Source organism: Rosa chinensis, chromosome 3 (assembly GCF_002994745.2).
Source record: "Rosa chinensis cultivar Old Blush chromosome 3, RchiOBHm-V2, whole genome shotgun sequence".
NCBI lineage: Eukaryota > Viridiplantae > Streptophyta > Magnoliopsida > Rosales > Rosaceae > Rosa > Rosa chinensis.
Genome location: NC_037090.1, coordinates 29,732,866 through 29,803,433, shown reverse-complemented (window position 1 = coordinate 29,803,433; position 70,568 = coordinate 29,732,866). Strand labels below are relative to the sequence as shown.

Here is a 70,568-nt window from a genome sequence, read left to right as displayed (position 1 = left end):
AAGAAGATTCATCCGAATCTGAGTCGGATTCTGAAGTAGAGTACTTCGAATCAAGACAAATGAATATTCTAAGAATCAAAAACTGGGAAGAAAGCAAGACAGAATCTTTAATGTCTTCTTATCAGGTGAACCCTGGTACATTCGTTTGTGACTACTGCTTATGTCACGAAAAGAATGGTCTCCCTATGTTTTGTGAAGAGTCTGTTTGGACTCAAAATGAGCATTTTGGCCTGACAAGGCATGTGTTGGAGAAATTGAGCCAATGCCAGTGGCTCAAGCTATATATTGTCGACAAGTTCGAAATATATATTTAGAGGCTAAATAAAGCCTACTATGGAAGCATGAAAAGTCAACTTTAGCACATTTTCCTACTTCGGCTAGGAGAAACCGAGCTAAACAAGGAAGGAGGGGCGGCAGACTAACCAAATGAAATTGAAATGAGTTGAAACTTTCCAGATTAATACTAGACATCCCAAGGATAATTTCTTATGAAGAGTGCCAGAGATAGTTTTAAGTGGAAAGCCTTCAAACAATCAGCCCAATTTTCTACAGAAGCAAAACTGGAAAACTGGACCTGTAAGAGGTCCAGCAGCATTTACGGCCCAACCACATAAAAATAAATTCTGAAAATTTACCACAGTAATCTACACTCATGGTGGATAATTTCATATGAAGAAGTCGAAGGCTCATTATGAAGTCTTGTTGGAGAAATAATTGAAGGAATAAAGGGGCAGAAACTGACCTAAAACCAGCTCAATATTCACATGTTCATGTTTCCTACCCACATGAAGAAAGCTAGATGCTTTTCTCTTTTTCCTTGGATATATTTTTCTTCTACAATCTCTTTAATAGATCATCATCACTTCCATGTTTCTGCACATTCATGCTTTGCTTTCATTTCATCATTTCTCTATCTTTTCCATATTTTACAAATCACTTTCATACTCCACTTTCATTATTTTTCTTCCACTCATCATTTCACTCTTCTTTTTCTTCCCTATATAAACACCTTCTCCTCTCATTCTAAAACACACATTCACATTCAACAACAACATCTCTAAGATGATCTAAGTTCTCTCTAGAGCAAACCTCTCTAAGAGCAACTCCTCTCCTTTTCTTTCTCTTACCGGTGATCACATTCCTAGTCCTAGTCTTCTCAGAAGCCGACTTTCAGTGCCACCAAACCCTCTGTCAACGTACTTCGGTCCTAGTCTCCTCGGGAGTCGACGGTAGTGCCGCGACCACAACGGTTACAGAACCAGCCAAGCAAGGGTAACGGCCTAGTAACCCAGCCAAGCTAAAGTCACGCTTTAGCAAAATCTCAACACTTCCCGGTGATTTCGCTCTGCTCAATCTACAATATTGAGTATCGATTGTGTGAACAAGAAGAAACTACAGCAAAGTCCTTACCACAAGGCACAAAGAATCCCGCGACGAGGTTGGTGCTCTCCTCGTCTACAATCGCTTGAAAGAAGTCAGGTCAAGGGACACCCCCGACGACCGCACCCGAACGGTGCTGGCACGCCCGGGCAGAAAAGAGAATGTTGACCAGCTGCAGCAAAATTGGAGCCAAACAGAGTCAAAAAAGACTTATCACAAAGAATGCTTCATAGCTGAAGCAAGAAGGAAAACCAAGAATGGCATTGTCAGTCAATTGGTTGAACAAGAATATGAAGAATATTTCTCTGAGCAAAAAGAGAAAGAAGTAGAAACTTTGTTCCAAGAAATCATGAAACCATCTTCCTCAAAAATAAAGGAAGAAATCATTGGTAAAGAAAAAATCGATGAAGATATTGAACTGGTTGAACCACCAGAAATTGTTCCAGAAGAATGTAAACCATTCATTCCAAAGGAACAAGCTCAAGAAAATGAGCTTCAACAATCGAAAGTCATCTCTACTAGTATATACAGCAACTACATAGAGATTGGACTGAAATTCTCTGATCATAAAAAATATCATCTACATGCCTTTGTAGATAATGGATCAGGATTTACTGTTGCAAAGAGATTTGCAATTCCAGAAGAACTCTGGAAGGAAGATAAGAAAAGAACTGCTACTGGTGTCACCTTTGATGGAAGCCACCTTACCTTGAACAAAGTAGCAAAAAATGTTCATATCACCATTGGTGGAGGAACATTTATCATCCAGAATGTGTGGCAATCTGAAGGCCAAGGATCAGATTTCCTGTTGGGAAACGATTTTATCCTCCAACAGAGATTCATTCAGGATGAGGAAGCAATAGGCTTCAGAAAAGGCGAATGGGTGTTCTGGGCAGACCGACTTACACAAACAAAAAGTGTAGTAGGTCCTGGTTTTACTACTCAATATCAGCGATCGCAACAGAATAGTGGTGATCTTACCCCCTACAAACCCAAATTCGAGCCTATACTCCAAATCAAACAACAAGAAGAATTACTTGTTGAAGAATCTTCTGAAGAAGAAACTAGTGAAGCTAGTTTCATCCATGAGCATAACCTCAAGCATTTTCAGAATAAGCTTGAGTCTCAGAAAATTCCTACTCTTGATAAAATCAAGAAACTACTCGAACAAAATATCGATGTAGATCCTCAGAAGTTTTGGGAAAAAGACCCAGTAGTCTGTGAATTGAAATTACATGATATGAATGCTATCTGTCATGTCAAAGCTATTCCTCACTACAAAGAAGAAGATAAAAAAGAATTCAGAAAAGATATTGAAGATCTCCTGAACAAGAGATTAATTCAACCTTTCACTAGCCCTCATCATGCTCCAGCATTCTACGTGAGAAATCATGCAGAAAATATAAGAGGAAAATCTAGAATGGTGATTGACTACAGAGATGTCAACAAGAAGACTGTCAAAGACGGTTATCAAATTGCTCAAGTAAGAGTATTGATCAACCAGCTCAGAGGAGCTAAAGTCTTTTCGAAATTCAATGCAAAGTCGGGTTTCTGGCAGGTCAAGATGCATCCTGAGAGTATTCCTCTCACTGCATTTGGAACACCACAAGGCCATTACGAATGGTTAGTAATGCCTTTTGATCTAAAGCAAGCTCCCTCAATCTTCTAGAGAAAGATGGACAACATCTTTAAACAGGTTGCGGAGTTCTGCGTCGTCTACATAGATGACATTCTTGTCTTCTCCAAAAACAGAGAAGAACACATGAAACACCTCCATGAGGTTGTAAAGCTGATAGTTCAGCATGGAATCATCCTAGGTGAAAAGAAAATCTTCTTTATCCTTAATGAAGTTGATTTCCTAGAAATAAATATAAAAAATGGAGTGATAAAACTCCAACCTCATATCCTTGAGAAGATCTGGAAATTCCCAGATAGAATTCCTGATGCTAAGAGTCTAGAGAGATTCCTTGGTGTCATAAATTATGGGAGAGATTTCATTCCCAAAATCTCAGGATTAACAGCAATGTTATCTCCTAAGACAAGTTCCAAAAGAAAATGGAACTTCATAGAAGATGATGAAAAAATTGTAAAGCAGATAAAAGATCTCTGCAAAAACCTCCCTCCTCTTCAACAACCAGAAGAGAATGATGAAATTATCCTCCAAACAGATGCGAGTGATAATTATTGGTCCGGTGTAGTTCTGGCAAAAACGCCTAGAACTAACATTGAAAAGATCTGCAAATTTTGTAGTGGCAAATTTAGCCCTGCAGAACTAAACTATCCCACAGGGGAAAAAGAAATTTTGGCTGTCAAGAAAACAATTCTAAATTCTCCAGTTTTCCTTGGAAAACCCTTTACTGTCCGCACCGATTGTGCTAGAGTAAAGAATTTCAAAAATTTTAAACTTGACAAAGTTGCCGATAGAGGAAGATTAGCAAACTGGCAATTATTTCTTAACCAATATGATTATAATGTTGAATTAATTGCAGGAAACAAGAACTATCTTCCAGACGCCTTGACAAGAGAAATGGCAATGTTCAGCCAAAGAGATGACGACGAAGGTCGTAATCCCAGAAGCAGGAGAACTGGGAAAGAACATGAGCCTGAAGAGGATTCTATGGAAACCAAAGAAAAAATCCTCAAAAGGTTTCTGCTAAGTCCTAAAGGACTAGCCACAACTGATCATTCCCAGGGTAAAGGATTGGCTAGCTCGTCTCAAACGGCAGACGGTAAAGGCTCATCAAGACCGTTGAAGGCTGTTGCTTTGCCAAAAAAGCAAACCAACTCCAACTGGAGTTATAAATGTTTTTAATTATGAATTAAGAACCTTTGATGCTCCTGTGTTCAGAACTAGCAGGAGACTAGCTTATCACCAGAAAACAATCTTGGATAATCTCCTGTTTGCTTATCAAGAAAGAAGCAGTGGTCTAATGTTTCTAGCACTCTTTGCACTTGCTGAGGAACTTTATGAAAATGGCAGACCACAGTTTGAAGAACTTCATACACAGCAGAGTGCTGTAAGAAAAGAAAAAAATTCACTTCCTTGAAAGTCCAGAAAGTGCTAGGGTCCCGATCATGGCACTCAATGAATCAGACTAGCATGAATTCCATAGTCTGATAGGAAGTCATAATTCAGAAGACCGAGTTCCTCCAACTCTCTTTATTATTGCAGGACCATATGTTGGAAGATACTTAGTCAATGTTCAGAGTGAACATCCTCAAGAACACAAGCTTTGGCTTGTTGAAAATGGTTTTGTCCATAATCTGTGGACTAAAACAAATGATGATCTTAAAGGTTTGCCTCCTATCATTGTCAACACAGTCAAAAACATTAGAAAAAATGACTGTATGCTTCGTCTGAAGTTCAGATCCACTCCTCCAGAATGGATCCAGAAGGCAAATGGTGAGGTTGAGTATATTTCTCCATATCACTATGTGAGAATTATTCAAAGGAAATATCTGCAACCCGCCTGTGTTGGGTACAATGGCCAACCAAACTCAAGCATCCCATGGATGAAGGCCATGACCCTAGAATACATCAAAAAGATCATCTATGAAGATATCAACAATACCTTCCTGGCAGCAGGAGAAAAAATCATTATCACTGCTTACGATCATCCTGACGTAATCAGCAGTGACCTGTTCCTATCTCTTACCAGGAAAGCGATAGATTCGACACTGGCATGCTTACAGTGGGTGGAAAGACTTGAAACAGATAACCCACTACAAGATGTATGTTGATACAGATGTCGAAGACAATGCAACAACTGCTCGAATGGCCCAGGCAGATAACGACTCGTTTGTCCTTGGTCACAATTCAGAAACAGACGAGAACATGTGAAGCAGCAGGTGTAGAAAGCACTGAAAGTACTTTTGGACTTTTCCCAAAAAGATACTTTTGCTTTTCAAAAAAAAAAAAAAAGACATGTGAAAAACATTTCACCTAAAGGAATCTGCTTTTCCCCGTCCGACCTCCACCAGCAGGAAAGCAGGAAATCACGGAGTCGTTCTGTACATTTAGTTGTTTTCAATTGTAATTTGAGGTCCGCTCCCTATATAAGGAGCTTTAGCTTTCCTTAGAAGGCATTCGAAAATTGCCATATCAGTTCTAGATTCTAAAATTTCGGGATCAACTCTTGATTCAGAAAATTCTCTAAGAAAGCCAGAATAAGCAGGGTGCTCTTTCCTTCCTGTCGTAGTTCGAAGTGTGCTTTCTTTACAAGTAAGTAACTGTAATCATTCTTATGGATAGCTAAACAGCTTCTTAGCTGTTTACCTTAGAATGAGGCTCTGAATTTCTGTAATCATGTTTAATAAATAAGTTCTATATGAAGCCCAATGTGCAACCTGAAAATATTTGCTTAAGTTTTGAATACTGCAATTTATCTGTTTACTAGTTTTAAGCTAAGATTGACGATCCAAAAAGCCTAGAATAGCAGTGATTCAGCCTCGAAAGTAACCGTTTAGACAGGATGTCGTTAGGTGAAAAATGGCATGTTGAAGGCTAGATCTATGCTTTAGGATTTTACATTGTAAGCTTGATAATTATGGACAACAGATAAAGGTAGAAAAATGTTTTTTTAAAAAAAGAATAAAAAGGTGGAACACGTGTAAGACACTTAGAAGGAACCCAAAACCTGGTCAAGAGGTGCTAACCACACCTAGTCAGCCAAGTACTATCCCCTCCAAAAATAAACTCCAAAGATAAACTTATTACTTGAAAAGTTAGTATTTTTGTAATGATAAGCTTTAGCTATGCTTACAATATGTGAACCAAAAAGTCGTACTTATTAAGTTATTAGTAGCTTGTTATAAAAAGGCAAATCAAGTTCTACCTAAACTACTACGTACCCATGTTAACGTTCATAGTTTTGTGGGTGGTATTGAAGCCGGTATGCCTGGTCATGATGGACAGTGTTCCATATGGGCTTGGATGCTACCTTCTCTTAACATTCTTTCATAGGAAACATATTAAAAAAAAAAAAGATTTTATTTATTTATTTGGACGTGGGTGTTTCTGGCCAAAAGAGTGCCACTCGTCTGTTTCTGAGTTTGTGGGACTTGATCGCAAACTCTGTTTCTTTCAAAGCACACACTCCCTCTCCTTCCTGTAGAGTGACAATGCATAACCCAAATTCCATCAATCTACTCTCGTCGCTGCCAGGTATGTAAGATTATTATCGACTCTTGTTTTGATTTCGATAATTTATTTGCTCATACTGTGGTTCTTCTTCACTTCTGCTTTCAATTACTTTACTTTTACCATCGCAAGATTCAATCTTTATTTTTTTTTTTATTGGAGGGCTGCTCATTCTCTTCGGATTATGAAGGGTTCCATGCCTGCATTGCAATTATAGATAAACTCTGAGCGTTTTCAACTTCATTTGACACCCAAAAACAAAACAAAAAAGCTTCTAGTGGTATTACTGTTTTAAATGTTAAATCTTTTGCTGCATTTGTCTCTGGGTGTTTGTTTGTTTTTGGCGAGTTTTATGTATAAATTTGCTTTATGATATGGGTACATATCAAAATATTAATTGTATTTTCTGGTTGGAGGGGAGTATTGTTGAAGAGGACCCCCTAAATCTCAAAGACTGCCTTGTTGGTACTGTATGCAATGTAGATGCACTGATGAGGGGGGTGAGAGTATGGTGTGATTTTTGTAACAACGCCGCACCCAACTATGATGGCGGTGTGCCTTGCTTTGTTATTGACTTATTGTTGTGGTGAAGGGAGGCCTTGTAGTTACTGTGCTTAAGGTATTGGAGATGGTGAATTTACGGTGACATTATGCTGAGCGAAGATAGTGGAATTTATGGAAAGAGCAAGAGTGCTCTTCGGCTTTTCTGGTTTTCTACGAATCCAGCCTTCCCTCTGCAAATTTTCTTTTGAATTTCAGAGACCAAATGTGCATTTTTTTTTCCATAAGCTGGTTCTTTTTTTTTCCTTGGTAGTAAGTGACACCGAAACAAGAAAATACAGTGTTTTAGTAAAGCTGTCTCTGTTAACATCTATGCTGAGTATTGTACACCAGATAGCTTTTCAATTATTATGCTCAACGTTTTGTTTTCTGGTCATCAGTAAAAGCCAAAAAAAGATTTAGAGTTAAAATGATTGTATAGAGTCCGCTAAATTGCTATTTAACATTATCCTGATCTATTCTAAATTCTTGCACTTACTAAACTTTTTTCTGCACCAGTTATGGATGACTCATCCCAGGCTACAGAGTCTAATCCTAAGAATGAGCAAAGCGGGATGGCAAATGATGATCAGATGTTTCTCTTGTACTTCATAATGGGTACCTACTTTGGCCCTGATGTTAAAGGAGACAGGCCCCCTAAGTCAGTGTTGCAGAGAATAGCTGAGGGACTTCCACCATATACTTTTGAGCAACTAGCTGGGTCCCAAATCAATACAGCGGAGGTGCAGCAGGTGTACTATTATGTTCTTAGGAAGGCTGATCAATCTGCCATTGTTAAATTACCTTTGTTGCACCAGTTCTTCCATGGTAATCTCCTCATCCAAGGACAAGATGACACAGCCAATTACCCTCAGTTTCCTGATCTCTTTCCTCCCCTACTTCACTACAATTCGCAGTCAAGAACCAGTTTTAACTTCTTTGAGAACATTGTACTTATCAGAAATCCGGAAATATATTACATTAAGCCAGAGGATATAGAAAGATTTAAGAGGCTAACTGGGCTTGAGGGTCTTGTTCTGGATAGAGATTCTGCGAGGTTGCATGCCATTACTGATGGAAGTACTTTATATGATATGACAGTCCATGAGCAGAAGTCTAATGGAGAATCACCTCCCATTAGATCATCTCGAAGCTCTACTGTAACAAAACATGTAGATGATCCTCTAGAATATAAGGATCCTCTGAATCAAGTGCATGTGGTGGCACCTACCAGTAGTGTGGAATATAATAGTACACCTGTTATGTACAGTTATATGGCTCCTTTGCCGACGGGAAATGGCTCTGATGTTACACAGAATGTTGATCCTGCTATGATTTTTCTTCCAACTGAAAAAGAGTGGTCAAATATTGTAGCTGCAACCAAAAATGGATTTGCATTGACTGGGAGTGCGGCAACAGGACATATAGGACCAACTATAGGACTCATTGACATTGGAGAGTCTGAGGACTCCTACCTGTTTCGTGTATCTCTTCCCGGAGTGAGAAGAGATGAAAGTAAGTTTCTCTATACTACTTAAAAGAAATTGTATAACTTACTGAAACACATAATAGCTATCCATGCTCTGAATTCCGATCCCTTCAGGACAGAATCTGCACACACATGCATGCATACCGCTTTGCAGCCTCATTAAAGACACAATACCTTAGTTGCTTAGTGTATCATAGAAGACTCATATTTCACTAACAATAAAATCATGGCTAAATGATGTAGATTTATCTCTTGATCTCTTTCTCACCTTGTATCCCTGTCACATACTTCTCTCTGCAACCACTTGGTATTTTCATTCATACATTATCCATGAGGTTTTCTTCCATGCTATGCTGGCACTACTATTGGTATACTTCATTAACTGTTCTAAAATGATGGTTTCATTTCTTTACTACAGGGGAATTCAGCTGTGAAGTTGAAAATGAAGGACAAGTATTGATAAGAGGGGTGACAATAACAGGTGAAAAGACAGTGTATAGGTACTCTCAGATGTTTGAGATGCAAACACAAAATCTTTGCCCTACTGGGCATTTTTCTATCTCATTCCAGCTGCCTGGTCCAGTTAATCCCCAGCAGTTTTCTGGTAATTTTGGCACTGACGGAATCCTTGAAGGAGTTGTGATGAAACGCTTAGATGTGAAATGATGCTTATGTGGAACTGATATATAATAGGAGCAGACTGTATATATTTGTTTAGGGACTTTCTGATAAGGAGTTTTGTTTTACTAAGTTTCCCATGTTTTTCCTGCTTTTCCTATTGAGTGCTGATGATAGCTGGTTTTATGTCTTCCTAGGATGCCTCTATTTGAGCCACTCTTATGCAGGTAATAAAGTTTGTTTGTTTTGGTCTGTTATGATTGAATTTTGGGTAAAAGTGTGATCCTGTTGTATGGGGTGATGTTAAAGCATAAAAATTCAGACTGTGTTTTTTTTTTAGGCGTGACCTTCATCCACGGAGGTATAAGACTAGTGGAAAAAAAATAAGAAGGATATTGCTGCGTTGGTTAAAAGAATAAGACCCCAAGCTTGGATAAAATCCTTCTTACTGGCCATGTAATTCCAAGTTGATCAAGTCATTCAAATGTTTCAAAAGATGTTGACTTATCCATAACAGGATCAGCTCTACTTCTTGCTTCACGTGAACTTTCAAATTTCAAAACAAGATAATCTTCACCTCCTACAAATGGAAGACCAAGTCAAGATAAAAGAAGTTTGAAATTCACAAAAGCCACCAGAAGCTTCAACGAGAAAGCTGGTTACTGCTATATTCATTATAACTGCAATTTGAATTGGTAGCTATCCTATCTCAAACTGATTCATTGTTGCCTATAAAAAGGCACGCTCTCTACAACAAAGGGGGGAGCGGAGCAGAAGCAGAGGTGGAGGAGAAGCAGAAAAGGCTAGAGAGAAGACACAGGAAGTACATCAAGAAAGAGGCGAAGCGGCGAAGCCCTGCTACAGAACAAAGAGAAGTGTTCAGAGATTTTGATCGTGCTTCGAGGAGCCAACAAGCACCGAGGAGCCAACGACCAGATACAAAGGTTGAGATCTCTCTGATCTACCAGTGCTACTTCCTTTGTTTTTCATGCAGGAATCTCTTTTATTCGTGTCACCATGGAGCTATGGAGCTGTGGAGGTCCCCGGAGCGGTCGCAATCTCGTGCACGGTACGCTTTATGTATCAACGAGAGTATGACCAATCCGGTGGAATACGTTGCAGCAGCGAATCCAATACACCTCCATCAAGTTTGTGTTCAGAACCTTGTCATGGCACTCCAAAGTGTCAGCAAACCTCCGAACCATGTGAAAACAAGGCTCCAATGCTTTCTTTTCTTCCACAAAGACTCTCACTGGTTCCAGGAATCAGCAAGGTCACCGCCAAGAAGCCTCCTACCTCCTGCCTTCCTTTCCACCACAACAAAACAAATGGCCTTGCACCACTTGCAAAACAAGCCACACACAGGCACATGCCTCTCCCTCAAGCACATCAGCATTCATGATCGGTATAGCCTGGAATCAATCCCTTTTGTCAATACAGGGCAGTCACAGAAATGGAAGAAAATGGGAGTTGCCGGCTGCTACCTCACAAGTTGGATGCGGAGGTGTTCGAAGATACAACATGGTGGAATAGCCCAACTCGTATAAAGGGTTGAACTTGTTTATTCAATCCCAGAAAAGTACAACAACTTGACAATCGAACGAGTCTTCATCAGTCAACTATTTTTAAGCTTCAACAAAGTAAGCACAGGCATGATTGGCTCGTCCCTGGTTTGCTTCGGGTTACAAGCTAGAAGAAATTAAAACAAGAGGAAGAATCAAGCAAGAAGACAAAGAAGCATATGGCAAAGTGTCACGGGCCGACTTTATACGCAGCGGAATTAGCCCGTGAGGCGCCAAGGTTCCTCTTGAACCGAGGCCAGCCTACTTCCTTACTTCCTTGATACTCCATTTTTCTCTTTCTTTCTGTGTGCTTCTCTTGTCAACTTGACCCTTTCGACATCGTCCCCTTACTTGTTGGGGTTTACCAACGAAAGCTACTCACGCATGAGTCTCACATCTTGTGACTAATCGATCGCTTCCTTGTGTCATGGTTGTCTTCCAAGACACTCGCCCAACCGATAGGCTTTCATGTCATCCCAGCTTGCGTCAGCCCATTACTAACCCGCGTGCATCCCGCACGTCGATAGCAAGTAGCATGACCGTGTACCGAGACTAAGTTGGCATTTACATCTCTTCCTTTAGTCATTCCTTCGTAGCTTGCACACCTTCCTCACTTCGTGGGCATCTCTCGCACCACCCACACAGCTCCAAGACAACACATGTCTTGCATGTTTCACCTCATGGGCATCACTTATGCGCCCCACTCGATCTTCAGCTCGTGGACAGCCCATGCCCGCATACTTTAACCTTATGTGCGTCACCTGCGCACCTTGCTTGACAGCACGTGCCCGCTTACTTCGTCTTGTGCGTCAATGGCATAACCCTATGAACTCATAGGCAACACTTGTTTTCATCCTGCACCTCATGTGCACCACTTGTGCAACTCACTCGGCTCGCGGACACCACCTGTCGTTGTATCTTGCCTCGTGAGTATCTCTTGTACAACCCACTTGGCTATTGGGCAACACATGCCTTCATACTTCGCCCCATGGGCATCACCTAGACAACCCAATCGGCTCATGGGAAACCCATGCCTTCATACTTCGCCTCATGGACATCACCTAGACAGCCCACTCGGCTCATGGGAAACCCATGCCCTCATACTTCGCCTCATGGACATCACCTAGATAGCCCACTCGGCTCATGGGTAACACTCGCCCATCTACTCAAGCCTTCAGTACCAACCAGACAAGCCATCGCGGCCTTGTGGCCTTTCCCATCTAACAAGGCTACCATGTTCTCTTCATGATGACTGGCATGGCTCCACGGCATATTCTCGCCCGCAGGCCAATCCTCAAGAAGGCATACCGTCTTGCTTGTTGGCACGACGCTTGAGTGAGCAACTCATCATTGATGCCCCTCTTAAGCTTCCTTCAGTCTAGCACGAGGTCGCCCGTCCCGTGCTTGCTGGCATCACATTGCTTTGGGCAAGGTCGAACCCTAACACATGCCCACGTCGCTTGCTCCGTGGCCAATGAGCACCACGAGGTCCCGACATATCTTTCGTAAGCCCACATGTTTGTCTAACGCCGATGGCATAAGGATCGCCCTCATCCGAACCTCGTCCCCGACGTCGACCCGCAATATCGGCCTTTCGGCCAATACCGTCCACGAGACTTCCTGACTCGTGGAAACATATGCCGCCCCTTTTGACGACACATGCTCGGTCCCCTAGGCCCCCACGGGTGCCCGGGAGAAGCTCACTTAGTGCCCCATGAAGGCCAGCACCGGGGGTGGTGGAGAGCTTGACACCATGTCTCCCCCTATAGAGCATATCTTGCTTACTTGAACTTGGCAGGAGGAAACATCAAAATAGCCGAGGAGACTAATTGTCCATAACTAATTCACAGAAAATCCAAATGACATGCCGTCAAGTGCGTTGAACTCGTTTCGACGTCCCGGACATTTCTCGTGTTTTGAGTTTTCCCAAATTCCAAGCCGAAGTACCTCGAACCCGAAATTCCACTTAATTACGACAATGCCACTCATCCTCACTTTAGCTTCAAGCTCGCCCTTGGGCTTCCAAGGCTCGTCCCTCTTGGCTTCTCCTTGTCCCAAGGCTCGCCCCTCTCGGCATCTCCTCTCCTCAAGGTTCGCCCCTCTCGGCATCTCCTCGCCTCAAGGTTCGCCCCTCTCGGCATCTCCTCTCCTCAAGGTTCGCCCCTCTCGGCATCTCCTCGCCTCAAGGTTCGCCCCTCTCGGCATCTCCCTTACAAAGTGTCACGGTAGCACAACTCCTAAGTGCGGCTCGTGACATCCTCCCCCACTTATAATGTCAATGCCCTCGTTGACGTGCGCTCCTTCTTTTCTTCAAGATGCTCTATAGGCTTGCAAACACAGATGCTTCATTCACTGACTCTTGTCCCCCATCCTTGGAATCACTTCTCGTGACGACCTTCTCGTGCCCACACATGAACTTGGCAAATGGATTCTATCACAACCTTCTCACGCCCACTCATGAACTTGGCAGATGACACTCTCGTCATAGCCTTCTCGCGCCCACTTGTGAACTTGGCAAATGACAGCCGTTCCACAACCTTCCCGCGCCCATTGGTGAACTAGGCCAGAGACAACAAACGCGCTGCTCGCGTGCTTCAACTTCTGCATCAGCCATCTAGAGTAAATCTTCCACCATCGCACGCGTTCTTACCTTCTTCCCTAATCATGCTGGTTCCTCTCTCTCGGACTCCAAGCTTCTCTTTCTCACTTCTTCCAAACTCATTTTGGCTAGACACCCTGCACTCTCTCTGTTGCACCTTGTGGGTCGTCTGCCGTCTTGAACCATTTTCAGTTTCAGACCTCCTTGCACCCACGCAGTTGCTCAGAGTCTGCTTCTCTTCCTGTCTTGTGGCCCTCGTGGCCTTGGTGGGCTCCCCCACTTTTCTTCGACCTTCTCATTTGAAACTTGTTTGGACAATACCATCCAATTTACACCTTGTATGATTCTTTCTTTCAATATCCACACAGTATTCTCACAAACTTGGCCATCATGGCCTCTGATCTTCACTTGCTCGACCCACTTTGGTCATTGCATAAGCTCACTTGAAACCAGAAGAAAGGTCCTTAACTCACTTTCTCTTGACTTGATAGCTGACAACTCATGTTAACTGTTGTGGCTTACATGAACTCGACCATCTCTGGGGCAACAATTAACTACTTTAACTTCCTTGGTGAAATGCGCTCCTCTCGCGGCTTACGATCTCAAGGACCCTTCGAGAAATGCGCTCCTCTCGCGGCTTATAGTCTCGATGAGAACGACGGCTTATAACTTCCTTTGAGAAATGCACTCCTCTCGCGGCTTATAATCTCAAGGAGAATGCGTCTCTATCAACTGATTTGCTCCTTTGACTCTTCATTGGACACTGTACTAGTCCACCACAAGTGTCAACGACTTGATATGACTCTTCTTTCCTTCTTCCGGCACCCAGCTTGCTTCTTTTTTCAACATTTGGGCACTTCTCGCCCCTTTCTTCAACTTCAAATTGATGGAGCAAGGCTACAACTCACGCCTAGTTGCTCAATGTATCCGCTTTAGCTAGCTTGTTTGGCTTTCTTCACCGTTGTCCAATTGGTATCCCCTTTGTAGCACTCGGGAAGAGATCCCGGTCATCATTCCTACCATGGAAGGCCATTCCCCACGAATGAACCAACCTGCTCTGATACCAACTGTCACGGGCCGACTTTATACGCAGCGGAATTAGCCCGTGAGGCGCCAAGGTTCCTCTTGAACCGAGGCCAGCCTACTTCCTTACTTCCTTGATACTCCATTTTTCTCTTTCTTTCTGTGTGCTTCTCTTGTCAACTTGACCCTTTCGACATCGTCCCCTTACTTGTTGGGGTTTACCAACGAAAGCTACTCACGCATGAGTCTCACATCTTGTGACTAATCGATCGCTTCCTTGTGTCATGGTTGTCTTCCAAGACACTCGCCCAACCGATAGGCTTTCATGTCATCCCAGCTTGCGTCAGCCCATTACTAACCCGCGTGCATCCCGCACGTCGATAGCAAGTAGCATGACCGTGTACCGAGACTAAGTTGGCATTTACATCTCTTCCTTTAGTCATTCCTTCGTAGCTTGCACACCTTCCTCACTTCGTGGGCATCTCTCGCACCACCCACACAGCTCCAAGACAACACATGTCTTGCATGTTTCACCTCATGGGCATCACTTATGCGCCCCACTCGATCTTCAGCTCGTGGACAGCCCATGCCCGCATACTTTAACCTTATGTGCGTCACCTGCGCACCTTGCTTGACAGCACGTGCCCGCTTACTTCGTCTTGTGCGTCAATGGCATAACCCTATGAACTCATAGGCAACACTTGTTTTCATCCTGCACCTCATGTGCACCACTTGTGCAACTCACTCGGCTCGCGGACACCACCTGTCGTTGTATCTTGCCTCGTGAGTATCTCTTGTACAACCCACTTGGCTATTGGGCAACACATGCCTTCATACTTCGCCCCATGGGCATCACCTAGACAACCCAATCGGCTCATGGGAAACCCATGCCTTCATACTTCGCCTCATGGACATCACCTAGACAGCCCACTCGGCTCATGGGAAACCCATGCCCTCATACTTCGCCTCATGGACATCACCTAGATAGCCCACTCGGCTCATGGGTAACACTCGCCCATCTACTCAAGCCTTCAGTACCAACCAGACAAGCCATCGCGGCCTTGTGGCCTTTCCCATCTAACAAGGCTACCATGTTCTCTTCATGATGACTGGCATGGCTCCACGGCATATTCTCGCCCGCAGGCCAATCCTCAAGAAGGCATACCGTCTTGCTTGTTGGCACGACGCTTGAGTGAGCAACTCATCATTGATGCCCCTCTTAAGCTTCCTTCAGTCTAGCACGAGGTCGCCCGTCCCGTGCTTGCTGGCATCACATTGCTTTGGGCAAGGTCGAACCCTAACACATGCCCACGTCGCTTGCTCCGTGGCCAATGAGCACCACGAGGTCCCGACATATCTTTCGTAAGCCCACATGTTTGTCTAACGCCGATGGCATAAGGATCGCCCTCATCCGAACCTCGTCCCCGACGTCGACCCGCAATATCGGCCTTTCGGCCAATACCGTCCACGAGACTTCCTGACTCGTGGAAACATATGCCGCCCCTTTTGACGACACATGCTCGGTCCCCTAGGCCCCCACGGGTGCCCGGGAGAAGCTCACTTAGTGCCCCATGAAGGCCAGCACCGGGGGTGGTGGAGAGCTTGACACCATGTCTCCCCCTATAGAGCATATCTTGCTTACTTGAACTTGGCAGGAGGAAACATCAAAATAGCCGAGGAGACTAATTGTCCATAACTAATTCACAGAAAATCCAAATGACATGCCGTCAAGTGCGTTGAACTCGTTTCGACGTCCCGGACATTTCTCGTGTTTTGAGTTTTCCCAAATTCCAAGCCGAAGTACCTCGAACCCGAAATTCCACTTAATTACGACAATGCCACTCATCCTCACTTTAGCTTCAAGCTCGCCCTTGGGCTTCCAAGGCTCGTCCCTCTTGGCTTCTCCTTGTCCCAAGGCTCGCCCCTCTCGGCATCTCCTCTCCTCAAGGTTCGCCCCTCTCGGCATCTCCTCGCCTCAAGGTTCGCCCCTCTCGGCATCTCCTCTCCTCAAGGTTCGCCCCTCTCGGCATCTCCTCGCCTCAAGGTTCGTCCCTCTCGGCATCTCCCTTACAAAGTGTCACGGTAGCACAACTCCTAAGTGCGGCTCGTGACACAAAACCACCGTTTCAAGTGCCAAAAGTCTGCAAGACATATAAATCACTGGACCAAATTTATGAATTTGACCAAGTTGCTGAAAGTAAACAAAAACTTGTTATCCCTTTGTAAAGCCACGTAATGGCTAAGGGTGTTTGTGCTTAAAGTATTCCAAATGGCATTGGCATCTATTTGAGGCAAAAGAAACAAACATATGAAAGCACTCGCTGCAGTTTTACATAAATGCATCCTAATCAAGTAAAACAAAATTGGATGAAGACAAAAACTACATCAAGAGATACGTGTTTCTTTATTGATCATAATTGGAGATAATGGCATGATCAGTGAAGCGGTGGTTTGTTGCCGAAGGATTTCGAACACGTATGATGCCTGAAAGTAAAATATGAAGCTAGTTCATGATCAAGTTCTATCGAGAAAGGAAGAAGCAAAGTCAACAAGACAAAGCTCACCAAGACTACCTCAATCAAATTCTACAGAGATTGTCTTTGGCCTTTCATCAAATAGTTGGTGGGCATCATGTTGCTGTTCTATATATAAAAGAATGAGAAACGGCGACTCGAAACATGCTCCCAATTCGATAGCAACTCAACAAATCAACTGCACTCTGCCTTGTTTGAACTTGCCTCAACCAAAATCCAATGCCATGAAGCAATTTCGAAATCCCAAAGTCTCTGACAAGCAAGACAAAATTCTAGAATTTGACTTCTTTTGTTCACAAATCCAACGAAGGAATAAATAAAAATAATCAAAATCCTCACCCGGCGTTGCATAGTGAAGTCAGTTGCAAGGTTCAGACAATGACATGTTCTCTTGCCATGAACAAAGGTGCAGAACCGTCTCCCAACATTTTGAGAGAGCTCCTACCCATCTCCAATTCAGTTTTCGTCTTCAACCCCACCTTCAATTTATTCGGTGAAGCTCATGGTCCAACTTGTGTTCTACTGAGTTCTGAAAGAGATCTGAAAGAGAAAGAAGAAGCAGAACAGCGGAGGGGAAAACGAAAAATAAGAAGTGAGTTGGAGACTTAGTAGTTGGGCCTCCTACAAAAAAAATGGAAGCAAGCCCATTACCAAATGACTATCCTAAGCCCAAAAGCAAAGTGTGACTCGACTCTTCCAAATCAACTCCGGAGTTCCGGTCTTAACCAAATTACCCATTGAAAAGTCTCAGTGCAGACATCAAGCGGTGCAAGGCCCATCTGAAGTCTCAGGGTCAAATTGCAAAGCTCGCACGACAGGTGCCCAAATCAGATTGTCAAAGACTTCACCACAATTGAGGTGTTCACCCAAAATGTTCGATTGTCGGATAGACAAAAAAAGATCTGTTGATTACTCGGTACAAAACCAGAAATACAAATTTAATGAACTACAGTGGTTTGATCCTTTCACAGGGTATGTAGGCAGTCTAGCGACCTACTAGATGCAACCGCAACTCCAAACAGAATCCCTGACTCCACCAGTCAAATTCAGCCAGTCCCAAATGAATCACTGACTCCAGTCAAATTCTCCCAGCACAAGAAAATCAAATCATTTCCAAATCACACAAAGTTCAAAGGCTCTAAACCTTTCAAATCTCTCAAACACAAATCCAAAATAAATGGGTCATCTACTCATTTAAATCTCAAATGCCGGAACTACATGTGGTTTGATCCCGCAAAGGGTATGTAGGCAATCTAGAACCAAATTTATCTAGATGCAACCGCGTCCTAAACACAAAATCGAATCCCTGGTTCACTTACACCAAATTCATCCCAAACACTACTCTCATTCCAAAATCAAAAGCCTCCAATGAGTCATTCACCCATTGGAACTCTTGAACTACGAGTGGCTTGATCCCTCTTCAAGGGTACGTAGGCAACCCATTCAAATATCTGGGTGCAGCCGCAAAAACAAACAAACACACATCCCATTAATTGGTTTCTTCATAAATGGAATCAAAGGGTGTTTCCCTGTAACAAGGGATTGTAATTAAGAGACACATTCTGTCTTGAATGGGTCGAACCCAAAATAATAAAAACTCTATTCACTAAATGAATACGAGTGAAATTATGTTGGGTGACATTTACGCTCACTGTGTGCAATTTTCTCTCAACAGGTGATAATCGATGTTGTCCATATACCTTTGTTGTTGCAATGTTAGTTGATGGAGACAAAACTTTCAATTTTACTTCCACCAAGTTGAGGGAGATATATTACTGCTCTAGATGGAATTTGATGAGATACTTTGCGGCAAAAATTTCTTTCGATAAAAAATGAAGAATTTGTGTACTTCGGAATTTGGAGTATTTGATCAAAGTTGCCAATCAAAAGGTCATTTAGTTGAACCACATGGTGACATTGAGGATTACCCTAAACAACCACTTGTAACTTTTACCTCTGAAAGGAATAAAGGATCTCAGCAAACATTCAAGAAACCTAGCTAGTGAGTATTGAGAGTGAATTGACCAGTTAATTGGTCTTAAAATGAATTGTTCTTATTACAATATCATGTGGTTGTGATAAAAACTCAAAGAACGTAAAATGGTTTTGATAAAGAGAAAGAAAGCAGAGTCCTCCAAATCCAAGGTCAATGTATTTAGGTCAAGATGCCATTGGACCAATAAGCACCAATAATATCCCCCGAGCTTTGACCTTTTGTGGGTGTTCCATAGAAACTGGAGGAATCTTGTGGATCTGTAATAGCTTCAGCTATTAGAAACATGGATATTTCACGTCTCTTGTGGACAGCGGCGGATCCAAGATTTGAGACTTATTTAGGCTAATTAGAATAACTACTATTTATTTATTTATTTATATAAATCCAGGCACTATCACCAAAACTCTAAAAATTCTCCAATCTGCAACACAAAATGCACATCTTTAAATAAAAAATAATCACAACATAATCAGAAGCCAAAGAAAGCGTCAAGAAATTCCAAAGCCCAACAAAAGCTTGACTGGTTGAGCTGAAAAACCAGTCCCTGTTTGATGTGTAATACCCCGAAATTCGTTATTAATTCCTAAATGCTTCGGGAATTATTAAAGTGTTCGTTGATACGATTAATTGGTGGTGTTTTCCGGCAGCTTCCGGCCGCCTCAGGGGTAGTTTTCTGCCCCTCGTTGTGATCTACTCGTCGGTACGAGCATTTCGATATATAGTTTGTAATTTTTGGAAATCGTATGAGCAAGTTATGGATTTTAGGGTTTTCGATCCATGAGGATTCGGCAGTCCGATCGACTTGTAATTTTGATATATTGTTCGTATAAGTATTCCGGACACCTTGGGTGGTCTTGGATGAAGTTTCGCCTCGATTGGTGTCACTTTCGGATTTTTAGTGTGTTTCGGGAGTTTCAGAATTAAATGGTTTTTGTTAATTCGTGTGCTGAATCGAGGTTGTACTTGCTTTAGGTGATTGACAGTACGTCCGGTAATTTATCTTGACTGGTAGAGAAGACGCAGCAGGATTTTGAGGTGAGTAAATCTCACGTGGTTCATTTACGAATTTATGAACCGAGTTAATTAATTGTCGGAATTGATTGATGACTGTAAATCGCTTTCGAAAATAAAGATTTGTTTGAAATAATATGAACTCGATCAACTACGGTTCATAGAGCTACGGCTCACAGGTAAAAAAATGAATTTAAGTATAAAATGAATTTCTTGGTTTTAATGCGTATGAACTATAGTTGGTATTAGTGGTCATTCCTGCGTGAATGACTACGTATATATATATATATATATATATATATATATATATATATATATTGGATGGTGTGACATTGGTGAAGTAATGATTGAGAGTTGATTGAATTGTTATTTTGAGCGTTTCCCTTACGAGCATGCAATTATCATGATGTGTTGATTATTGTGTAAAAGTGTGTTTTGCTTGAGGCATTTCGCTTTCGAAGATAAGTAGTATGAGGCTCTTTGTTGCTTTGGAGATTCCTTGGTCTGAGTGTATGAGGGGTGAGATTTTCCACAAGAAGGGAATTTGGATGTAGATTGCTTGAGTCATTTCGCTTTCGAAGATAAGTAGTGTAAGGCTCTTGTTGCTTTGGAGATTCCTTGGTCTGGGTGTGGATTGCTTGAGGCATTTCGCTTTTGAAGATAAGTAGTGTGAGGCTCCATTGAAAGAAAGATTGTTGCTTTGGAGATTCCTTGGTCTTCGTCGCAGACTGAGACTACTGGACAACAAGGGGTGAGATTTTCCACAAGAAGGGAATTTGGGTGTGGATTGCTTTAGGCATTTCGTTTTCGAAGATAAGTAGTGTGAGGCTCCATCGAAACGCACAAATCTGACCTACTGAATAGTGTATGGCTGTGAGCTGCTGTGGGAGACTGGGAATACACGCAACTTTTACAAATAATTTTTTTTTTGTTTGGACTGGTATGGTCTAAAGATAGATATATATACTTAAGGGTTTTTGGCCGAAAATATTGTCTAGGCTAGAGCCCATATAGCCTTCTACTTCCTTCCGCCCCTGCTTGTGGATCTGATATTTCGATCATAAGTTGTATCTTCCAATCTTGGAGCTTTCGAACAGCTTCTGCATTGAGGAGTACTTAAGCCTACATCAACAACAGATCTTTTAAGTTTCATCTTCCCACTCTCATAAGTTATAGTTTTATTCCGTTTTCTTGTTCTTCTTTCAAACCGTTTGGCCACGCAGAATTCTAGAAACAATTCCAACTCTCTTTCTGTACCATTATTTCCTTTGAGCAATTCCTACAACCTTCATCTCTTTTTGGTGATTAATTTGTACCTACCACCGCACCTTATTCTTGTGAATTTCTTCACTTTGGTTTCAGCTTTGCTTCTTCATTGTTGTTTTCTAGTTTAAATGGCCTCGAGCTCCCAAACCACCTCTTCATCTCTTCCTTCGTCATCAGCTCCTCAGTGGAAGCATGATGTGTTTCTCAGCTTTAGGGGTGAAGACACCCGGAAGGGTATTGTATCCTCTTTATACCATGAACTGAAAACTAGAGGAATACAAACATTCATGGATGACCAAGGGCTTCAGCAAGGGATGCCTATTTCTCCAAGTCTCCTAACAGCGATTGAGGAATCCAGGTGTGCAGTCGTTCTTCTATCGCCAAACTATGCTTCTTCTACATGGTGTTTGGATGAACTTGCAAAGATTCTTCAATGCTCTGAAGCCAAGAAGACACTGGTTCTGCCAATTTTTTATAATGTCTCCCCCTCTCATGTGCGACATCAAAAGGGAAGTTTTGCAGAAGCCTTCACTAAGCATGAAGAGAGGTATAGGCAAGGCAATGATGATGCAGAGAAGGTGAACAAGTGGAGAGCTGCTTTAACACAAGTGGCCAATCTCTCTGGGTTGGGTTCAAACAAATTTGGGTAAGCATTTTGTAATAACATAACAATTAAGGGGGGTGTATTCAATTCAGATTTTAAAAGATTTTGTTTGAGTTTTTATAATCCATAGATTTACGTAATCCATGGATTATTTAAATTCTATATGGACTTTAATTGATTATAATGGATTGATTTACTGGTATTTGTTTTGATTTTACAAGTCCTTATGATATTTTTGGTAGATTTTTTTTTTCTTCTTTAAAAGCAATGGATGTATGGATCCAACTATAATTCTATATCAATGACAAAAAAGTGTGTGTGTGTGTGTGTGTGTGTGTGTGTGTATCTGGTAATGTACCATTCTTTATGTTGTGTGTTAGTGTGTAATGATATATGAATAATAAGAGAAAACTAATCAGCCAAAATGTTACACAAAAAATAAAGTAATAAACTAATGACATAATTTATTTCATATTTAATTTACAAAAGAAACATGTTTGTATGTATCATCTTAACAATACCATTGAAAGTGAGCTTAATTAGCTAGAATGATTAAAAATAAAAATAAAATTATTAGATGAAAACAGAGGCAGAGGTAGAGGAGGATAGTGGGAAGATAGGTCTAAGACAAAATGGATGAGTGTCATCTATTGAGAGCTACTTTTTTTTTTTTTTGGTGAATAGCTTCTTCATTTTTTGAGTGAGAAAGAATCCATCAAAATCTCTTGGGAAGTGGTTGGATTATTTTTGAGTTTTGATATGTATAAAAAGCACTATAAAATCCTTAAAAATCAATATACTTTTGAATATCTGCATATTTGAATGGATAATTCTAAATTTTAATTGAATACAACAAGATTTTAAAAGATTATTTAAAATCTCAATTGAATACCCATAGACTTTCAAAATACAAAAAAATCTTGTAGATTCTTAAATGAATACACCCCCCTAAGAGTCGTACATTTGGATTTATTATTTGCCTCATTGCCTGATCATTATGATGACATCCTTCTTGATCTTGTAGGTCTGACAGAGAACTCGTCCAACGCATTGTGGAACTTGTGCGCCGTGATATAAGGCCTATTTCAATAATGTCGAGCAGCAATTTTGAAGCATTTGAATCAACAAGAAAAGCCATGAATGAGCTGATGGAGGCATTGGAAGATGATGACGTCTCTGCCATTGGGGTCTATGGAATGGGAGGGGTTGGGAAGACAACCATGGTGAAACATGTCGGTGCACAAGCCCAAAAAATGGGGCTTTTTGATCGTGTGATTATTGTTAGATTAACATGAACAAACATCCATCATATACATTCAAGAAACACAAACCAATAAGTCGATGAAAGATTACTAACCTGATGATGTAGAAGCCATTGCAATGCCGAAAGCACAAGTCTTCTGTTCTCTCCAATGCCTTAGCAGTCTATAATGGGGTAGACAATATTGCTTGATTAATTGTGAGAACAGGGACCTTGCTTTATATATGAGTTGATGATTCCTAAACCTTCCCATAAAGATTTCCTTGTGAATCATGGATTCAACTCCTCTGCAAAGCATACTTTAGTTCATGTCTTAGTAAACTAATTATAGTCCACATAGGATTAGGTTTCCTCAACCTGCAAAGAGTATAATCACACTTCCTTATTTGCAAGTTATCCGGATTGCATCACATTGTGTAATCCTTAATCCTTGTTCCTAAGATGATCTTATATTGTGATTAATGAAGTTCCATATTGTATGATAGTCCAATTAGGTTTTACATTCTCCCACTTGGACTTTCATACTAGCTTCATTAACCAACAAAACAAGATTTACAAGAACTCCTTAGTGATCACTTGTTATTACACAATAATGCAGAACCTAATTTCAAGACTTTCACAAAATAATTACTGTAAATGAATCATAGAAAACTAACAATGAAATCTGACAATGATAGCACTCTATGATCACAAGAACAGAACTATAATTATGCAAGTCCCCAACAGAACATGAAAATTAACATATGAAGCATCTGCATTGTGATTTATACTTTATACCTCATACATGGTCCTCCTTTAGCTTCTGAAAAGTTTCAGAGCTATAAATGCTTCAAATTGAAGCCTGCAAAATCTCAAAAAGAATCCTGATCCTCTGCTCACTGTCCAAAACCAAAATGACAGCTTAGTATGGATCATAAGCAGCTGCTCTTAGTCTTCTTATCCTGCATAAAATCAAATTTCCAAATACAGGCACATATATACATATATTTCTTAATTTACTGCAGTAATACAAACACCAAATTCAAGCTGCCATAATAAAAATATAACTGATAGTTCATCATCCAAATGAATCAGAAAATACAAAGATGTTCTTTAATGAAAATTACATCAAACCTGAGCTTCTAAAACAAATTATAAGCTCCCACTGATTCAAACAACATCTAAAGACTCAACTAAACCCATATTCTTAACATGTTCTTTAAAAACTGCAACAGATAATGGTTTAGTGAATGGATCAGCCAACATATCCTCAGAAGACACATGCTCTACACAAATTTCATCAAGCTTTACTTTCTCTCTTACCAATAGATATTTTGGATCCACAAATTTAGATTTTGAAGATCTCTTATTGTTCTTCGAAAAGAACACTGCAGCACTGTTATCACAATATATTGGCAAGGGTCTGTGTATGGTATCTATAACTTTCATGCCTCTAATAAAATTTCTAAGCCACACTCCATGAATAGTTGCCTCATATAAAGCAACAAATTCAGCATACATGGTAGATGTAGTGATACTAGCCTGTTTCACACTCTTCCAAGAAATAGCGCCACCAGCCAACATAAAAATAAAACCAGAAGTTGATTTTCTTTGTTGTTGAACCTTCTGCTTTCCCACAAAATCTGCATCAGAGAAACCAAACACAGCAAGTTCTTGACCATCTATCTTCTTATACACTAGCATATAATCCTTGGTTTTCTGCAAATATCTCAAGACCTTTTTCCCAGCAACCCAATGTGCATGTCCAGGATTAGTTTGAAATCTTCCAAGTATTCCAACTGAGTAGGCTATGTCAGGTCTAGTGCAGACCTGCGCATACATGAGGCTGCCTACCAATGAGGCATAAGGCTTATCCTTCATTGCTTCTTGCTCTAAGCTGTTTCTAGGGCATTGATCTTTATGCAACATATCTCCTTTTGTCATAGGAGCATCACCAGGAGCACATTTTTCCATCTTAAACCTCTTCAACACCTTTTCTATATAATTCCTTCGAGATAATCCCAGAAGACCTCGAGTTCTATCCCTGACAATCTCTATACCCAGAACATAAGATGAATCTCCTAAATCTTTCATATCGAAGTTTCTAGACAGAAAAGACTTAGTTTCATTAAGGAAATTTAAGTCACTGCTGGCAAGAAGAATATCATCTACATACAAAATCAGAAAAATAAATCTGCTCCCACTAGTTTTCAAGTATACACATTCATCAAGAGGATTTTCTTCAAAACCAAACTTTACCATCACAGAATCAAATTTTAAATACCACTGTCTCGAAGCTTGTTTTAATCCGTAGATAGATTTTTTAAGTTTGCCGACTAACCTTTCATTCCCAGAAGCAATAAACCCCTCAGGTTGTGTCATATAAATATCCTCATGCAAATCTCCATTCAAAAAAGCAGTTTTTACGTCCATTTGGTGTAGTTCCATGTTATAGTGCGCAACCAAAGCCATAATAATACGAAAAGAATCCTTTGTTGAAACAGGGGAAAAAGTCTCATTGTAATCTACCCCTTCTCTCTGTGTAAAACCCTTTGCCACTAGTCTAGCTTTATGTCGTTCTACACTCCCATCTGAATTTTTCTTTGTTTTGAACACCCACTTGCAGCCTATAGGTTTGACATTAGGAGGCAACTCTGATAATTCCCAAACTGCATTGTCACTCATAGATTGCAACTCAGACTCCATAGCTTTCTTCCATTGTTTAGATTGAATACTATCTACAGCTTGTTTGTAGGTGACAGGATCGCTCTCTTCCCCTAAATCAAAATCTGTTTCTTGTAAGTAAACTATGTAATCATCAGGAATTGCTGACCTCCTTACTCTCTGCGATTGTCTTAATGGTTGAATAGGCTGTGGTTGTGGTTGAGGTGGAGGTTCCTGCACTACAAGTTGATCTAGCATCTGCGGATCATGATTGTGATGATTTTCAATGGGAATGATCGGCTCAGGAACATGGTTTTCCAGATTTTCTTCATCAGGAAGTGAACTAATAGAAGGATGAACAACTGACATAGGTGAGAAGGTTTCTGAATTTTGATGTTGCTGAGATAAACTTTTAGCTACTGCTTCTTCTTGTTCTATGAGAAAATCGCTTAAATCCTCCTTTTCTTGCAACTGAGTTTCTTCAATAAATTTAGCATTCCTTGTTTCAATGATCCTCAGATGATATTTGGGACAATAGAACCTAAAACCCTTAGATTTTTCTGGAAAACCTATGAAGAAACCACTGACAGTCTTGGAATCTAGCTTTTTCTCCTGCGGATTATATGGTCTAGCCTCAGCCTTGCTTCCCCAAACGTGTAGGTGTGCCAAACTAGGTTTTCTACCAATCCAAAGTTCAAAGAGAGTTTTATCTACTGCTTTACTAGGCACCCTATTGCATATATAATTTGCCGTCTTCAGTGCCTCACCCCACAAAAATTTAGGAAGTCCAGTAGTGCACATCATGCTTCTAACCATATTCAACAATGTCCTATTCTTCCTCTCAGCTACCCCATTCTGCTCAGGTGTCCCCGGTGTTGTGTATTGAGCTACAATTCCACATTCCTCTAAGAACAATGCAAAAGGTCCTTTATGTTGCCCAGTTTCATCATATTTCCCATAGTATTCACCTCCCCTGTCAGATCTCACTACCTTAATTGTTCTTTCCAACTGATTTTCAACTTCCATTTTAAAAATCTTAAATTTTTCAAGTGCTTGTGATTTTTCTGAAATAAGGTACAAATAACAAAACCTAGAATAGTCATCAATGAAGGTTATAAAATAGTGGTTCCTACAAATGGTTTGGGTTGAGAATGGACCACAAATATCAGTATGAATTAGCTCTAAAGGTTGCAGACTCCTAGTTGACCCTTTCTTTCTAAAGTGTACATGCATGTCCATTTGCAAGCATAATTAGCTATAATGAGCCACGCTCATGGTACCACCGGGGGTACCAACGCCCACCATATGAGTGACTGACGTAGAGACAGTTAGCCGGGCTACCGCCTGAGCCCCGGATCAACCCCAAAGCACCGCCGACGCGCCGCCACGCGCCGTGTCAAGATGGCATCAGAAGCTACTGAAACTGGGAACTGAAGCACCATCAGTCCCACATCGAAAACAAGGAGAAGATCATCCTCTTCCTCACCTATAAAAGGTCCTCTCCTCTCTCCTCATTTATTACGCATTCAATACTTACCTACTGTTACTTTGTCAACATAAATACATTGACTAACTTAGGCATCGGAGAGTTGAAGACCGCCCGGCGCGGTCTCCCTCTGACGCCCGTTGTATTTTATTTGACAGGTAACGGGAACCCTTCACAACAAAGATAGCGATCCGCCTGCCGGATCAGCGTTAACTAAGGTCCAGCTACCGCTAGACTTTTAGACATTAACATTGGCGCCGTCTGTGGGAATCCTTGAACAGAAGGTCATCCCATCACAGTTACCATGACTAACGGTAGCGGGGGAAATATCGGGGAGCAGGCAGACCAGTCCGCCGTTCCCCAACCCGCCCGCCCAGCGGTAAGCATCAACCGTGCACTATTCAACACCCCGGTCAACCCAGGCGGTGAAACAAATCCAAGCAGCAGCCGTCCCCCAGGTCAGGACCTCACCGCCTTGTATGAATTGGCGCTGGCAGACCTCCACAAAGCAAACAGAGAGCGCGAGCAGGAACGCAAGGAGAAGGCGGAGGCCCAAAACCAAGTGGCCACGCTGATGACACGCTTCGACGAGCTAAGGCGAACGCTGGACGCAAACGCCAACCCTGCACGAAGTGAGCAGTCACACAGCACCAGACACAGCCGGCCTACCGCTGGTATAGGACCCATCGTGCAAATGCAGGTACCGCTAAGCCCACCTGAGCTGGCAGGAATGGGACCACCCCCTATCCCACACCTGCCGGAGCAGGAGGCGGAGTCATCGCTGCGCACCCACCACTCGAGGACTAGAACAAGGACTGAGGGTAATCTACCCATTCCCGGTCGGGGGTTCGATCCGCGGAACGCCCGAGCGGGCCCCGCGGGCGACGCAACCACCCAAATTTTGGAGAGGATGCAGCAGTTAGAACGGAGATTAATCCTGGCGGAGGCAGGCACCCCGGCGCCAGCCCCAAACCCACTCTTCGCGTCCAGGCCAGGCCCATTCACCGCCACAATTTTGCAAGCCGTCAGACCAGCATTTGCAAAGACCCCAAAAATGTCACATTATAGCGGTAAGACCGATCCCTTCGTCCACATGGACACGTTCAAGAAGGTCACCAACAACAAGGGATTTGATGACGCCACCCTGTGCCACTTGTTCAGCGAAACGCTGGATAGTGAGGCAATGAGTTGGTTTTTCGAGTGTCCGCCGGGGTCCATCGACTCATTCCACGCATTATCTCATGCTTTCCTCTCTCGATTCATCTTGTTGTCCGCCGGTCATCACAACACGAGCCAGTTGTTTGGCGTCAGACAGGGAGGGGACGAATCATTGAAGGCATTCGTCACAAGATGGCGAGCGGCAGCATCTCAGTGCCGCGATCTCGATAAAACAATGGCTTCGGCGGCTTTCAAGCAGGGACTCCTCAAGGGACCATTCCTATATCACCTCAACTACAATCATCCAAATGCGGCGTATGATCACCTTATGAGTGAGGCGGTCATTCATGCCCAGGCAGAGTTTATCACATATGGAGAAACCCCACCGCCACCAGCAACACCAACAAAGTCATCTCAACCCTCCTCCAGCCATCAAGAGACCGCCAGCAAAGCCCCCACTGCACCGCCAGCTGACAAGAAGAGGGAGTGGCAGCAGGGCGGTTACCAAAGCAAGAGGCAGAAAGACAACCACTACAAGGGCAACCGCCAATCCCAGGGGGACAATCGCAACAAGCAGACGGAATCCTCTCAGCGGTATGCAGTGTTCACCGTCCTCACAGCCTCGTACGAGGAGATTTACAATCAGTGCAAGGATCAGATACCACCGCCACCCTCGCCGAGATTCCCCAAAAAGGGTAAGCCAAGAAACACCGGCATGTGGTGCAAGTACCACGAGGACAGCGGTCACAATACCAACAGTTGCAACGCTCTCAAAACAACCATTGAGACCCTATACCGGGACGGCAAGATGGATCAATTCAAGGTGCGCCAACCGCCACCTGTGATTGCCAACATTGAGCCACTGGGCCGCATCAACACCATCGACGGCGGGGCTCCAATCACCAACATGTCTCACAGGGCAAGAAAGCGTTACGCACGCGCCAATCACCCAAAGGAAGTCTGTAACATCCGCTACGAGCGATCCACCAAACTCCCAAAGTCTGGTTGGGAGCCCATCACCTTCTCAGAGGAGGAGGAGCGAGGAGTGCATCTACCCCATGACGACCCATTCCTGATCGATGCCATTCTCGACAGATGGTCAGTAGGAAGAATCTTGGTGGATAGCGGATCTGCTGTCAATGTCATATTCAGCGGTTGTTACAACAACCTTAAGCGGAACAAGAAACTACTACAAGACCATGAGCCGTTGCTTAGCTTCTCCGGCGATATCACTCAACCGCTGGGCTCTGACTACATGCGGTTAACCATCGGCTCCAGTCCATGTATGGCGGAGGCACATACCGAATTTATAATTGTGGACTGTTTCAGTTCGTATAACGCCATCATAGGACGGCCGGCACTCAACAAGCTCAAATGCATCATCGCCGGATACATGCTTCTCATGAAGTTCCCCACACCCAACGGCACAGGCTGTGTCAGGGGAAGTCAGCAACTGGCACGAGAATGCTACTCTACCACCATTGCGCGGTCAACCCGCCGCCACGAAATCCTAACGGTAGGAAATCAGGCACCGCCACCGGATATCTTCGAGGATCCTAGGGATGAGGAGGAGAAATACGTAAGGAAGGAACCGGTCAATCCTGAAACATCGTTGAAGGTCATCAGCATCTCTGACGAGCACCCAGAGCGGACAGTCCGCATAGGAGCTCAGCTAGACCCAGAGGTAGCCGCAGAACTTACTCAATTCCTGCGGGACAACGCCGCCGTTTTCGCATGGTCATATGCGGACATGCCAGGTATCTCTCCCGAAATCATCACACACAAACTAACCATTAAGCCATCCTTCCATCCCATCAAGCAGAGGCGAAGGGCCTTCGACGAGGAAAAATACCGCGCCATAGGAGAAGAGGTCGCCAAACTCCAGGGCATTGGATTCATCCGCCAGGTAATCTATCCCCAATGGATCTCCAACCTGGTCATGGTCAAGAAGCCTAGCGGCAAGTGGCGGATGTGTGTCGACTTCAAAAATCTCAACAAGGCGTGCCCAAAGGACAGTTTCCCTCTCCCACGCATTGATCAGCTGGTTGACGCAACCGCCGGGCATGAACTCCTCAGCATGATGGACGCTTTCTCCGGTTACAATCAGATCAAGATGCATCCCAGCGATCAGGAGTGTACCACCTTCACCACCGACAAGGGCCTCTATTGCTACAATGTTATGCCTTTCGGTCTGAAGAACGCCGGAGCAACTTATCAACGGCTGATGAATGCTATGTTCGCTGAGCATTTGGGCAAGATAATCGAGGTCTACGTGGACGACATGTTGGTCAAGAGTATAAAAGCCAGCGGACACGTGGCAAACCTCAAGATCATAGTTACCATCCTCCTGGCCTATGGCATGCGCCTCAACCCAGAAAAATGCTTCTTTGGCGTCACCGCCAGCAAATTTCTGGGTTATATCGTCAGTGAACGAGGCATCGAGGCTAACCCGGACAAGGTGCAGGCCATACTCGACCTGGCAGACCCTGAGTATAAGGTACACGTCCAATGCCTCCAAGGCAAGTTAACCGCCCTCTCTCGATTCATCTCCAGGCTCACTGACAGGTGTGCCCCATTTTTCAAACTACTCAAAACAACTCACAAGAAGGTCATCAACTGGAACCCAGAATGTCAGGCGGCGTTTCAGGGCTTGAAGGATTACCTGGCGGCAGTCCCACTACTCTCTATCCCTGTGCAAGGAGAGACACTGTTCATATACCTAGCGGTATCGGTATCAGCGGTGAGTTGCGCCATTGTCCGGCGGGAGGGACAGGACGAGCTCCCAGTTTTCTACGCCGGCAGGGGCATGAACGGGGCAGAAACAAGGTATCCACCCTTAGAACAGCTAGCTCTTGCACTCATCGTTGCCGCCAGGCGCCTCCGCCAGTATTTTCAAGCGCACACAATCCACGTGCTGACCAATCAACCACTGAGACAGGTAATGCAGAACCCTGAACATTCAGGGCGCCTCAGCAAGTGGGCCATCGAGCTCAGTGAATTTGACATAGACTACAAGCCAAGAACCGCCATGAAGGGTCAGGCGGTAGCGGACTTCATCGCCGAGCTCACTGAGCGCCAGCCCAGTCCCAGCACGGAGAATGAGCCCGGGACGGAAATGGTCACCGCTAAGGAGCCAGCTCCCCTACAATCAGATTGGAATCTGCATGTGGACGGCTCCGCCAGCGCCAAGGCCAGCGGCGCAGGAGTCATCCTCACGGGCCCTGGGGGGCTGAATGTGGAATACGCACTAAAATTCAACTTCAAAGCCTCCAACAACATGGCGGAATACGAAGCACTCATTGCCGGCCTACTCCTCGCCATCGATTCAGGGGCTGACAGCGTCAGCATCTTTAGTGATTCCCAGTTGGTCGTTAATCAGGTCAATGACAGCTTCCAGGCCAAGGACCAACAGTTAGCGGCATACTTGGGGTACGTTAAGACACTCCTCAAGAAATTCAAATTTCATAACATCACACAAATCCCCAGGGAAAAGAACGCCAAGGCTGATTCACTGGCAAGGCTAGCAACCGCCCAGCCACATCAGAGTCCAGCGGACACAAGAGTGGAATGTCTTGACAAGCCAAGTATCACAAAAACCCTGGCGGAGATCTTCAACATTGAGGTCAATACCAGCTGGATGGACGAAGTCATCGAGTACAAGCGCAACGGCACATTGCCGGACGACAAGGTTAAGGCGCGACAACTCCAGCGGAGGGCAACCCGCTACAACATCCAGAACGGCAAGCTGTACCGCCAGGGATTCACCCATCCCAACCTCCGCTGCCTAACCCCAGAGGAGGGAAAGGTCGTTCTGGCAGCAATTCATGGCGGAGAATGCGGAAACCATTCAGGCGCCAGATCCTTAGCCAATCGCACAATGCGACAAGGCTATTTTTGGCCTACTCTCGGCGACGATGCCCGCCAGGTAGCAAGATCATGCCACAAGTGCCAACAATTTGCTGACATCCCGCATGCACCGGCGGAACCACTATCGGTCATCGTCGCCCCATGGATCCACTCAACTTGGGGCCTGGATCTGATGGGAAAATTTCAAACCGCCAAGGGCCAGTTCAAGTACATTATAGTGGCTATCGACTACGACAGCAAGTGGATAGAGGCGGAACCACTAACAGCAATAACTACCGCCAAGGTAATTCACTTCCTCTGGAAGAACATCTACTGCCGTTACGGTGTCCCACACACGATAATCACCGACAATGGCACACAATTCAACAACAAGGAGCTCATCTCTTTCACCGCCAACTTGGGTACTAAGATGAGTTTTGCGTCTGTCGCCCACCCCCAGACCAACGGTCAGGTCGAAGCAGCAAACAAGATAATCAAAAGGCTGCTGAAGAAAAAACTCGACAAAGCAAAGGGTCTATGGGCGGAGAAACTCCCGGAAGTTCTATGGGCCATCAGAACAACCCCAACTTCCGCAACAGGTGAAACTCCCTTCTGCATGATGTTCGGAACGGAGGCTGTCCTGCCCATTGAGGTCTCTCAACCTACCGCCAGAGTCGAGGGCTACCGCCCAGAGACCAACACTGACGGCATCAACCTGGACAAGGACCTCCTGGAGGAAAGGCGACACAGGGCCCACCTATGCAACCTGCAAAACAAGCAGCGGGTATCGCGTTTCTACAACGCCAGAGTCAAGGCCCGGAACCTCCAACTGGGGGACTGGGTAATGAAGGAAGTCATTCCACCGCCAACAAAGCTTCGCCCAACTTGGGAAGGTCCGTACAAAATTGTGGAAGTCGTTAGCCCAGGCACCTTCTACTTAATGGACAAGGATGGCGTCACAACGACCCACCCTTGGAATACCGAACACCTTCGGTATTATTACAAATAGTCATGCCGCTACCCAAGAGCATCTTGACTTAGCTAAATTTTTGTTCAATATTTAGCTAAGGGAAGCTACCCAACGGGTACTACCCCTCTTTTGTAAACGCTGATCAGTCAGCTATCAATGAAACGAGGAATTATTCAAACCATTGTTACCAAGTCTAGCACTGAGGGCAACTGGCAACGCCAGGAATCGTCAGCGGACCACGTCCGCTACGTGGTGCACTTGGACCAATTTTAATTCCTTTAATGTTTCATTGCTTGGCAAAAGAAAAATCTCTACGTCAAAACTCTAGCGGTACAAACACATCATGACAAACGTCAAACTCTGAAATTTCATTTCAGGACTGGGACTCCCCACCCAAAATAGTTCATTATTACAGTAAAAAAAAAAAAAAAAAAAAAAACCCTATGGAAGTCTCAGCTGGCTTCAGCGGTTGTCTTCGGCTTCTCCGGCTTCAACTGGCGGCGGCACGACCGATCGGCTCGCCTGATCGGACCCTCGAGCTGTCGGACTGGGAGTCTCCATTGTACCATCCGCCCGGGTGTGTGCCTCCAGAAATCCGGCACGTGACACCTCCGACGGGGTCTGCTGGGGAGTCTGCTGGGACCTTTCCGGCGGATGGGAGCCACTTTCCCCGCTGCCCGAATGAGTACCTGCCGCAGTGGGAGGCACGACTTCTGTCTCCGGCGGGACACCCTCGACCACCGGCGCGTCGGGCTGTGACGCCTTTACAAAGTCAATGGCGCCCTTCCGCGTCAACATGTCTATATTTGCCCGGGCCCCAGACTTCGCCGCTTCGGTCAATGTCTTTTTATACTCCGCCGACATCTTGAACGCTTCAACGGCGGCGGCTGCAGAAGAACTCTGTTCATTTTTCAGGCGGTTGACCTCCCCGTCCAGCCGCTGCATCTCACCCAGTCTGGCGGCAGACTCCCGCTGCACAATGATGAGCTTCTTATCTTTAGCGGCTATCCGCTCCTGCAGCAATGCGATCTCCTGCTCCAACTGGGAGACGCGTTCATTCCTCTCCACGTCCCGCCTTATGGCCGCGTTAAGCTTGCCGCGGGCGTCCGCATAGTCACACTCCGCCTTGGCCAGCCCCTGCTCGGCCTCCACCAATCTCTCCTTGGCCTCCGCCAGCTCCCTCTGGAGACCTCCGATCTCCCCCCTGAGCTCTTCCTCAATCCGGGGCTGCTTAGACGCCGCCTCGAACATATCATGTAACCCCGCAGATATTTGACCAAACGCCGAGCTGAAGGGCGATTGGTCAATTGCCGTCGGGCGCGATATGCCCGCCAGACCCCCGAACCCCAGCCGCTCGCACAAATGGAAAAGGAACGCCCGCTCCCCTTCTGTCATGAATGGCGCATACTCGGCAAAGGAGTCCAGATCACTGACGGCTGCTGCCTCCCCCTCCGCCACTGCACCCTTCGACGCAGCTTCTCGAGCCTTCTTCTGTTGGCGGACTCCGATCACCACCTCTTCTTCCTCTTCCTCGACGGGGGAGTCAGGCTGCCGGCGTTTTCTCTCCAACGCCCGTTGTGTCCCAGCAGCGGTCCTCGTCACCCGCACCGGCGGCTCACCCCGGGACTCGGTGGCAGTCACCGTCGGCTGCACCGTCTTCTTTTGAGGACCGCGCCGGGTGGTAGGCATCCGCTCCCGCGGCCTTGTACCAACATTCCCCCTCTCCCCGCCACCCACTTGAGTGTCCGCCTGCACTACCGGCAGGCCATCCTCACCCAGGTGGGAGTGGTGCGGCATCGGCAGCTCCACCGCAACCTCAGACTGGCTCAGCACCAGCGTCTCCGGGTTCACCACCGTCTGCTGGGCCGCCAACCCCTCGGCATACATAGCCTCCAGAAAATTTTCTATCTCGGCGCGATCCATTGCTTTTTCGAAAGCGTCGCGACTGGATTTGTTACCGGGCGGGGTTTCTGAAAAGAAAAACACAAACACCCGTCAGTCCGGATTAAAAAAAAAAAAAAAAAAAAAAAAAGGTGGTGAGGTGTGGCGGAGTGGCTCTCACCAATAGAGCGAGTTAGCCCCAGGTCGACCAGCAATTCCCAACCGGTCAGAAGACGGAAGTCAAGCAAATTGCGGTTCCGCCAGCAGCCGCGGATCCTCGCCACGCGACACTCCTCTTCGCGCGTCAGAATATACCTTAGTCCCGCTGCACAAACACAATAATCATTAGCAAAAACCGCAGGTTTGCAAAAGTTTGAAACCGCCAGTTAGTTTTAGCGGAAACTAGTTGCCAACCTCGGATGGGCTGGAATTCCGACTTAGTCTTAAACGTCGGCCCCTCCACATTCGACCTAGTATGGTACTCCCAGCCGTCTGTGGCGACGCAGAAAGTCCCCCGCCAGTAGGACATTGAGTCCCTTAAATTCTCAATCAACTTGGGCGCTCCCTGGCGGCGGCTTAGGTTCACGCACCCTCTGCAACCTCGGCGCTTCACATACACTAGTTCGTAGAAGTGAAGCACTTCCGCCACGGTAGGCCCCTCGCACCCCGACAAGCGCCACAGGGAGTTCATCGCCAACAGCAACCGCCACATGTTGGGACAGATCTGCCCAAAGGCAAGCCCAAACTCGCACACAAGAATTTGGAGATTGGGCACTAGCGGGAATGTCACTCCTTGGCGGAATATGGCCTCGTGCACGGCAGCACATCCCGCTGGGAGCATCGAGGCCTTCTCATCCGCTGTCGGGGGGCGCAGCTTCACCGAGCCCGGCAACCGGAACGTCCGCTTCATCCGGTTAACAGCGGCGGCATCCATCCGCCCACCTGCCTCGTCGACGGCGGTGCCATCTGAGAGGTACCACGCCGACTCGACATTTTGGCCCGGCGCTTCCCCTTCGCCAGCGGAGCCGCTAGCAGCGCTATTGCTCGCCAAGCGCTCGTCACGCCTAGCCAACTCACCTGCCCTAGAGCTCTCTGGTCGCGAGCCACGATCCATAGCTATTTCCCAGGGGATGGTCCGAAGTGGCTCAACTTCAAGCGGTTCTGGCAGTGAGGTTCCTGCATGGGCAGACGGACGCAACGAGTCAATAAAGGTCATATCCGCCACGCTGAACGACACGTCAGACCCGGAATCCTCACTGTTCGAAATATCTATGACGTTGGCCATCCCAAACCCTAAAACCCACATCAGTTAGCACAAATACAGATCTAACCTACTCTCACATCAGATACAGCCAAAGATGCCAAGAACAACTACCCACAAAAATACCAAAACAAAAACAACCGCACGCTCAACCCAGATTAGACCGTCTAGCAAAACCCAAAACCCCAACTTTCTGTCAAACACCGTAACCTCCCTCAAATCTCTCCCTACACCCTCCGAAAACAGCACAGAGGCAGTATCATACCATTAACAGAAATACCAAAACCCAGAAACCACCATTGCAGATTCAATGAAACAGGAAGAGGATCCGAAATACCAACCTCACGTCGAAGACTTTGGAGTGCAGTTCGTCTTCACTAACAGTGTTCGTCCTCTCCAGTCCGACTACTCCACGCAGGCCCGGAGATCTCCTTCGCAATTCGCAGGCGAACAAGGTTCGAAGCAGGCAACTCAGATTTGAAGATTTTCCAGAAATGTCGAAACTCGCTCAGTTCCCCCTTTTTATGTCAACATCAAATAATCCTGAGCCGTCCGCTACAAAACTACATCACGTACCAACCGTACACGTGTCCCACGTCTTCATTAACTCCCTGGATTAACCGAGGCGTCGCCTCGGTTACGAGATCCATCATTACTCGCATTAATGACGAGAAGACGGCTAGGCTTAGGAGGCAAGCCTCCAGACGCTAACCCTCTCAGAGTTAGCCACGTGTCCACCGTCATCATTCTTTGGCTTCCAAGGGAAGTCGCCACCTGACAAGTAAACCCCCCAACCATGGCAAGTCTCCGCTGAGCGAAACCCCGCCAGCAGATCCTCACTTGTCATCTCCCAAGTGACGGAGTCTCCGCTGAGCGAAACCCCGCCAGCGGATCCTCACTTGTCATCTCCCAAGTGACGGAGTCTCCGCTGAGCGAAACCCCGCCGGCGGATCCTCACTTGTCATCTCCCAAGTGACGGAGTCTCCGCTGAGCGAAACCCCGCCAGCGGATCCTCACTTGTCATCTCCCAAGTGACGGAGTCTCCGCTGAGCGAAACCCCGCCAGCAGATCCTCACTTGTCATCTCCCAAGTGACGGAGTCTCCGCTGAGCGAAACCCCGCCAGCGGATCCTCACTTGTCATCTCCCAAGTGACGGAGTCTCCGCTGAGCGAAACCCCGCCGGCGGATCCTCACTTGTCATCTCCCAAGTGACGGAGTCTCCGCTGAGCGAAACCCCGCCAGCAGATCCTCACTTGTCATCTCCCAAGTGACGGAGTCTCCGCTGAGCGAAACCCCGCCAGCAGATCCTCACTTGTCATCTCCCAAGTGACGGAGTCTCCGCTGAGCGAAACCCCGCCAGCAGATCCTCACTTGTCATCTCCCAAGTGACGGAGTCTCCGCTGAGCGAAACCCCGCCAGCAGATCCTCACTTGTCATCTCCCAAGTGACGGAGTCTCCGCTGAGCGAAACCCCGCCGGCGGATCCTCACTTGTCATCTCCCAAGTGACGGAGTCTCCGCTGAGCGAAACCCCGCCAGCAGATCCTCACTTGTCATCTCCCAAGTGACGGAGTCTCCGCTGAGCGAAACCCCGCCAGCAGATCCTCACTTGTCATCTCCCAAGTGACGGAGTCTCCGCTGAGCGAAACCCCGCCGGCGGATCCTCACTTGTCATCTCCCAAGTGACGGAGTCTCCGCTGAGCGAAACCCCGCCAGCAGATCCTCACTTGTCATCTCCCAAGTGACGGAGTCTCCGCTGAGCGAAACCCCGCCAGCGGATCCTCACTTGTCATCTCCCAAGTGACGGAGTCTCCGCTGAGCGAAACCCCGCCGGCGGAGCTTCTCTCCTCATTTGGTAAACGGGGCGTCCTCCGCAACACAGCGCACCGCTGGTTGACCCCATTTCTCATCTGACAAGCTGCGTACTTTATTCAGCGCAACACCGCTCAATAAAATACCAAGCACGTCTACTTGACGCTGCTTCCTGCTACTTCTAGCGGGGGGACTTCCGCCAGCGGCGGATCCCGAGGCCACGCCTCTCTGACAACTCCGCCACGCGGAGTTACGGTCAGAATATCCCTACGGGACACGGGGACTAGTCAACAGTCTACGACAGCCCTGATCAGGTACGTTGACCCCCGTCACCTGGGTGCTAAGATTGGGCTCGCAACCCAACACCCTCTGCTCCGTGCAGCGCTGCTCCGTGCAGCTCCCCCTCAACAAACAATAACAACGACCATCCGGAGGTCCATCTTAGCCGGGGAGTGGGGGACTCCCTGGGGGCCTAGCAGGGGCCCACCCGAAAGGGCACAAAGCGTTTGCTCAATAAATCCATGGTTGACAACGCACTGACGCTAATTATGCTTCTGCAAAGTCTAGCGGGAGAAACGCTTCAAACCGCCGATCAACTCCCCAACCAAGATTGCCCTCCTTGACTGGGGATTTGGGGGACTTGTACATGCATGTCCATTTGCAAGCATAATTAGCTATAATGAGCCACGCTCATGGTACCACCGGGGGTACCAACGCCCACCATATGAGTGACTGACGTAGAGACAGTTAGCCGGGCTACCGCCTGAGCCCCGGATCAACCCCAAAGCACCGCCGACGCGCCGCCACGCGCCGTGTCAAGATGGCATCAGAAGCTACTGAAACTGGGAACTGAAGCACCATCAGTCCCACATCGAAAACAAGGAGAAGATCATCCTCTTCCTCACCTATAAAAGGTCCTCTCCTCTCTCCTCATTTATTACGCATTCAATACTTACCTACTGTTACTTTGTCAACATAAATACATTGACTAACTTAGGCATCGGAGAGTTGAAGACCGCCCGGCGCGGTCTCCCTCTGACGCCCGTTGTATTTTATTTGACAGGTAACGGGAACCCTTCACAACAAAGATAGCGATCCGCCTGCCGGATCAGCGTTAACTAAGGTCCAGCTACCGCTAGACTTTTAGACATTAACATAAAGTTTGTCAGCTTTCCTTTAATGCAATCAACACAGACATCATAATCAGAAAAATCCAAAACAGGCAGAATGTTTTCTTTGATTAATTTCTGCATTCTTTCTTTAGAAATATGTCCTAATCTTTTATGCCAAAGAGTAGAAGATTTTTCATTGATTAAATTTCTTTTGACACCAGCAGATTCAACAAGAAAAGACTCATTTGGATATGAACATTCCAATTGCCACAAGCCATTAAATCGAAAAGCATTGCCAATAGCAGAATTATCATAAAATAATTTCCACTCAATTTTATTAATGAAAAAACTGAAATCATTGTCAACAAGTTGAGAACAAGAAATTAAATTCCTTCTCATGGAAGGTACATAGAAAACATTATCCAATTCTAACAAAAAACCAGATCCTAACAAAAGCCTAACAACTCCTATGGCCTCTACTGCAACCTTCATTCCATTCCCTACGAACAAGTTTTGTTCTTCTTTATTTGGTGTTCTCCTTTTTATGAATCCCTGCAAGGTATTAGCTATGTGAATAGGGGAACCACTATCTAGGCACCAAGAATTAGAAGGAACATGTACTAAGTTAGACTCAAAGCAAACAAAAACAGAAAACATACCCTTTTTTGTCAACCAATTTCTGTATTTGTGACAGTTCCTCTTTAGATGCCCGACTTTGTCACAGAAAAAGCATTTGAAAACATTTGAGTTGGAAGTTTTGTTATCTTTAGAAAAGTGAGATCCTCCAGCAGAAGATGAACCCTTAGAGAAATTTTTGAATGTAGGCTTCTTAACCCCATAGTTCTTTGACTGCCCTTTTGTCACCAAGTTTACTGTGGAAACAACTTTGCCTTTTTCCTTCTTAATCCTATCCTCTTCTTGCACACAAATGGATATGAGTTCATTAATCGTCCACTTATCTCTCTGAGTGTTGTAGGTTGTGACAAGTTGACTAAACTGAGGAGGTAGAGAAGAAAGAGCTAAATAAACTAGCCATGGATCTGCTACAGGAACTTCTAGAGTTTTCAGCTTACTTGCAATATCAATCAACTTCAAACAGTGCTCCCTAACACTTCCATTACCATCATACTTCATAGTTGAAAGGGTATTCATGAGATTTGTTATTTCAGCTTTATCACTTTCCTTAAATTTTTCTTCTATGGCTGCTAAAAAATCTGCGGCTCTCTCACAAGCAGGAATCCCTCCCCTTACCGTATCAGTCATTGCCCTCTGCATAATCTTGATGCACATTCTATTGTTGCTCTCCCATTTTTCAGCTTTATCCTTTTCAAGTCTGGTGCTAGTATCAGTAATTTTTGGTGGTTCGGGAACTCTAAGTGGCAAGTCAATGTCCATAAGTCCTAGAGCTATTTCTACATCTGCTTTCCACTTCTTAAAGTTGCTACCAGTAAGAGTTTCAATTTTTGTCATCTGACTCATAACTGAAAAAGAAAGAAATAACCTTAATAAGCACTCAGTAAAATTCATACATTCTGTAGAAAATATGCATGAAGCATTCTTTATCAAGCATTTGAGTTCATTCTTTAAATTTTAACCCCATTCTGCAGTTTGCTTATTGCACAACACATTTGAGCAAGAAGATACAACAAGCCTTTAGTTTCTTTACCACACAACCAGAATTCTTAAAACACTAATTTCTATGAATGTTTCTTTGCTGTGGCTAAAAGAAAACACCCCACTTTATGTGTTTTAATATCTCTGTAATGTGCCAATTCTACGCCTTACTAATGAAATTTTAAACCTTCTGTGGAAGAACATTCAGTAGCTCAGAATAGAATTGCAATCTCAATCTTAAATCCTTGAGAAGAATTCCAACAACATAACCACTATGGTGAGAGATATTACTGAAATTCCTAAAACGAGATTGAGGCTCTTTAATGTTTGTTCATACAGACAAAAAGCTTTTGTTTTTATCAAAGTTCTGCAGCGGAAAAAAAAAAAATTTGAAGAAATTTTGTTTGTGTGAACAAACATGATGAGAACTTTAAGATAGCTTTAGTTGGATTAACCAATCTGTATATGAGTGCTTGCTTTAGTCTTTTCTTTACAGCTCCTAAAAAAAAAACTTGTTCTTTAGGATTGAAACTAATTTGCAATCCTGACAGCTAATGATAACGTAATACCATATAAGCAATCAAACAATTCAATTATGTAATCTAATCAAGCAAGAACAATACGATATAACATGCTTTTCACTATCCATATATCACAAAAGCAGTCAATATCCCAGAATCGAAAATTTTCATAGCAGAGATGAAGAGTTCAAGAGTTGTGTACCTTAAGCAAATTGTTCCTGCATATCAGTGCAATTCAACATACATACATCCAAAGGATTTCATCAAGCATCATATGTATTGAAAATTTGGAGTAATTCGAAATTTATCTCCAGAAATTAAGGAACCCAGAAAAGTTCCCCTTTTGTGTTTTGACGTGAAGAAGAGAAGGGAGAGAGGAGATAGAAAGTTTTGTCCGTTTAACACATAACAACCAGATGGGCTTTTAATTAAAAAAAAATCACGGACCATAACCCCTTCTCCCTTTTTTTTTTTGTTTCTTTAGGTTTTTCAACACCAATAAATAAATCCTAAATTTAGGTTCAGTTTCAAAAAGCATATGATAGGCTCTGATACCAATTGTTAGATTAACATGAACAAACATCCATCATATACATTCAAGAAACACAAACCAATAAGTCGATGAAAGATTACTAACCTGATGATGTAGAAGCCATTGCAATGCCGAAAGCACAAGTCTTCTGTTCTCTCCAATGCCTTAGCAGTCTATAATGGGGTAGACAATATTGCTTGATTAATTGTGAGAACAGGGACCTTGCTTTATATATGAGTTGATGATTCCTAAACCTTCCCATAAAGATTTCCTTGTGAATCATGGATTCAACTCCTCTGCAAAGCATACTTTAGTTCATGTCTTAGTAAACTAATTATAGTCCACATAGGATTAGGTTTCCTCAACCTGCAAAGAGTATAATCACACTTCCTTATTTGCAAGTTATCCGGATTGCATCACATTGTGTAATCCTTAATCCTTGTTCCTAATTATGGCTGTTGTATCCCAAACCCCAGATACAAGAAATATTCAAGGCGCACTTGCGGATCTGCTGGGCTTGAAATTGGTGGAGGAGTCAGAAAATGGACGAGCCGATAGATTGCAGACGGAGATACTTGGAAGAAATAAGATCCTTATAATCTTAGACGACATTTGGAATACACTTGACTTGTCAAGCATTGGAATTCCCAGCTACAACGAGCTTCAAATCTGCAATTCCAAACTGCTATTCACCACAAGGAGATCGAATGTTTGCCATACCATGGAGAGCCAAGCAAAAATTCATGTCAATATCTTATCAGAAGATGATGCTTGGAACTTGTTTTTGAAGAAGGCAAGAAGGTCTATTCAAAAGTCTACTCCTTTCTATGAAGTAGCCAGAAAGGTAGCTAGAGAATGTGCTGGTCTCCCAGTTGCATTGATTGCAGTTGCTAGGGCACTTGGAGATAAAGATTTTGAAGACTGGAAACTAGCAGCTCGACAACTTGAGATGTCTCAACCTGCCAACCTTGACGAGGAGAAAGATGTGTTCAAGTGCATTAAGTTGAGCTATGATTACCTTGAAAGTGTCGACGCCAAGTCTTGCTTCTTGCTTTGCTGCCTATTCCCAGAAGATTATGACATCCGTGTTGAAGACTTGATGAGCTATGGGTTCGGAACAGGGTTGTTTCGACATGTCAACAACACAATAGAATATGCCAGAGTCAGAGCACATTCGGTTACTAGATACCTTAAAGCTTCTTGTCTGCTTTTGGATGGGACAAAAGAAGGGTATGTAAGGATGCATGATGTCATTCGAGATATGGCCATATCTATTGCATTCTCTGTAGATGGCCACGCCTCTTTGGTGAAAACTAATTGTCATTTGAAAGATTGGTCGATGGATGCGGACGAAGGCTACTCAGCAATCTCACTAATCGAGAGCAACATTTGCAAGCTTCCCAACAAGTTGGTATGTTCAAAACTTCAGATTTTATTGCTACAAAAAAATGCTGATATAAGAGAGATCCCAATAACCTTTTTTCAAAGCCCCAATGATTTAAGGGTCTTAGATCTTAGCAACACTGGCATTTCATCATTGTCCCTTTCATTCAGTCTCCTAACCAGACTCCAAGCTTTGCATTTAGATGATTGCAAGTCCATGATTGACATATCCATGCTTGGAAAACTGAAAAAGCTTGAGATTCTTAGTATGAGACGCTGTTGCTCTATTAAGAAATTTCCAAAAGAGATTGGAAATTTGACGAATTTAAGAATGTTGGACTTGACTGCAGCCCGTTTTGAGACAGCTCCCTCTCAAGTGATATCAAGGTTGTATAGATTGGAAGTACTGTGCATGAGATGTTATTTTGGCGTGTGGGGTTGTAAAGCTGCGGGAGGCTGCTTTTGTTTTCTTTCTAGTGCTAGCTTTGATGAGTTAATTGGCTTGTCAAGTTTAAACACTTTGAAGCTTTTCGTCTGTGGTGCAGAATGCTTGCCTCAAAACGTTGAGTTCAATCCAAATTGGGACAGGTTTTGTATAATTATCCACAGATACTACGAGGACTTTTTGTTCCTTTATGACGAGGCCTTCCCACATCGTTCTTCAAGAACATTGATCATGGTCGAAACCATGAATAACTTACCCGATTGGTTCATCAGTGTAGTGACAGAAAGAACAGATGATTTATGGTACACAGGTCGCCATGGCTTAACTAACCTTCTCGAGGAACACGACCGTGGGAGATTACATGGACTAAAGTATTTGTGTATAGAATCTTCCGAATATGCCAAAGTGTTGTTGAACACAATAACATGGACTAGGGTGTCAAATGAACCTGTGTTTGAGAACTTGGAAGAGTTGGAAATCTCCGAGGATCACTTGGAGGAGCTATGTGTCGGTGAATTACCACCTGGCTCTCTACGTAATCTTAAGAAATTGATGATGGGTGATTGTTATTGGTTGGTGAAACCGCTTTTACCGTCAAAGTTGTTGCACAGATTAGAGAGTTTGGAAGAACTACGTTGTTCTCGTATGCGGGCAATGAAATATGTGTTTGGATTTGAAGGGCATGAACCACAACACGTTGTCTTGACGAGGCTGAGTATGATTTCATTGAGATCCATGAACAGCTTAATAAACATATGGGATGGTCCTGCTCCATCTGGAATCTTCCAGAGTCTCAAAATCTTTTCCTTGGTTAATTGCCAGAAACTGGAATATCTCTTCACATCTGATGTAGCTCGATGTCTTTTGCAATTGGAAGACGTTTTGGTAGAGGAATGCGAATGCTTGGATAGAATAATTGAAGCGAGTGAGGAAATAGAGAGCAACAAGATCGTTCTTCCACAGTTAAAGAACTTGGTTTTAAAACGTCTTCCAAAGCTCACAAGGCTGTCCAGTACAAGTAGCAGTACTATTGATATTGAAATTGAGTGCCCTACATTGGAACACTTACATGTCTCTGAGTGCCCCCAGTTATCAATCTCTGCTTCTGATTTCAACAGCAGCAACGAAGTCCAACAAGATGATCACCGGCATTGGAGCACACTACCGTATAGGATCGACGACGTGAGGTGCCGCTCAACCTCTCTACTTTTGATGAGGTATGTCTCCATGTCATAAACTATATATATGTACGTATCAAAGGACATATTTAGTAGGCCCATAAATCCGACTAGTTCATCCAAAATGATGAATTTATCCCTGTCAATTCTCATCTTTAAAGTGTTCTATTAGTCAATAAACTTGAAAGGGAAAAAAATGCAAACAGTACCTGACCTTTGGCTCATTAGTAACTTTAGTACCTGACAAAAAAAAATGTCATTTTGGTACCTGAAGTTCGGACCCCGACCCAACTTTAGTACCTAAAACACTGTTGGCCATTACGGCGTCTGACAGGTGGCATATATTGAAGGGTAATTTTGTCCTTTCATATTTAATTCATTATATATATATATATATATATATTACCTATTCTTCCAGAGCTCTCTCTCGTCCCTTAACCATTATCAGTAACCACCCATCACAACCGTCATTCCTCTCGCCGGCACTCTGCCCCACCACCTCCTCCACAACGACCACCCATCGCAGCCGTCAATCTCCACCACCGCCTCTGCCGCCATGAGGTACCACATCTTCATGGCCGATCGGAACGATCCCAACAACAAAGGCCCCCTCCCCGCCATCTAGATCAAAGATTCTGACAACAGCTTCACCGTCACGAGAGCCTTTCTGGGATTCAGGAAGGAAATCGTCACAAGGTCACAGTGGACATTGAGAAGAACACCATTAGCATCAAGCTCCGGGACTGGCGACTGCTGCGAAACCCTGGTTCCTCTACCAGAGGGTTGTAAGAGCGGTGAGGCTAGGGTGGAGGTTAAGCATGGTATGGTGACGGTGGTTGTGCCGAAGCGGAAGAAATGAGCGGAGTAGAGCTAGGTTGAGTTCCAATTGCAAAGTAGGTAGGTAGGTTGCTAAGTGAGATCTGATTGGGATTTTCCATTTCTATTTGGAAGATAGGGAAAGAAAATGCAAAATAAAAAACAATATCTATATAAACTTCAAAAAATTTTGGTTTCATCATTTTGTTTTCTGGGTTTTGTTCCAACCTATTTGGTTGTTAATCTCATATGTTGTTTTCTGGCGGAGAATTCATTTGGGAATGTGGATGTGGTGGGGATGCTTGATCGGGTTTCATTCAGGCAATGGTCTGGAGAAGATGATGGGAGAGTTGGGAGGAAGAAGAAGAAGACGAAGAGATCTCGAGGAAGAAGAAGAGATTTAGTGAAAGGACGAGAACACCCCTAATTGTTTGACAGTTGACTAACGCCGTAACGGCCAACAGTGTTTTAGGTACTAAAGTTGAGTCGAGGTCCGAACTTCAGGTACCAAAGTGATATATATATATTTTTTGTCAGGTACTAAAGTTACTAATGGGCCAAAGGTCAGGTACTGTTTGCATTTTTTTCCCAATTTAAAATGACTGCCAGGCTGCCAGGGTTGGCCTTAGGCCTGTAAATGGACCGGATTCGGATCGGATCGACCTAAATCTAAATCCGTTTACTAAAAAAAAAATTCGATCCAAACCCGCTCCGTTAACCCAGCAGATCATTGATACCTCGATCTAAATCCGTATCCGTCGGATTAACAGATACCCGATCCGCTAATCCGATCCGTTTATAATTTCAAATATTTTTAAATTTTAAATAGTAATATTAAATTTATATCATAATATCTCATAAGATATTAATAAAATATTAAAATAACATGATCTACATGAAGAGTATCACCAAAAATAAAATTACATTGTCAAAAATAAAATTACGAAGACTGCCTCTTAGATTTCTGCAAAAAAGTAATATTAGAAATCTTTAATATTTTATATTTTATATTTTATATTTTATATTTTTAAAAAATAATAATATATTAATAAAAATAATATTTTTTATTACTAAAACGGGTCGGATTATTAACGGATCGGATCGACCTAAATCCAAATCCGATCCGTTTATTAAATGGGTTAACGGATTCGGATCATTAACGGATCAACGGATCAAAATGTTCGATCCAAACCCGTTTAATAGCAACGGATCTGGAGAGGGTCCGGATCAAAATCCGGTCCATTTACAGGTCTAGTTGGCCTGCGTTGTTTAGAAAAGGTGTTTTGCTAATATAGAGCTTCTCTGCCAATCTTTGGGTTCAATGATCTACCCAGAAATTGTAACTAGCTTTTTTCTTTCTCATTAATAATTAATATGATATGATCGATGCCCATAATAGATTTATGCAAAAACATAAAACATAGACATTTCATGGAGACATTCATGCATGCATCTTGGTGAATTTGCTGTCCATTTACTGTAAGAAAACAAATTGCAGATAAATAGTAAGAAAAAAAATTACAGATAAATAAGGTATACGTTATTCGGTTAATTTGTGATACGCCGCATATATATATTCAGATATATTATATTATTGGTTCATTTATCCATTCTGATCTATCAGTTCTATATCTTTCTTTCCAATTCTCAGTGCCAACTTGGCACGGGCTCAACAGGCACGGGCTCCGTCATTCGAGTTTAAAATGAGAGCTGCATTGTAGACAAACAGATGCCGTCAGGATTTCCGTTAGATTGGATTGACCGTGTCAATTCACATAGGACAGGGAAGATGAAACTGTAAAGTATGAAGTTACCGCAGGGGCTTTGAGGGGAGAAGGAGAGAGGCAGCTGCATCGAGGAGGAGATAAGGTTGGGAAGTCTTGTGGTCGTTGAAGTCTTCAGAAACCATAAACCTGCAAACAGGGCGAATTTCCATCCATAAACCATAAGAATGAGAAGAAAGGGTCAGATGTATCAAAACAGGGCGAATTTCGAACCAGCTTTGTTGCCACTGAAGTAGATCGGCCGGGCTTTGCTATCGTCAATCACAATCTCGGACAAGCAGGTAATCCAACAACGATCAAATTTTTATTCAACGAGGTTGATGGTAATTAGAATGATTCCTAATTTAGGCATCTGTTTATCTTTCTTATTTTTCAGTTGTTTTCTGGTTAATCATTGTGTTTCTATGAATCATTCTTGCGTATCAAACTAAAATCCAAGTTCATGATTAAGAAGCTGCATGCTTGCATGTTCATATATAGTTTTTTTTTTTCCCTACTTTTTTTTTTTTTGGTCTGGTTAATACTCTAGTTTGAACTATATACACCACAAGTATTAATGCAAACAAACACAACAATTAGAATGGCTACGGCAGTACGATGACAAGGATGAGGTATCCTTCAACTGTGATCGTTGAGTCTAATATAACGTAATTTTGCTTCTCTTCTTGATTAATTCTGAACCGTTTGTCACTTTGCATTTGGGCAGTGATGGGATTTTCTGTATAGTCTGTTTGAAGAAACTAAGTCGTTTTCTTTTTGTTTAAGGTGCTAGGCTCAATGGGTATTTTTGTTTTTGTCCCTCGATTCATAGCTCACTGTAATCAGCTATCAGTTTGAAGAAAATTCCGCTACTCAAGTATGGTGATTTCAAGAATTAGAGTAGACTTTTCAGTCATCAGGATCTTTGGATCATAAAGATGAGCAAGATAAACCACTATCTCCAATATAAGGTTCTACATAGCCAATATTGATGTATCTATATTATAGTAATTTAAAACTGAAAAAATTGCATCAACAATTCAACATGCTGCAACCAAACTATGGAATTTAGTAGGAAGAGAAAAGATAGATTGTTTTCCATGAGGTAGGACTTTGGTCCTTCTCTTGCAAACCAGAGGTCTGCTGTAGCCAAAGTAGATTTTTAATTGTTTAGGATTTGGTATCTTTTTAAGTTTCATCTGATGCAGCCAAACCAAATTTCATCTTCTTCTTCAAAATTGTTTTTCATTGTAATAGTGGAGGGTGATGAAATTTTACAGATTTTGATGCTGTTTTAGGATTTGGTATCTGTTTGTAATTTTATTCGTGTTTGCTTTTCCTAATCAGACTTTTCTTCAAAGAAAAGCAATAACCATAATTATCCCAACAAGAAAAGAAATGGTACTTATAGGTCACAGCTTTTAATGATAGTGAATGAGTTTATATCCAGCTTTTCCCAGCTTGAGTGATTTATAACTAGGTACAATAATCCTCTTGGATATTCTTATTGTACTATGTATATTATGTGGGTCTTGCAGAAACCACCTAGTCACCTACAAATAAGTAGTAAAGTTGTACTTTAATGATAATGAATGCCCATATATACATGGTCTTAATCCTTGATATCTTCAAGTTCTAGGTATTTAGTATGCTACTAGCTTATGATGTTCGAGTACTAGCTTTTTGTTGTTACTTTTATTGCTGTAACTAATGTTCTTGTCTTTGACGTGTCTTGCTGACATTTTTTTTTTTTATCGGAATCTTGCTGTCATGTTGGATGAAATTTTTTGGAGATGTCAGAAATTATGAAGTTTTTCCTAGCATCGCTCTATTATAATTTTTAGTGGTTACTAATTGCTGGATACATCTTAATAGGGGAGCGGCAAGTGGATGGGACATGTTCATGTGTAATTGTTGTTCAAGACTACCTTGCTTCTACCACAAACCTTGTACACAAGCACAAACCTTGTACAGAAATCCATATATAGAATTCCTTAATCTTGTTGTGGATCTATTCCTTGCATGTAAATAGAAATTGTGTGAGACTTCCTTGTAGAAATCACTTTCATTGTATAGAACTTGTGTATAAATTACTTCCTTGCATATAGATATGTATACACTCAACGTAATATTTTGACCAAGAGTTGAACTTGTACGCTTGCAGATAATATGTAATTAAGAACTTCAATTCTAGTACATGTTACAGATAAACATTGTCTAAAGAGGAAATTGGCTGTTTTAATTATTTTGCTTATCCCAACTTCAAAGTTAGTGTAAGTAGTTGATATGACCAGATTAAAGCGTCTTAATATACTGAATATTAGACAAACGGGGACTAGGCTTCAATCATATTGACAACTTGATGCTGAATTTAGACACCTTGGCGTGTTTAACATTCCCATCAAATCTGAAAAACTACCACTTTTCATTTCTACTTCAGTGATGACAAGAGCTCTGGATTTGGTCACCATGCCATCTCTTTACAACGTGTTTCAACATCCAGATTCCTCGAATGCCAGGAACAAAAACAAAAAACAAAAGATGGCTTTCAATGCCAGTTCCATGCCAGTCTTCCTCTTTTCCCTCTCATATGGTTCAGAGATTCATTCGATGCGAACTTTTTTCCTCTTCAAGGGAGGTACAAGGAAATCTTCTCCTTCCAAATGATACAAAGACAAATAAGAGTGTCAATATAGTCAATTTAAAATCATGAGAGAAAGAGAGAGAGAGCGAGCAGATACCATGTCAATTTAAAATTATCACAGAATAAAAATATCTCAATTTAGGTACTCACAAGTTCCAATCATGAGATGAAGTAACTATGTTGTTTGACCTTGCACTCCAATCTATCCCAGAAAAAAAAAATGGTCACGCTGTGAATCAACCACCAGTATATTAGTTGTGTCACTCGTGTGCAATGACCTTGCAATAAATGACAACAGATATACCAACCAATCCTTCAACAAAGCAGAGACTATATTAGCAGTAAGAGAAAAGGTAACAAGTTATTTTAATGCCTGTAGCAATTGCAAATTCTCAATGAATGTGCATGAGATATAAGCTTAGATAATCAGACAAAATTTGTAATAAGCTTATATGCATGTATTGACTAGCTTCTTAGGTGGAATACCTATTCTCATTTCTTTTCTTGTGTTATTTTACGAGTATTCCCATCCACCTAGCTAACAATTAATCTAGAATGAAATTCTGTAACGAAGAGAAAACATGCATCAATGTTTCCAGCTGCATACCTAAATGGAGATGACCATCACTTTTCTAAGTGGCTCGAACAAGAGATGATCTTTGTAGTGTATTTTTTCTGCACTAATCTGTTAAAACTATTTAAAAGCTGGTCTTATCAAAACCAACATAGAAGTGCGCTGAACAGAAAGCAAAAAACTGAAACAGACAAATGGTACTGCAAAGTATGTGCAATAAACTATTTGCCTAGCCAAGAAGAAAAACAGAACAAAAAAAGGCTCATCAACTGAAGACGATGGTTTTGGCATTCATGAATAACATCATCATTTGACTATGATGGGTTTGCATCACTTGAATAACATCCATTTTGGGTTTGTTTAGGACTGGAAATATAAAAGTAATAAACAAGAGGATCATCTCAGCTGAAGATTTAAGTCAGCTTGTTCCAAATTGTTAGGTTGTGTAATAAAGTGAAGAAGAGCCCATAAGAACCAAGAGAAAGATTGGGTGATGGAGAATGGGATCAAAGCTGTTTATAGGCCTACATAGTTATAAATATACCCCATAACTCGATGAAATACAATTCATTGGCTCATCAGCTCAACCGCCCAACTTTACTACTTTTGACTCATAAACCCCACAGTTGGTGGCTTCAAATTGCCAAAGCTGCTTGATCTAAACCTACTAAGGCTTGATTTCATTCAGCAAAGCTCATTATCACTCATGAGCAGTCACCTCAACTTTATAAACCTTTTCATCCATCTGCCTACTACAAAGACCAAAATAATGGACATTGTTTTGACATGTAAGTACCACATCATAACCAAACTCTGTAACTGTAAAGCAAAACTCTATCTGGAAATGTGCAAGTCATAATAGCAGCATGTAGTTTGTATAGAAGAAGAAGCAAATCAGAAGAAATCATTAGTTATTCTCAGGACTAAAACTCTGGCATATAAAATGTCTATATATTCCGAATCTCTACAAAATCTTGTAAACAGATCCCAACCAACAACCAGCTCAGAGGCATAAAGAGTTAAAGACAGTGCATGGCTTCCAACTACATACCTCAAGTTGTTCATGAAGCCGCTTTTGGACCTGCAATTGCAATGCTTCAGTAATACCCATACTGCTCCTGCAGGTACACAGGAAAAAGTTTCAAGTTCATTTCAATTTAATAGCTCACAGATAAACCAGTGGACAGATTGGTGAAATTTTTTTTCAGTAGCTACCAATACATTTGAATTCAAAAATTTCTCCAACCAATTAACGAAAATATGGTAATAACAACCAGTACCTAGAGTTGTACAAAAACTTTAGCTTTCTTATATAAAATAGTTTGGTCCTACAAGTGGGATAGTCTCTCAGTTAATCGTGCCCGCTGAAAGTTGCACAATGCATGAAACTTTTCTAACAGACATAGCAATGGTTTCGAAATACAGAACATAAAAGAGGAAAAAAAAGTTTTGAGATAAAAGTAAGGTACATGATCTTCAATTTTCTAGGTGAGAAAAAATACATGTGTTTTTCTATTCAAACTGATTCCAAAGTAAAAGACTAAACATGGGTTTGTAACTTTCCGCAAGAAATTACAAACCTTAATATCAATATCACTGCAATAGTGCACAAGCCACAAAAACCCAATTTGAGATCAAGCCATTTTCACAGACAGAATACGCAAATTTGGTGAAAAAGGAATACCAATCAAAACACCAAGAAAGGTTAACACTCCAAAGCAACCTTAGAAGCAGTACTGAAGAAACAGCAGGGAGATTTGGTGAAGTAGCACTTTTCTGATTTAGCACCTGCAGTCAAAAACAGTCACCTCTGAGCACAAGTAATTTCATATATTAGAAGCTAACAACCGACACAGAATATACTCGTAAGAATCCATAGACAGGTCCAGTCTTGCATTTTCAAGCAATTTCCAAATCCGGAACAGGTTTTTAAAGATCCTGAATTTACAGCAGAAGGATCCAATTCACAACGAATTGATGCTTGGTTTCGAAGAAGATGATATGCATCCACAAAAGGCAGCAAAGGTAAAAAAAAAATATGCCTCAAACTTGGACTGTGACTAACCTCAAAACTTTCTCAGTGTGTGGGTGATTCTTCTTCTTCTTCTTCTTCAGAGTAAGATCAAGGACTCAAAATCGATCAAACCTTTCACCCCGTAATCACTGCAGGAAGAAGAGAACATTTCAATACAGTCAATGATATGCAATTCTCAAAATTCCAAATACATACAACCTCTATAATTCTAGACACAAACTAACAATCAACACTTTGGGTCAAGCCATAATGTAAACTATATTAAGCAAAAAGCCAACAGCACATCAAGATCATACACCAGATTGTGACTAACCGTCGATTACTACTACGACTGCAGGTCTTGAAAACTTGGTGCGTGTTCATGCTCAGATCTAAAAGAAACCCCAAAATCAAACTGAGAAAGAGATGCCAATTTGGGTTTTACCCATTACCTGCAAATTGAAATAGAGAGAATGATTACCCATCCGTGTTGAGCGAATTTGCTTTGCTCAGACTTCGGGTTTTGAAGAGGGTGGCGATTGTGCACTGGTTTCGGAAGATGTGGTGGTGCAGCATGGAGACGCAACGGCAGTGGGCGGAGAGGGTAATTATTATAAAAGCAATATGCCATGGCTGATGGCAAGTAAGTGGAGGCCTCATCCCACATGCCAAAATACCATTAAACACAAGACCATGACGGCAAAACATGCAACTGGCCACGTCACTGGGGCCCTCTTGGTCGAAATCAGTGTTGTCCGCAGAAGTGCCAAAAGTAAGCGCGCACTGAGAATTGGAAAAAAAGCTATAGATCAGACTGGATAAATGAACCAATCATATAATATATCTGAATATATATATGCGGCGTATCACAAATTAACCGAATAACGTATACCTTATTTATCTGTAATTTGTTTTCTTACTATTTATCTGCAATTTGTTTTCTTACAGTAAATGGACAGCAAATTCACCAAGATGCATGCATGAATGTCTCCATGAAATGTCTTCGGTTTTATGTTTTTGCAGAAATATATTGGGCATCAGTTGATTACTAAAATGAGAGAATGAGTGATCATATCATATTAATTATTAATGAGAAAGGAAAAAGCTAGTTACAATTTCTGGGTAGATCATTGAACCCAAAGATTGGCATAGAAGCTCTATATTAGCAAAACACCTTTTCTAAACAACGAAGGCCAACCCTGGCAGCCTGGCTGTCATTTCAAGTAGTTTATTGACTAATCGAACACTTTAAAGATGAGAATTGACAGCGATACATCATTCTGGATGAACTAATCGGATTTATGGGCCTCCTACTAAATATGTCCTTTATACGTACATATATATAGTTTATGACATGGAGACATACCTCATCGAAGGTGGAAAGTGTGAGCGGTAACTCACGGCCTCGATACTACTCCGTAGTGTATCGCTATAACCCCAATTAAATAGTGAGTGTTCGTTGCTGCTGTTGAAACCAGAAGCAGGGATTGATAACTGGGGGCACGCAGAGACATATAAGCGTTCCAATGTAGGGCACTCGATTTCAATATCAATAGTACTGCTGCTTGTACTGGACAGCCTTGTGAGCTTTGGAAGATCTTTTAAAACCAAGTTCTTCAACTGTGGAAGAACGATCCTGTTGCTCTCTATTTCCTCACTCGCTTCAATTATTCTGTCCAAGCTAAAGCAATTCTGTACCACAACGTCTTCCAATTGCAAAAGACATCGAGCTACATCAGATGTGAAGAGATATTCCAGTTTCCGGCAATTAACCAAGGAAATGATTTTGAGACTCTGGAAGATTCCAGATGGAGCAGGACCATCCCATATGTTTATTAAGCTGTCCATGGATTCCAATGAAATCATTCTCAGCCTCGTCAAGACAACGTGTTGTGGTTCATGCCCTTCAAATCCAAACACATATTTCATTTCCTTCATAAGAGAACAACATAGTTCTTCCAGACTCTCTAATCTGTGCAACAACTTTGACGGTAAAAGCGGTTTCACCAAGCAAGGACACATACCCATCATCAATTTCTTTAGATTACGTAGAGAGCCAGGTGGTAATTCACCGACACATAGCTCCTCCAAGCCATCCCCGGAGAATTCCAACTCTTCCAAGTTCTCAAACACAGGTTCATTTGACACCCTAGTCCATGTTATTGTGTTCAACAACACTTCCACATATTCGGAAGATTCTATACACAAATACTTGAGTCCATGTAATCTCCCACAGTCGTGTTCCTCGAGAAGGTTAGTTAAGCCATGGCGACCTCTGTACCATAAATAATCTGTTCTTTCTGTCACTACACTGATGAACCAATCGGGTAAGTTATTCATGGTTTCGACCGTGATCAATGTTCTTGAAAAACGATGTGGGAAGCCCTCGTCATAATCATAAATGCGACAAATGTCCGTGCCGTATCCTTCCATAATTATACAAAACCTGTCCCAATTTGGATTGACCTCAACGTTTTGAGGCAAGCGTTCTGCACCACATACGGAAACCTGCAAAGTGTTTAAACTTGGCAAGCCAATTAACTCATCAAAGCTAGCATTCTTACAAAGAAAACACAAGCAGCCTCCGGCAGCTTTACAACCCCACTTGCCAAAATAACATCTCATGTACAGTACTTCCAATCTATACAACCTTGATATCACTTGAGAGGGAACTGTCTTAAAACGGGTTCCAGTCAAGTCCAACATTCTTAAATTCGTCAAATTTCCAATCTCTTTTGGAAATTTCTTAATAGAGTCACAGTGTCTCATACTAAGAATCTCAAGCTTTTTCAGTTTTCCAAGTAGGGATATGTCAATGATGGACTCGCAATCATCTAAATGCAAAGCTTGGAGTCTGGCTAGGAGACTGAATGATGGGGGCAGTGATGAAATGCCAGTTTTCCTAAGATCTAAGACCCTTAAATCATTGGGGCTTTGAAAAAAGGTTTTTGAGATCTCTCTTATACCATCATTTTTTTGTAGCAATAAAATCTGAAGTTTTGAACATACCAACTTGTTGGGAAGCTTGCAAGTGTTGCTCTCGATTAGTGAGATTGCTGAGTAGCCTTCGTCCGCATCCATCGACCAATCTTTCAAATGACAATTAGTTTTCACCAAAGAGGCGTGGCCATCTACAGAGAGTGCAATGGATATGGCCATATCTCGAATGACATCATGCATCCTTACATATCCTTCTTTTGTCCCATCCAAAAGCAGACAAGAAGCTTTAAGGTATCTAGTAACCGAATGTGCTCTGACTCTGGCATATTCTATTGTGCTGTTGACATGTCGAAACAACCCTGTTCCGAACCCATAGCTCATCAAGTCTTCAACACGGATGTCATAATCTTCTGGGAATAGGCAGCAAAGCAAGAAGCAAGACTTGGCGTCGTCACTGTCAAGGTAATCATAGCTCAACTTAATGCACTTGAACACATCTTTCTCCTCGTCAAGGTTGGCAGGTTGAGACATCTCAAGTTGTCGAGCTGCTAGTTTCCAGTCTTTAAAATCTTTATCTCCAAGTGCCCTCGCAACTGCAATCAATGCAACTGGGAGACCAGCACATTCTCTAGCTACCTTTCTGGCTACTTCATAGAAAGGGCTAGACTTTTGAAAAGACCTTCTTGCCTTCTTCAAAAACAAGTTCCAAGCATCATCTTCTGATAAGATATTGAGATGAATTTTTGCTTGGCTCCCCATGGTATGGCAAACATTCGATCTCCTTGTGGTGAATAGCAGTTTGGACTTGCGGATTTGAAGGTAGTTGTAGCTGGGAATTCCAATGCTTGACAAGTCAAGTGTCTTCCAAATGTCGTCTAAGATTATAAGGATCTTTTTTCTTCCAAGTATCTCCGTCTGCAATCTATCGGCTCGTCCAATATCTGACTCCTGCACCAATGTCAAGCCCAGCAGATCCGCAAGTGCGCCTTGAATATTTCTTGTATCTGGGGTTTGGGATACAACAGCCATAATCACACGATCAAAAAGCCCCATTTTTTGGGCTTGTGCACCGACATGTTTCACCATGGTTGTCTTCCCAACCCCTCCCATTCCATAGACCCCAATGGCAGCGACCTCATCATCTTCTAATGCCTCCATCAGCTCCTTCATGGCTTTTCTTGTTGATTCAAATGCTTCAAAATTGCTGCTCGACATTATTGAAATAGGCCTTACATCACGGCGCACAAGTTCCACAATGCGTTGGACAAGTTCTCTGTCAGACCTACAAGATCAAGAAGGATGTCATCATAATGATCAGGCAAATAATAAATCCAAATGTACGAGTACTCTTAATTGTTGAGTTATTACAATAGTTTCAAAATGCTTACCCAAATTTGTTTGAATCCAACCCAGAGAGATTGGCCACTTGTGTTAAAGCAGCTCTCCACTTGTTCACCTTCTCTGCATCATCATTGCCTTGCCTATACCTCTCTTCATGCTTAGTGAAGGCTTCTGCAAAACTTCCCTTTTGATGTCGCACATGAGAGGGATCCACATTATAAAAAATTGGCAGAAGCAGTGTCTTCTTGGCTTCAGAGCATTGGAGAATCTTTGCAAGTTCATCCAAACACCATGTAGAAGAAGCATAGTTTGGCGATAGAAGAACGACTGCACACCTGGATTCCTCAATCGCTGTTAGGAGACTTGGAGAAATAGGCATCCCTTGCTGAAGCCCTTGGTCATCCATGAATGTTTGTATTCCTCTGGTTTTCAATTCATGGTATAAAGAGGATACAATACCCTTCCGGGTGTCTTCACCCCTGAAGCTGAGAAACACATCATGCTTCCACTGAGGAGCTGATGACGAAGGAAGAGATGAAGAGCTTGTTTGGGAGCTCGAGGCCATTTAAACTAGAAAACAACAGTGAAGAAGCAAAGCTGAAACCAAAGTGAAGAAATTCACAAGAATCAGGTGGTAGGTACAAATCACCAAAAAGAGATGAAGGTTGTAGGAATTGCCCAAAGGAAATAATGATACAGAAAGAGAGTTGGAATTGTTTCCAGAATTCTGCGTGGCCAAACGATTTGAAAGAAGAACAAGAAAACGAAATAAAACTATAACTTACGAGAGAGGGAAGCTGAAACTTAAAAGATGTGTTGTTGATGTATGCTGAAGTACTCCTCAATGCAGAAGCTGTTCGGAAGCTAGCTCCAAGATTGGATTGGAGGATACAACTTACGATCGAAATATCAGATCCACAAGAGACGTGAAATATCCATGTTTCTAATTGCTTCAGCTATTACAGATCCACGAGATTGGATCGAGGACAATATGTTTCTATGGAACACCCACAGAAGGTCAAAGCTCGGGGGATAACATCCTGTTCAGCAGAAAGGTGAATATTCCTCGCTCATTATTAGACAAATCACTTATTCACAAACCTCCTGTAGGGTAAATAGTTTTCAAAACTCTTTTCACTCCGTCCTATCCCTCTCTAGAGGTATTTTAGTGATAGGTTCTATAAGTAAATTAATACATCGAGTAGAGAGCAATTTTTTACTTAAGTAGCCGAAATTCCAATTCTAGAGTGTAGCAGAAAAAGAAGTCTTCTACCTAAATACATTGACCTTGGATTTGGAGGACTGCTTTCTTTCTTTTTATCAAAACCATTTTACGTTCTTTGAGTTTTTATCACAACCACTTTCGATATCACTAGACATGAATCCCGCGCGATGCTGCGGGTTTATTTTCTACCTCATTTTTCTGCGTAAAGTAGCTATTCGAAAAATGATAGCTTACTTTCATGCTGAATATGTAACTAAAGCCTTTATTATTTACAGATACAAAAGTTAGTGTTCTAACCAGACTTGTGTATTTACATATTTCAAAATATGACGAATACTAAAAATTTGGTACTAAACTTGGCCAACTAAATGTGAAACTCGAACACAATAATTTAGAACAACACACAAATTGAATAGGTAGCTTGATGTCCATATCTATTATAGAATTACACCAACAACATCCAAGGTATAGAATTTCATGCAAATACAAATCATGATCATTGGATGGGTGTGATTTTGACGGTAAAGTATGGTTATTCAGAGTCACATCAAAGTAAAAACAAAGACAGAGACTGAATTACAACTGGATAATGTGGCACGTGACAATATCAAAATAGTCATATTTGATGAAGGGGTTGTAATCACCATTGCCCTACAAAAGAGAGAAGACTGAGACTTCACTACCAAATATGTATTACATGTTCTTTGGAAAACTGAAAATCTAATTAGTCTATAGTTAAGAGTACTACATGTGCTCTATGGTTAGTTAATTTCCAAATATGTATTGAAATGTGCATATTATCTAAAGATGACTGACAAAAGAAGCAAAGTGGTAACAAATGGCGTGCATTTCTAATGCAAGCTAAGGTTTCATTATAGAATTAAGAAGGATGTACAAAGAAGCCAATAATAAGAAAACAATAGGCTGATAGACAAACCATATCATAATTACAAATCCAAATCAGCACAGACCAAGTTGCTTGGTCTGAGCTAGATCTTGCATTTGTTCACCCAAAAAAGAAACTAAAAGAGAGTAGGAATGGGGCAGCACTAAGATTAAGTAGGAATATAGAGAGCCTGCATTGTTGAACTCAAGCTAGGGAACAGAACATACAGACCCAACAAAAGGATTAGTTAGTTTCATGGAAATTCAACTCGATCAAAATTATAGATATCAACATATCAGTTGAATGGAATCCAAAAAAAAACAAAAATGAGTTTAATATGTAACTAGTTTGACAAAAAGCCATAAGATAATTAGTAAACAGACATATAAACTCAATGAACAGGGAAATACTTGGATTCTGCAGGAATAGAGAAAGCTTGTATTGTTTAACTAGAGCCAGGGAATAGTTCATACAGACCCAACAAAATCATTGATTAATTATGAAGCTTACCTTGTATACACCATTTGAGAAGTCACTGCTTCTTCTGTAAATAGACAAAAATAAAAGTGTCACCGACTTGAAATGTTTACAACAATTATGGTAGACTGCTCAATGCTTATTAATTTGAAGATGAATAGATACCTTCTTAGAGAGGCCAAGTATTCTTTTAATGTTAAGTATTCAGACACCGGAAATTTTTTAGAAGTTGATGTTCCCCAGTACTTGAGTGCTGCCAAATCATACGGATTCTTCTTCACCATGAGCTCCTGCATATACATTGTACTTTCGAAAAGGCCAACTCATAAGCCCAAATTCTATCGCGGAAAAGACAGATCTGCAATGGTAGGTCGTAAATCACTGGAAAAAAAAAGGGACAAAACCGTCCCTTCAGGCAAACAGTGCTATGAACAGTACCAGCTCTAGGGGCTTTAGTATATGTATAATATCCTTGTAATACGAACAATTCATTTTAAGACCAATTAACTGGTCAATTCACTCTCAATACTCACTAGCTAGGTTTCTTGAATGGCGGTTGAGATCCTTTATTCCTTCCCTAGTCCTCACCGTCCTTTCTCTAAGTTCATGTACAATTTTGTTAATGAACCCACTCTTATGAATTTTTAACGTCCCTAAATTTTCATTTATTTATTATTTACTGTTGATATGATCAAATGAAATTGACAGTATTTCTATTTTCTAAGCCAATCATGGCATTAGCAAGAAATTTAAGTTCCCAAACCTTAAACGTTTGCGGTTGCAGTATATCTTTTATTAAAAGGCCTTGATGGAACTTGATAGGCGTCTTAGTAATAGATAGAATTAGCGGCAATCAGTTTGCAACAAAGTAGGTATTTGCCACCCACATGGTCCAGTTCAGTTGGCAAGTTGACTGTGCTCCTTAAGCAAGTTGAGGGACTTGAGGCAGAGGTCTCAAGTTCGAGCCTTGTGTATGGAAAAGACTATGCAGGGAGGGCAAGCCCACCTATTTGGTGTACTCGATGCCCGGAGGGGGGGTGTCGCTGCGTCTTTGGCGCGGCACTGTGCTGGACTTCGGGTAAAAAAGGCCATTGCGTGCCTCCTTGTGGTCCTTCCCAGTACCTCCTTTTTAAAAAACAAAAAAAAAGTAGGTATTTGCCAGTATGGCCATTCCATGAGTCTCATTATGGCAGAACTTAATTGGAAAAAGCATCCAGTGGATAAAAAGCTCAACTGTTCTAGTTTGCCTTCAATATCAAAACTGTAAATCATCAAACCTTAGAATCTGCTTGATAAGTAAACAACATTATCCGCTTTCACGAGGAACAGATTATATGAACCAAACTAACGAAAACTTCAGAAAAAAAATGACCATGCATGCCAAAAGGACATAAGCCATAACTAACATAAGAAACTCATCTCATTCATTCCTCTTGTATTCAGATGCAAAAACAAAAAGTTTGAGTTCTGAAGACCTGAGGACAAAGGTAACATCCTCACAAAATTCTCAATTTCAAGTCTTCAACACAAATATACCTGCAATATGTGAAGCATAATTTCATGCAAACCTGGTTACCTGAAACTGAAACCTATAGGAGGGAATGACTACTCTCTTTCCTATACTAAAAGGGCATCTCTATAGTCATTGCCTTTCATACCATAGCCGGCCATAGGACATCAAACACACCCAGGGAACACGACTACAAAACATGGGCAGATGGAGAGACCAAAACAAAACAAATATATACGCCTACATCTAAAATTAGTGACCTCTCTGTTTCCTGGCTAGTAGCTCAACCAGCTCCATTTTCTTAAGCTTGGAAAAGCCTTTCACTTCGAGCCTCTTTGCCAATTCCTTCAGTTGACCTACTGTCATTTCCTTCAACCTCAGACTTGGAATAGGAGTTGGAATTGCATACGGAACCAAATTCCTAGCTTGAGAATCATCTCCAGAATAGGGCTTTACGATCAGAGGATCTTCCTCAGTCCAACCATTAGTTGTGTCCCTGTCCTTGTGTAAATCTTGCAAGCCCAAACCTAAAGGCAAATCTTTACTTTCTGCAGGATGTGGGAAAGTTGAAGTCATTTGCCTCTGCTTTTGTGACTTTGCAGCCTCTACAACTTTTGGATCTTCCTTTTCTGGATGCTTGAGATCTTCCTCAATAGAACCATTAGTTGCGTCTGTGTGTGAATCTTGCAATCCCAAAAAGGACAAATCTTTAACCTCTGCAGGACGTGTCAAAGTTGACGTCACTTTCCTCTTCGTTTGCACCTCCCTGTGTAAATCTTTCGAGCCTAGATATCCAGTGCATTCTTCAGTGTCTGCTGTAAATTGGAAACTTGGAGTCCTTTTCCTCTTCTTTTGCAACTGTGAAGCTGAAGTTTTACTGTTACCAAGAGAGGTGGCATGTTCTTTGTCTTCATATTGTTCAAGATGGCCTGATTTTTCACACTGCTTCGAACCAAAAAACTGATTTAACCTAGTATTGTCATCAATTACTTTGGATTTTTGTTCCTTTTGAGCTTTTGAAATAAACGTTGTATTTGAACTCATTTCTGTAGAAGGAAAACATGTTTCTTGGACATTCTGCACAGTCAACGGTAACTTCCTCTTTCGCTTTGGCCTTTGTGGTTTCAAAGCCAGGGGGGGCAAAAGGGGCTTACCATCAAGATCAGCATTCTCATCCTTTTGAGTTTCTTTTTCTGTTCCAAACTGATCAGAATCTTCCTCATCAGTGATCCGGCCTTGAAACTTGACTGTTTGTCGATGATTTCTTCCATTCCCAGCAGTCTTTAAAGACTTATTTGGACAGCCAATCTTGTTACCCAGAGTCATCTTTGATTCTTTAATGCCCACTTTTAGTGCAGTTTGCGGAACAAAGTCAATTAGCTTTTGCTCTACATCACCTTTTGTCGGGCTTAAAGCACACAATCTGGATTCCAAACATTCATCACTCTTCTTGATGCCAGCTGATTCTCGCAAAGTATCTTCAGCACCATACTTAACAAGGGAACATGCAGGCTGCTAATTGAAAGAGAAACATGTCTTACAAGTGAATGTTAGGAACAAGGGGTAAGTTGAACTATAACTTGTGATCCCTTGCAGTGTAGTCAGTCTAGTACTATAAAGTGCAGGTGTATACACAAGGATAGTTTTCCTAGATGTTTCAACTTTTTGTGTACCATAACTATCATAGCAATTTGAGTGTATATCAATTACAGAAAAGAGAAAGCTTGTCATACCTTTTTGGTATTTTGAAGGGTTGCCTTGATTTCAGGAGTTAAAGATGACATCAAGGTTTGACTTCTAGCTGTAGCAGTAGAAAGCTGTTTGCTTATTTCATCACATCCATTTTCTGTCAAAATAGGCATGCATGAATTTTTCACCTCACTGGAACAGCCATTTCCATATATAAGAGAATCGCTGGCAATAACATCTGGGGGCTGTTCAATTTAAAATGAAACCACAAAAGAGATACAAAATGTTAGGATCTGCTGCAGAGCTATTACTAGTAGGAGGAATAAGTTGGACCAGGACCACTTAATACTTCAGTTCAATTAACTTTTGAGAAGGATACTTCAGTTCAATTGCAGTATGTCAAACACTCAAACATTTGAGGCCTAGAGAAAATACAGGCATGTTTCCAATAGAAGTAAAAAAAAATGATGATTATATAGGCTATGTAAGTATGTTATTCACAATAGCCTGCTGACATACATTAAAAACAAACAAAAGGCCAAAGGCATAATAGAAACAAAAAAAAACAAAGGTGCTGCAAGTACCTCAACCGTTTTACTGACATCTGATTCATGTCCATCAGGCCTCTGTGAAGTACCTATATTATCTGCTGTGGGTATCAAAGAGTGCTCTACCACCTCATCAATCAATTTAGAATCAAAACTTTCTTGGCTTGTCTTCTCATCAATGGAGCTGACACTAGTTGAATATTTTGCACTCACACACTGTTTATTGCAAGAAAAAACGAATTACGCCCAGACAGTAACTGGTATGATGAGTAACAAATTACGAGTATAAGTTACTAAGAGATATTCATAGAACTGGTAAAGGTATTCAAAAAAAAAAAATTCTGAAAATTACTTCACGTTAGAATCTCCAGCACAAGTTAAGAAATTAAAGGCAAGTATTGTTCTGTAGAGCAATACACTGTTTGTCCAGTCACACAATTTCTAGTGGTTATGCAATTCTCAACTCTGCTTATTCTCAAGATTGAAAAATGATATAAATTCTTACTTAAAGATGAGTACTACAATGCAAATACCAAGATATATATATATATATATATATATATATATATATATATAACATACACACACATACATGTGTTTAGGGTTTAGGGTTTAGGGTTTCACCAAAAAAAAAACATGCACACACATACATGTGTTATTGTATAGCCTTCTCTGCATTGTATAGATCACAAGTTCTTCCAACGTGAAATTAGATTGAAAGTGAAAGAAGAATAGTGAAGCGTTCTGAAAGAGATGAAGTGCTTAATCAGGGTGATTGAGTTGTGGGTGCCACTGGAGATGTAGTTGAAAAAAAAAAAAAAGTATATACAATATATAGGGTGGGGCTGTATGGAGGGCCTTTAAAGTGAGGACTTTTAAATCAATGGTTGGATCACTTGTATGTTGAAGATATAATATTCAATTCAAATTTGAAACACTCATCCAACCACTGATTTGAAAGTCCTCATTATATATACACACACACATGCGCGCCTGCAGCATGCCATGTCTACAATTGCATCTCCAATGCTCAAATGCATTCAGTTTTTGCGCTGATTAATCAAAAAAGAGATCACAACCACAGAGACAGAGAAGGGGGGGGGGAGAGAGAGAGAGAGACCTTAACTTCTGAATTTTGCATACGATTTCCTTCATAGTGTGAAGATGCAGTTGGAATCATTTCCTTTTCTTCAGTAAGAAAACCTAGTCCTTTGGCCTCCCATGGCCTAGTGCTTTCTGAATCACAACTGCTTGTTGTTTTCTTGTCAATGTAGCCAGCTGTAAGATTCAAAGAATCTGGGCTGGAGCCCATGATACTAGTTTGTGCAGGCTGTTTGTTGTTGATCATACATGATGATTCCTTTTCTTCAGGAACTACACCATGACCTTTTGCCTCACACTGCCTACTGCTTTCTGTACTACTTGACGTAAACTTCTTTTCGGTGAATCCAGCTGCAAGTCCCAAAGAATCAGAGCTGGAATTCAGAGTAATAGTATTTGCAGGCTGGTCATTGTTAGAAGTCATTCTTGATGTTTCCGTTTCTTCAGGACCTTGTCCTTTGGCCTCCGATTGCCTACTGCTTTCTGAATTACTCTCGCTTGACGTTTTCTTGTTGTCAGAGTAGCCAGCAGCAATTCTCCAAGATTCTAAGCTGGAATCTATGATCTCAGTCTTTGCAGGCTGTCCATTGTTAAACATAATGTGTCAAATGAAGGCAATAGGACAATCAAATTAGAGCATTCATATCTGTATACTCCTATAGATCATGACTGACAAAGGGCTTGATAATTGATTATTTGATCAAACAAAAGTTTTTTAAGTCCATGTGACTTGTGTTGATCTCAAAACACATAGTTCACTCTAATAAGTTAAACTTTAATCTACTCTACAGATAGATTATGAAATGAGAAAGTAAATCATATGAATACTAAAAATTAATAAATAATAAATACAAACATCATTCTGTGGATGGAGTGTACCTATGTTTAAAATTATAAAGCAGATGAGTGGGTTTAAGGTACCAAATGCAGATCAACTTAGTCTGTTTGTCAGGATCAGATAGCTTCATCTAACACTGTGTAAATGCCAAACTCGAATCTTGTATTTGAAGAAAACAATTCCCATCCCTTAATAGTCATTTGTGATATCCAACACCACAATAAAAAAATTAAAGGTCCAAAACTCTTTTACCAGTTCATATCTCCCTCTATGACAGTGAACATGCATGTGCACAGGCACATAAATGCACAAAGCATAGTATAAAGTACTACACCAGATCCCTAACAAAAGCTACTAAACTGTAAACACAACTCTGATGCTCTAATTTTTAAAAAGCTGTCTACAACAATCTACTAGAAATCAGTTAATTGAGTTCTTGACTGAGTCTAGTAATTTTTTCTTTCTTATGAAAAATTACTCCAGTCATTCTTGCATCTAAAAGCCATGTAATTAAAGAAACTGAACTGAGCCACCATATAGATTCAATATGGTTTGATGCAGACCCATCAAGATTCAAGACAATACCAGTTTTAGAGAAAAGAGGTTTTGAAATAAGGCCAAATTTAGTCTGAGGCTGCCTTGGGACCTTGCATGCCTGTCTATTTGACATTGAGTTCTACCGCTAGCTGTTTTTGCATATATATGGTGCTAAAAACTGCAAACTATGCTACATTGTAAGCCATCACAAACAGGTATGAAAATTAATACATGTTTAAAGAGGATAACATGAATGCACAACTATATGGTCTCAAAGAATCAATCAACTAACTTGTCATTGGCAGATCATGTGACAATATAAAGGCATCCATATAACCATGCTTAGTTCTGATCGCAAGTTTGCAGTTGCCTGCTTATCAATGTTTTCAAGTAAAGACTAGATTTAAACGTCACCTGCTCATCTTTCTCCACGACGTATTTTCGAAGAAGATCCTTCATTATCTCGTCTATACTCTCTGCAGGTTCTGTATGCATCAGTGACTGAACCTCAATATTATTCTCATCTTTATTTCTCAAGTTCTTAAGAGAACCGTCAAGGAAAGCAATCTTTTCTCTCAAAGCACCACAACATGTGTCAGACCATTCTTCATGTTTAGCCCACGCTAGTTCGCTTTGAAGAGTCACCAAATCCTTTTCGAGTTCATCAATTTCAGTATCGGTCTTTGCTATCAATCTCCCTACTACTTCTAAACAAAGTTTCTCATTTAGCGCATTTTCTTCTATAACATCTATAAACCATATGAAAAGGGAGTGTAAACATCATGGTATAACAGGCAGAACAGGGAACACCACCAACCTAAAAGACATGAAGGAAATATACGTACCATGTCCATAACCAAAGTAAAAGTCACACTGCCATTCAGATTCCGGGAAGTAAGTAGTCCCAAGTTCAACTGAAAAGCACGTTCAGTTACAACTAACATTATCAGAACAAGATAAGTTTCTACAGTCAGGTATCTCATACAAGATGTACAACAACGTATTCATAGTTTCTTGAAACAGTTTAACCAACAAGGTACGAAAGAGGTTTGACAAACCTTGAGGAGGTGACGGACCCCAGAGATCCCAAGCCATGAATTGCAAGAAATATCCTAAAATGCAGATAATACAATGTCATGACTCATGATTCCGTGACCAGGACCATGAGAGCAAGCACAATAGTTTAATTTTACTAATCTGATATAGACGTTACACGCAAAATGCTAACTCCATAGAATCCGTGATTCATAAATAACCTGATGAGTACAGACAAGATTGCGTTGATAAATACATGGAAAGATGTAAGTGATTAATTGGGATTAACTAACAGGGTTCAAGTTCAACATTAAGTTGAGATTATGAAGCTAATCAAGTCCACATACCCAGTAGCTTATTTTACCAAAAGAGGGGCCTAATTCATGATCAAACAGTAGACCCACCTCAAAGATGGAGACTTTAAGCAAAGAATCAACACAGGGGACTTAAAGAAGTGAAAATATAAGCAACAGTTAAGTAAGCCACCATGGTTAAAACAGAACATAAATCACATACTAACAACAAACAAGCCGCAATGTAAAAGAAAAGGAAACAACTTTACAAAAGGCATTCAAGGAAAATCCGAGTTGCAATGATTGATGCATACCACCATGAATGGTGACCCAAAATTGATTAAAAAAAAATAGGTGAGGAACATGAAAATGAAAGCTTTCAAGTGAATATTGAACCAGAGATGGAATGTAGGTTGATAATGAAAGCAAGAATGGGAGGAAGAGGAAAATTGAGACAGTACCTGAGGGGAAAGCGAGAGAAAGAGAGAGAGAGACTCCGAGTGAGTGAGTGAGCGTGGTGCCTAGGGTTTCGTGATATTGAAGTTAGCAAAGAGAGAAAAGCGACTCTCTCTTTCTCTGGGCTTGGGGACACCAAATATGAAAGCTGCCGCTTGAAAGCGACCAACTAGAAATATGAGAGTTTTTTTGTTTTGTTTTTACTAGAAATGTTATTACTTTTTCTTTTCTTTTTTATATAAAAAAAAAAAAAAAAACTTTAATTAGATATTAGTGCCACAAGGGAAACCATTGTTTACAATATGAAAGAGAAGGGCTTTTGATGCTACACTAGGGATACCATTGGTCCGTTGAAGACTATTACAAGAGGAATCTGCCACACAAAAGTCGCTTCTTTTGTAAATATTAATAAGAGAAATTCTTAGGTAGGGATTTCTCTACCACTTGACTTTAGGATAAGCCAATTAGAAAAAAGAAACTTTTTTCTTTTTTTCGAAACTGTCCCTATTTTTTTAAAGTAAAATACCCAAAATACCCTCCTGTAAATGCCTGATAGGTCAGTTACACCGCCACGTGGTGCGACTGACGTACGTAAGATTCTCTCTATGAATAAATAAGATTGAATCAAACGTAGCTGCAAGATGTCTAATGTCTTTTATAATCTTTGTCAACCTTCATGGCGTTGAAATACTATTTTTTCGTTGGGATTTTTGGGTGACTCTATTCAGACCTTATATATTGTCATTTGGACCTAATATTATTTTTGAATATTTCAAAATCTTATTTCTCCCTCTTTACAAACTTAAAAATAAATAAAGAAAGTTTGAAATTGAGACTTCTGACCTAGCACTTTCGCTCTGCTAGGGTTTATCGTGGACGGCCGTCGACCACAATTCTTTAGGCCTCGGCCTACTCCTTTAATGGGGATTTCCTCAGGCTTCGGCCTCCTTATTCTCTTGGTTGCAATTGTTGCTCCCAAGTTATTCGTTGGTTTGTTGCTTGTAAGCGATGGAGGTCACTCAGGCGTGGTTGGTTTGGCGGTGCCAACGAAACCGGACTTTGGTTGGATGGACAGAGTTGGTGATGATGGTTGTTGGGAAGGGTAGGATCCAGGTAGAAGGTCGGATCTGTTGTCTTTCATCCATGGTGGCTTCAAGTGGTTGTCTTCATCTTGCGACGACAACGGTGTTTCAAGGTCTTTTAGGGTGGGCTTGCTTCTGTTCTATCCGTGTCAGACAGGTTTGGGTATTCCCCTACTGATACTGTCGGCGATCCAAGGGATTTGTAATTAGTTTTGGCAGATATAGGGTGCACGAGGTTGACCTCGTGTGGTGATGGCGGAGTACTTTCAGTCATGGATGGTGGTGAAGTTGTGGTTGGCCTTAGGATCAGTGACGGAAGTGAGCCTGACGGCGGTGGCTGCTTTACTGGTGGCGGCGGCATTGCTGGGGCAGAGGTTACTAGGGCTTCTCCAAGCTAGGCTGGGGATTGGGTCTTCCTTCTGTGGGCTTGGGTCTATTTAGTTATTTGGTATTACTCTTTTATCTTAGAATTGAGCATATCTTCTCTTTTACAAAAGGAGGATAGGTCAGTTTTCTTTTTTTTTAGTGTGACAGATCGACAAGAAACAAGCTGCTTCTTGGTTATTTATTTGTTCTTGGGGTGGTTATGTTTTCTTGTTTTTGTGCTTACCCATAAAAGATGGGTGTGCTGAGTGGTATAGTTGTGCGAGAGGTGTGCTAGTATAGTGTACTCTATGTAATGACTTATTCTGACAACCCTAACGGGCAAGTCATTATTGTACTGTTTGCTGAATTGCATAATGGATAACCTTTTCAACTCAAAAATTTAAAAATAAATAAATAAATAAATAAATTTTAGTTGTTCTCGTCCCTCTCCCCAGATATCCCAGTTCCTCTATCTCTTTTTTCTCTATCAAATCAATTGAAATCAAATTTAGGAAAAGTGCATCGGTGGGTTTAATAAGCCTTACTAAATTTATTCTCTTATTCATTTAGAATAAAATATTGACATTTGAGCAAGAGATTTACCAAAGAAAGAAGCACTACTAGAATAAGTTAATCACACGACAGTCATCACACAACACATGAGTTTTTGCTGTTGTCTGAGTTAATCAGACGACAGATTTTTTAAACCAGTCGTTTCACCCTCTACTCATCCAACACATCGTTATTTGTTAAATTTGAGATATTTCAGACAACAGTTATAAGGACATCTGTTGTCTGAATAATGGAAAAAACAAACAAACAATTAATTTACATTTATTTTTTTCCACTCAAAACCAAAATCTTGTTTCCTTCCCTTAGCTAAAAAACCAAGATCTCTCAAAAAAAAAAAAACCAAGAACTCCCACCCAAACCGCTCTCAGCCTCTTTGGAATCGCCAAAATCGTGTTCCCTCCCTTTGCTAAAAAATTAGGTCATTCTCCCACCCAAAATCGCTCTCAGCCTCTCTGACTCACCAAAATCGTGTTCCCTCCCTTAGCTAAAAAATTAGGTCATTCTCCCACCCAAAATCGCTCTCAGCCTTTCTTTCCCTCACCATTGCTCTCAGCCTTACTCTGACTCACTATCAATCCCCCTCACCCTCAATCCAGTTCACCCTTTCACCCTCGTCAAGCCTCTATCTCACTCACTCTCGCTCTCACTCACACTCGATACACTCTCAGTGGGCTGTCTCCGTCGACCGAGACTCACCCTCGTTCTTCTTGGTTTAAATCTTCTAGGTTTCATAACTCAATTTGTTCTTAAAGACCTTTCTATTTCTCTCCGTTCCAATTCAAGACCCTTTTGATTCTTCCTCACCTTTTGTCGCCACTGTTGCTCTAAAACTTTGATGGGTTCTCTCTAATTCCAACTCTTCTGCATGGGGTCTTTCTGGAGCTGCTGAGCTTTTGACTTGAGGGGGCTCAAAGGTGATCAAACTCCGTCTCTTTTTGTTGTTGTAAGAATCATGCTTTTCATATTGAAATCTGGATGTTGATTTGTTGATTTGTTG

General features: G+C 42.1%; 5 protein-coding genes across 35 annotated transcripts; 3 read left to right on the top strand and 2 right to left on the bottom strand.

The window, feature by feature from the left end:
- Nucleotides 1-6,391: 6,391 nt before the first annotated feature.
- On the top strand, nt 6,392-9,419 carry LOC112195338 (increased DNA methylation 2). The gene is made up of 3 exons (XM_024335755.2): nt 6,392-6,544; nt 7,580-8,575; nt 8,968-9,419. The coding sequence occupies exons 1-3, from the start codon at nt 6,502-6,504 to the stop codon at nt 9,213-9,215; spliced, it is 1,287 nt and encodes a 428-aa protein (XP_024191523.1). The 5' UTR covers nt 6,392-6,501; the 3' UTR covers nt 9,216-9,419.
- Nucleotides 9,420-20,902: 11,483 nt separating this feature from the next.
- LOC112191727 (toll/interleukin-1 receptor-like protein) lies at nt 20,903-42,213 on the top strand. The gene is made up of 3 exons (XM_024331128.2): nt 20,903-21,804; nt 22,787-23,053; nt 41,897-42,213. Exons 1-3 carry the CDS (start codon nt 21,287-21,289, stop codon nt 41,898-41,900), a joined length of 789 nt encoding a protein of 262 aa, XP_024186896.1. The 5' UTR covers nt 20,903-21,286; the 3' UTR covers nt 41,901-42,213.
- A 98-nt stretch (nt 42,214-42,311) lies between these two features.
- On the top strand, nt 42,312-49,653 carry LOC112195283 (disease resistance protein At4g27190-like). 2 transcript variants are annotated; one of them, XM_040516602.1, is made up of 4 exons: nt 42,312-44,902; nt 47,331-47,744; nt 48,229-48,413; nt 49,318-49,653. In XM_040516602.1, the coding sequence occupies exons 1-2, from the start codon at nt 42,579-42,581 to the stop codon at nt 47,398-47,400; spliced, it is 2,394 nt and encodes a 797-aa protein (XP_040372536.1). In that variant the 5' UTR covers nt 42,312-42,578; the 3' UTR covers nt 47,401-47,744; nt 48,229-48,413; nt 49,318-49,653. The 2 variants fall into 2 exon arrangements, with proteins under 2 accessions (XP_040372536.1, XP_040372535.1); XM_040516601.1 differs by lacking the exon at nt 48,229-48,413.
- Nucleotides 49,654-49,655: 2 nt separating this feature from the next.
- On the bottom strand, nt 49,656-58,044 carry LOC112195280 (disease resistance protein RPV1). Of its 28 annotated transcripts, XM_040516596.1 has the most exons (12): nt 57,741-58,043; nt 57,003-57,552; nt 54,041-56,896; nt 53,156-53,457; nt 53,009-53,066; nt 52,726-52,823; nt 52,384-52,448; nt 52,241-52,256; nt 51,712-51,778; nt 50,694-50,771; nt 50,237-50,399; nt 49,656-50,098 (listed from the first exon to the last, which is right to left on the bottom strand). In XM_040516596.1, exons 2-4 carry the CDS (start codon nt 57,518-57,520, stop codon nt 53,331-53,333), a joined length of 3,501 nt encoding a protein of 1,166 aa, XP_040372530.1. In that variant the 5' UTR covers nt 57,521-57,552; nt 57,741-58,043; the 3' UTR covers nt 49,656-50,098; nt 50,237-50,399; nt 50,694-50,771; nt 51,712-51,778; nt 52,241-52,256; nt 52,384-52,448; nt 52,726-52,823; nt 53,009-53,066; nt 53,156-53,330. The 28 variants fall into 28 exon arrangements, with proteins under 28 accessions (XP_040372530.1, XP_024191431.1, XP_024191433.1 ...); XM_024335663.2 differs by lacking the exon at nt 52,241-52,256 and having other exon boundaries at nt 50,694-50,780; nt 52,345-52,448; XM_024335665.2 differs by lacking the exon at nt 52,241-52,256 and having other exon boundaries at nt 50,237-50,315; nt 50,694-50,780; nt 52,345-52,448.
- A 2,900-nt stretch (nt 58,045-60,944) lies between these two features.
- Nucleotides 60,945-67,691, bottom strand: LOC112191512. Of its 3 annotated transcripts, none has more exons than XM_040517282.1 (8): nt 67,556-67,691; nt 66,825-66,878; nt 66,612-66,680; nt 66,181-66,515; nt 64,411-64,971; nt 63,327-63,506; nt 62,787-62,987; nt 60,945-62,568 (listed from the first exon to the last, which is right to left on the bottom strand). In XM_040517282.1, exons 2-8 carry the CDS (start codon nt 66,859-66,861, stop codon nt 61,306-61,308), a joined length of 2,646 nt encoding a protein of 881 aa, XP_040373216.1. In that variant the 5' UTR covers nt 66,862-66,878; nt 67,556-67,691; the 3' UTR covers nt 60,945-61,305. The 3 variants fall into 3 exon arrangements, with proteins under 3 accessions (XP_040373216.1, XP_040373215.1, XP_024186631.1); XM_040517281.1 differs by having other exon boundaries at nt 66,825-67,022; nt 67,556-67,672; XM_024330863.2 differs by having other exon boundaries at nt 60,945-62,565; nt 66,825-67,022; nt 67,556-67,672.
- Nucleotides 67,692-70,568: the final 2,877 nt, after the last annotated feature.

Coding starts and splice junctions, on each gene's coding strand:
- LOC112195283 (XM_040516601.1), top strand. CDS start 42,579: ATGGAGAGCCAAGCAAAAATTCATGTCAATATCTTATCAGAAGATGAT. Junction 44,903..47,330: donor ACCTCTCTACTTTTGATGAG/GTATGTCTCCAT, acceptor TCCAATTCTCAG/TGCCAACTTGGCACGGGCTC.
- LOC112195280 (XM_024335662.2), bottom strand. CDS start 57,520: ATGGCCTCGAGCTCCCAAACAAGCTCTTCATCTCTTCCTTCGTCATCA. Junction 56,897..57,002: donor TTGGATTCAAACAAATTTGG/GTAAGCATTTTG, acceptor TTGATCTTGTAG/GTCTGACAGAGAACTTGTCC. Junction 53,458..54,040: donor CACTTTCCACCTTCGATGAG/GTATGTCTCCAT, acceptor TCCAATTCTCAG/TGCGCGCTTACTTTTGGCAC.
- LOC112191727 (XM_024331128.2), top strand. CDS start 21,287: ATGGCCTCGAGCTCCCAAACCACCTCTTCATCTCTTCCTTCGTCATCA. Junction 21,805..22,786: donor TTGGGTTCAAACAAATTTGG/GTAAGCATTTTG, acceptor TTGATCTTGTAG/GTCTGACAGAGAACTCGTCC.
- LOC112195338 (XM_024335755.2), top strand. CDS start 6,502: ATGCATAACCCAAATTCCATCAATCTACTCTCGTCGCTGCCAG. Junction 6,545..7,579: donor TCTACTCTCGTCGCTGCCAG/GTATGTAAGATT, acceptor TTTCTGCACCAG/TTATGGATGACTCATCCCAG. Junction 8,576..8,967: donor CGGAGTGAGAAGAGATGAAA/GTAAGTTTCTCT, acceptor TCTTTACTACAG/GGGAATTCAGCTGTGAAGTT.
- LOC112191512 (XM_040517282.1), bottom strand. CDS start 66,861: ATGGCTTGGGATCTCTGGGGTCCGTCACCTCCTCAAG. Junction 66,516..66,611: donor TTACTTTGGTTATGGACATG/GTACGTATATTT, acceptor TATGGTTTATAG/ATGTTATAGAAGAAAATGCG. Junction 63,507..64,410: donor TGCAAAATTCAGAAGTTAAG/GTCTCTCTCTCT, acceptor TGCAATAAACAG/TGTGTGAGTGCAAAATATTC.